We start from the raw sequence: 72,089 nt of genomic DNA on the forward strand, positions 1-72,089 counted from the left end.
TCTTAACATTTTGCCATAGCTCGCTTCGTTTCCGAGATATTTGCAGATATATCTCAAGGGAAGGGGCCTGACGGACATATTTCGAGATATTTCTTCTTCTTGTTGTTCTTCTTCTGCACAGCTAAGCTGGAAGTGGCATTTACAGCTCGCAATAGTGCTGAGTTATCTCATAGAAAGGGGCCACGGTGTTTCTGTATCTCTATTATGTTGGTGCGGCTTCGGAACTTTTAAATATCTTGATATATCTCGAGAACTACGCATCTGATCAAAAAATATCATAGAACATAAAAAGTAGGAAACTTAATTCTCTACAAAAAAGGTCTCTTAACATTTTGCGATAGCTCGCTTCATTTCCGAGATATTTGCAGATTTATCTCAAGGGAAGGGGCCTAACGGACATATTTCGAGATATTTCTTCTTCTTGTTGTTCTTCTTCTGCACAGCGAAGCTGGAAGTGGCATTTGCAGCTCGCAATAGTGCAGAGTTATCTCAACGAAAGGGGCCACGGTGTTTCTGTATCTCTATTATGTTGGTGCGGCTTCTTAACTTTTAAATATCTTGATATATCTCGAGAACTACGCATCTGATCAAAAAATATCATAGAACATAAAAAGTAGGAAACTTAATTCTCTACAAAAAAGGTCTCTTAACATTTTGCCATAGCTCGCTTCGTTTCCGAGATATTTGCAGATCTATCTCAAGGGAAGGGGCCTGACGGACATATTTCGAGATATTTCTTCTTCTTGTTGTTCTTCTTCTGCACAGCTAAGCTGGAAGTGGCATTTGCGGCTCGCACTAGTGCAGAGTTATCTCAAAGAAAGGGGCCACGGTGTTTCTGTATCTCTATTATGTTGGTGCGGCTTCGGAACTTTTAAATATCTCGATATATCTCGAAAACTACGCTTCTTATCAAAAAATATCATAGAACATAAATTGTAGGAAACATAATTCTCTACAAAAAAGGTCTCTTAACATTTTGCCATAGCTCGCTTCGTTTCCGAGATATTTGCAGATTTATCTCAAGGGAAGGGGCCTGACGGACATATTTCGAGATATTTCTTCTTCTTGTTGTTCTTCTTCTGCACAGCTAAGCTGGAAGTGGCATTTGCAGCTCGCAATAGTGCAGAGTTATCTCAAAGAAAGGGGCCACGGTGTTCCTGTATCTCTATTATGTTGGTGCGGCTTCGGAACTTTTAAATATCTCGATATATCTCGAAAACTACGCTTCTGATCAAAAAATATCATAGAACATAAATTGTAGGAAACATAAATCTCTACAAAAAAGGTCTCTTAATATTTTGCCATAGCTCGCTTCGTTTCCGAGATATTTGCAGATTTATCTCAAGGGAAGGGGCCTGACGGACATATTTCGAGATATTTCTTCTTCTTGTTGTTCTTCTTCTGCACAGCTAAGCTGGAAGTGGCATTTACAGCTCGCAATAGTGCTGAGTTATCTCATAGAAAGGGGCCACGGTGTTTTTGTATCTCTATTATGTTGGTGCGGCTTCGGAACTTTTAAATATCTTGATATATCTCGAGAACTACGCATCTGATCAAAAAATATCATAGAACATAAAAAGTAGGAAACTTAATTCTCTACAAAAAAGGTCTCTTAACATTTTGCGATAGCTCGCTTCATTTCCGAGATATTTGCAGATTTATCTCAAGGGAAGGGGCCTAACGGACATATTTCGAGATATTTCTTCTTCTTGTTGTTCTTCTTCTGCACAGCTAAGCTGGAAGTGGCATTTACAGCTCGCAATAGTGCAGAGTTATCTCAAAGAAAGGGGCCACGGTGTTTCTGTATCTCTATTATGTTGGTGCGGCTTCGGAACTTTTAAATATCTTGATATATCTCGAGAACTACGCATCTGATCAAAAAATATCATAGAACATAAATTGTAGGAAACATAATTCTCTACAAAAAAGGTCTCTTAACATTTTGCCATAGCTCGCTTCGTTTCCGAGATATTTGCAGATTTATCTCAAGGGAAGGGGCCTGACGGACATATTTCGAGATATTTCTTCTTCTTGTTGTTCTTCTTCTGCACAGCTAAGCTGGAAGTGGCATTTGCAGGTCGCAATAGTGCAGAGTTATCTCAAAGAAAGGGGCCACGGTGTTTCTGTATCTCTATTATGTTGGTGCGGCTTCGGAACTTTTAAATATCTCGATATATCTCGAAAACTACGCTTCTAATCAAAAAATATCATAGAACATAAATTGTAGGAAACATAATTCTCTACAAAAGACGTCTCTTAACATTTTGCCATAGCTCGCTTCGTTTCCGAGATATTTGCAGATTCAGCTCAAAGGAACGGGCCTGACGGACATATTTCGAGATATTTCTTCTTCTTGTTGTTCTTCTTCTGCACAGCTAAGCTGGAAGTGGCATTTGCGGCTCGCACTAGTGCAGAGTTATCTCAAAGAAAGGGGCCACGGTGTTTCTGTATCTCTATTATGTTGGTGCGGCTTCGGAACTTTTAAATATCTCGATATATCTCGAAAACTACGCTTCTGATCAAAAAATATCATAGAACATAAATTGTAGGAAACATAATTCTCTACAAAAAAGGTCTCTTAACATTTTGCCATAGCTCGCTTCGTTTCCGAGATATTTGCAGATATATCTCAAGGGAAGGGGCCTGACGGACATATTTCGAGATATTTCTTCTTCTTGTTGTTCTTCTTCTGCACAGCTAAGCTGGAAGTGGCATTTACAGCTCGCAATAGTGCAGAGTTATCTCATAGAAAGGGGCCACGGTGTTTCTGTATCTCTATTATGTTGGTGCGGCTTCGGAACTTTTAAATATCTCGATATATCTCGAGAACTACGCATCTGATCAAAAAATATCATAGAACACAAAAAGTAGGAAACTTAATTCTCTACAAATAAAGTCTCTTAACATTTTGCCATAGCTCGCTTCGTTTCCGAGATATTTGCAGATATATCTCAAGGGAAGGGGCCTGACGGACATATTTCGAGATATTTCTTCTTCTTGTTGTTCTTCTTCTGCACAGCTAAGCTGGAAGTGGCATTTGCGGCTCGCACTAGTGCAGAGTTATCTCAAAGAAAGGGGCCACGGTGTTTCTGTATCTCTATTATGTTGGTGCGGCTTCGGAACTTTTAAATATCTCGATATATCTCGAAAACTACGCTTCTGATCAAAAAATATCATAGAACATAAATTGTAGGAAACATAATTCTCTACAAAAAAGGTCTCTTAACATTTTGCCATAGCTCGCTTCGTTTCCGAGATATTTGCAGATACATCTCAAGGGAAGGGGCCTGACGGACATATTTCGAGATATTTCTTCTTCTTGTTGTTCTTCTTCTGCACAGCTAAGCTGGAAGTGGCATTTACAGCTCGCAATAGTGCAGAGTTATCTCAAAGAAAGGGGCCACGGTGTTTCTGTATCTCTATTATGTTGGTGCGGCTTCGGAACTTTTAAATATCTTGATATATCTCGAGAACTACGCATCTGATCAAAAAATATCATAGAACCTAAATTGTAGGAAACATAATTCTCTACAAAAAAGGTCTCTTAACATTTTGCCATAGCTCGCTTCGTTTCCGAGATATTTGCAGATTTATCTCAAGGGAAGGGGCCTGACGGACATATTTCGAGATATTTCTTCTTCTTGTTGTTCTTCTTCTGCACAGCTAAGCTGGAAGTGGCATTTGCAGCTCGCAATAGTGCAGAGTTATCTCAAAGAAAGGGGCCACGGTGTTCCTGTATCTCTATTATGTTGGTGCGGCTTCGGAACTTTTAAATATCTCGATATATCTCGAAAACTACGCTTCTGATCAAAAAATATCATAGAACATAAATTGTAGGAAACATAATTCTCTACAAAAAAGGTCTCTTAATATTTTGCCATAGCTCGCTTCGTTTCCGAGATATTTGCAGATTTATCTCAAGGGAAGGGGCCTGACGGACATATTTCGAGATATTTCTTCTTCTTGTTGTTCTTCTTCTGCACAGCTAAGCTGGAAGTGGCATTTACAGCTCGCAATAGTGCTGAGTTATCTCATAGAAAGGGGCCACGGTGTTTTTGTATCTCTATTATGTTGGTGCGGCTTCGGAACTTTTAAATATCTTGATATATCTCGAGAACTACGCATCTGATCAAAAAATATCATACAACATAAAAAGTAGGAAACTTAATTCTCTACAAAAAAGGTCTCTTAACATTTTGCGATAGCTCGCTTCATTTCCGAGATATTTGCAGATTTATCTCAAGGGAAGGGGCCTAACGGACATATTTCGAGATATTTCTTCTTCTTGTTGTTCTTCTTCTGCACAGCTAAGCTGGAAGTGGCATTTGCAGCTCGCAATAGTGCAGAGTTATCTCAAAGAAAGGGGCCACGGTGTTTCTGTATCTCTATTATGTTGGTGCGGCTTCTTAACTTTTAAATATCTTGATATATCTCGAGAACTACGCATCTGATCAAAAAATATCATAGAACATAAAAAGTAGGAAACTTAATTCTCTACAAAAAAGGTCTCTTAACATTTTGCCATAGCTCGCTTCGTTTCCGAGATATTTGCAGATTTATCTCAAGGGAAGGGGCCTGACGGACATATTTCGAGATATTTCTTCTTCTTGTTGTTCTTCTTCTGCACAGCTAAGCTGGAAGTGGCATTTGCGGCTCGCACTAGTGCAGAGTTATCTCAAAGAAAGGGGCCACGGTGTTTCTGTATCTCTATTATGTTGGTGCGGCTTCGGAACTTTTAAATATCTCGATATATCTCGAAAACTACGCTTCTGATCAAAAAATATCATAGAACATAAATTGTAGGAAACATAATTCTCTACAAAAAAGGTCTCTTAACATTTTGCCATAGCTCGCTTCGTTTCCGAGATATTTGCAGATCTATCTCAAGGGAAGGGGCCTGACGGACATATTTCGAGATATTTCTTCTTCTTGTTGTTCTTCTTCTGCACAGCTAAGCTGGAAGTGGCATTTGCGGCTCGCACTAGTGCAGAGTTATCTCAAAGAAAGGGGCCACGGTGTTTCTGTATCTCTATTATGTTGGTGCGGCTTCGGAACTTTTAAATATCTCGATATATCTCGAAAACTACGCTTCTTATCAAAAAATATCATAGAACATAAATTGTAGGAAACATAATTCTCTACAAAAAAGGTCTCTTAACATTTTGCCATAGCTCGCTTCGTTTCCGAGATATTTGCAGATTTATCTCAAGGGAAGGGGCCTGACGGACATATTTCGAGATATTTCTGCTTCTTGTTGTTCTTCCTCTGCACAGCTAAGCTGGAAGTGGCATTTGCAGCTCGCAATAGTGCAGAGTTATCTCAAAGAAAGGGGCCACGGTGTTTCTGTATCTCTATTATGTTGGTGCGGCTTCGGAACTTTTAAATATCTTGATATATCTCGAGAACTACGCATCTGATCAAAAAATATCATACGACATAGAAAGTAGGAAACTTAATTCTCTACAAAAAAGGTCTCTTAGCATTTTGCCATAGCTCGCTTCGTTTCCGAGATATTTGCAGATTTATCTCAAGGGAAGGGGCCTGACGGACATATTTCGAGATATTTCTTCTTCTTGTTGTTCTTCTTCTGCACAGCTAAGCTGGAAGTGGCATTTGCGGCTCGCACTAGTGCAGAGTTATCTCAAAGAAAGGGGCCACGGTGTTTCTGTATCTCTATTATGTTGGTGCGGCTTCGGAACTTTTAAATATCTTGATATATCTCGAGAACTACGCATCTGATCAAAAAATGTCATAGAAGATAAAAAGTAGGAAACTTAATTCTCTACAAAAAAGGTCTCTTAACATTTTGCCATAGCTCGCTTCGTTTCCGAGATATTTGCAGATTTATCTCAAGGGAAGGGGCCTGACGGACATATTTCGAGATATTTCTTCTTCTTGTTGTTCTTCTTCTGCACAGCTAAGCTGGAAGTGGCATTTGCAGCTCGCAATAGTGCAGAGTTATCTCAAAGAAAGGGGCCACGGTGTTTCTGTATCTCTATTATGTTGGTGCGGCTTCGGAACTTTTAAATATCTTGATATATCTCGAGAACTACGCGTCTGATCAAAAAATATCATAGAACATAAAAAGTAGGAAACATAATTCTCTACAAAAAAGGTCTCTTAACATTTTGCCATAGCTCGCTTCGTTTCCGAGATATTTGCAGATTTATCTCAAGGGAAGGGGCCTGACGGACATATTTCGAGATATTTCTTCTTCTTGTTGTTCTTCTCCTGCTCGGCTAAGCTGGAAGTGGCATTTGCGGCTCGCACTAGTGCAGAGTTATCTCAAAGAAGGGGGGCACAGTGTTTCAGTATCTCTATTATGTTGGTGCGGTTTCGGAACTTTTAAATATCTTGATATATCTCGAGAACTACGCATCTGATCAAAAAATATCATAGAACATAAAAAGTAGGAAACTTACTTCTCTACAAATAAGGTCTCTTAACATTTTGCCATAGCTCGCTTCGTTTCCGAGATATTTGCAGATTTATCTCAAGGGAAGGGGCCTGACGGACATATTTCGAGATATTTCTTCTTCTTGTTGTTCTTCTTCTGCACAGCTAAGCTGGAAGTGGCATTTGCGGCTCGCACTAGTGCAGAGTTATCTCAAAGAAAGGGGCCACGATGTTTCTGTATCTCTATTATGTTGGTGCGGCTTCGGAACTTTTAAATATCTTGATATATCTCGAGAACTACGCATCTGATCAAAAAATATCATACGACATAGAAAGTAGGAAACTTAATTCTCTACAAAAAAGGTCTCTTAGCATTTTGCCATAGCTCGCTTCGTTTCCGAGATATTTGCAGATTTATCTCAAGGGAAGGGGCCTGACGGACATATTTCGAGATATTTCTTCTTCTTGTTGTTCTTCTTCTGCACAGCTAAGCTGGAAGTGGCATTTGCGGCTCGCACTAGTGCAGAGTTATCTCAAAGAAAGGGGCCACGGTGTTTCTGTATCTCTATTATGTTGGTGCGGCTTCGGAACTTTTAAATATCTTGATATATCTCGAGAACTACGCATCTGATCAAAAAATGTCATAGAAGATAAAAAGTAGGAAACTTAATTCTCTACAAAAAAGGTCTCTTAACATTTTGCCATAGCTCGCTTCGTTTCCGAGATATTTGCAGATTTATCTCAAGGGAAGGGGCCTGACGGACATATTTCGAGATATTTCTTCTTCTTGTTGTTCTTCTTCTGCACAGCTAAGCTGGAAGTGGCATTTGCAGCTCGCAATAGTGCAGAGTTATCTCAAAGAAAGGGGCCACGGTGTTTCTGTATCTCTATTATGTTGGTGCGGCTTCGGAACTTTTAAATATCTTGATATATCTCGAGAACTACGCGTCTGATCAAAAAATATCATAGAACATAAAAAGTAGGAAACATAATTCTCTACAAAAAAGGTCTCTTAACATTTTGCCATAGCTCGCTTCGTTTCCGAGATATTTGCAGATTTATCTCAAGGGAAGGGGCCTGACGGACATATTTCGAGATATTTCTTCTTCTTGTTGTTCTTCTCCTGCTCGGCTAAGCTGGAAGTGGCATTTGCGGCTCGCACTAGTGCAGAGTTATCTCAAAGAAAGGGGGCACAGTGTTTCAGTATCTCTATTATGTTGGTGCGGTTTCGGAACTTTTAAATATCTTGATATATCTCGAGAACTACGCATCTGATCAAAAAATATCATAGAACATAAAAAGTAGGAAACTTAATTCTCTACAAATAAGGTCTCTTAACATTTTGCCATAGCTCGCTTCGTTTCCGAGATATTTGCAGATTTATCTCAAGGGAAGGGGCCTGACGGACATATTTCGAGATATTTCTTCTTCTTGTTGTTCTTCTTCTGCACAGCTAAGCTGGAAGTGGCATTTGCGGCTCGCACTAGTGCAGAGTTATCTCAAAGAAAGGGGCCACGATGTTTCTGTATCTCTATTATGTTGGTGCGGCTTCGGAACTTTTAAATATCTTGATATATCTCGAGAACTACGCATCTGATCAAAAAATATCATAGAACATAAAAAGTAGGAGCTTAATTCTCTACAAAAAAGGTCTCTTAACATTTTGCCATAGCTCGCTTCGTTTCCGAGATATTTGCAGATTTATCTCAAGGGAAGGGGCCTGACGGACATATTTCGAGATATTTCTTCTTCTTGTTGTTCTTCCTCTGCACAGCTAAGCTGGAAGTGGCATTTGCAGCTCGCAATAGTGCAGAGTTATCTCAAAGAAAGGGGCCACGGTGTTTCTGTATCTCTATTATGTTGGTGCGGCTTCGGAACTTTTAAATATCTTGATATATCTCGAGAACTACGCGTCTGATCAAAAAATATCATAGAACATAAAAAGTAGGAAACATAATTCTCTACAAAAAAGGTCTCTTAACATTTTGCCATAGCTCGCTTCGTTTCCGAGATATTTGCCGATTTATCTCAAGGGAAGGGGCCTGAGGGACATATTTCGAGATATTTCTTCTTCTTGTTGTTCTTCTTCTGCACGGCTAAGCTGGAAGTGGCATTTGCGGCTCGCACTAGTGCAGAGTTATCTCAAAGAAAGGGGGCACGGTGTTTCAGTATCTCTATTATGTTGGTGCGGTTTCGGAACTTTTAAATATCTTGATATATCTCGAGAACTACGCATCTGATCAAAAAATATCATAGAACATAAAAAGTAGGAAACTTAATTCTCTACAAATAAGGTCTCTTAACATTTTGCCATAGCTCGCTTCGTTTCCGAGATATTTGCAGATTTATCTCAAGGGAAGGGGCCTGACGGACATATTTCGAGATATTTCTTCTTCTTGTTGTTCTTCTTCTGCACAGCTAAGCTGGAAGTGGCATTTGCGGCTCGCACTAGTGCAGAGTTATCTCAAAGAAAGGGGGCACGGTGTTTCAGTATCTCTATTATGTTGGTGCGGTTTCGGAACTTTTAAATATCTTGATATATCTCGAGAACTACGCATCTGATCAAAAAATATCATAGAACATAAAAAGTAGGAAACTTAATTCTCTACAAATAAGGTCTCTTAACATTTTGCCATAGCTCGCTTCGTTTCCGAGATATTTGCAGATTTATCTCAAGGGAAGGGGCCTGACGGACATATTTCGAGATATTTCTTCTTCTTGTTGTTCTTCTTCTGCACAGCTAAGCTGGAAGTGGCATTTGCGGCTCGCACTAGTGCAGAGTTATCTCAAAGAAAGGGGCCACGGTGTTTCTGTATCTCTATTATGTTGGTGCGGCTTCGGAACTTTTAAATATCTTGATATATCTCGAGAACTACGCATCTGATCAAAAAATATCATACTAAATCAATAGTAGGAAACTTAATTCTCTACAAGAAAGGTCTCTAAACATTTTGCCATAGCTCGCTTCGTTTTCGAGATATTTGCAGATTTATCTCAAGGGAAGGGGCCTGACGGACATATTTCGAGATATTTCTTCGTCTTGTTGTTCTTCGTCTGCACAGCTAAGCTGGAAGTGGCATTTGCAGCTCGCAATAGTGCAGAGTTATCTCAAAGAGAGGGGCCACGGTGTTTCTGTATCTCTATTATGCTGGTGCGGCTTCGGTACTTTTAAATATCTTGATATATCTCGAGAACTACGCATCTGATCAAAAAATATCATAGAAGATAAAAAGTAGGAAACTTAATTCTCTACAAAAAAGGTCTCTTAACATTTTGCCATAGCTCGCTTCGTTTCCGAGATATTTGCAGATTTATCTCAAGGGAAGGGGCCTGACGGACATATTTCGAGATATTTCTTCTTCTTGTTGTTCTTCTTCTGCACAGCTAAGCTGGAAGTGGCATTTGCGGCTCGCACTAGTGCAGCGTTATCTCAAAGAAAGGGGCCACGGTGTTTCTGTATCTCTATTATGTTGGTGCGGCTTCGGAACTTTTAAATATCTCGATATATCTCGAAAACTACGCTTCTGATCAAAAAATATCATAGAACATAAATTGTAGGAAACATAATTCTCTACAAAAGACGTCTCTTAACATTTTGGCATAGCTCGCTTCGTTTCCGAGATATTTGCAGATTCAGCTCAAAGGAACGGGCCTGACGGACATATTTCGAGATATTTCTTCTTCTTGTTGTTCTTCCTCTGCACAGCTAAGCTGGAAGTGGCATTTGCAGCTCGCAATAGTGCAGAGTTATCTCAAAGAAAGGGGCCACGGTGTTTCTGTATCTCTATTATGTTGGTGCGGCTTCGGAACTTTTAAATATCTTGATATATCTCGAGAACTACGCATCTGATCAAAAAATATCATAGGGCATAAAAAGTAGGAAACTTAATTCTCTACAAAAAAGGTCTATTAACATTTTGCCATAGCTCGCTTCGTTTCCGAGATATTTGCAGATTTATCTCAAGGGAAGGGGCCTGACGGACATATTCCGAGATATTTCTTCTTCTTGTTGTTCCTCTTCTGCACAGCTAAGCTGGAAGTGGCTTTTGCAGCTCGCAATAGTGCAGAGTTATCTCAAAGATAGAGGCCACGGTGTTTCTGTACCTCTATTATGTTGGTGCAGCTTCGGAACTTTTAAATATCTTGATATATCTCGAGAACTACGCATCTGATAAAAAAATATCATAGAACATAAAAAGTAGGAAACCTAATTTTCTACAAAAAAGGTCTGTTAACATTTTGCCGTAGCTCGCTTCATTTCCGAGATATTTGGAGATTTATCTCAAGGGAAGGGGCCTGACGGACATATTTCGAAATATTTCTTATTCTTGTTGTTCTTCTTCTGCACAGCTAAGCTGGAAGTGACATTTGCAGCTCGCAATAGTGCAGAGTTATCTCAAAGAAAGGGGCCACGGTGTTTCTGTACCTCTATCATGTTGGTGCAGCTTCGGAGCTTTTAAATATCTTGATATATCTCGAGAACTACGCATCTGATCAAAAAATATCATAGAACATAAAAAGTAGGAAACTTAATTCTCTACAAATAAGGTCTCTTATCATTTTGCCATACCTCGCTTCGTTTCCGAGATATTTGCAGATTTATCTCAAGGGAAGGGGCCTGCCGGACATATTTCGAGATATTTCTTCTTCTTGTTGTTCTTCTTCTGCACAGCTAAGCTCGAAGTGGCATTTGCAGCTCGCAATAGTGCAGAGTTATCTCAAAGAAAGAGGCCACGGTGTTTCTGTACCTCTATTATGTTGGTGCAGCTTCGGAACTTTTAAATATCTTGATATATCTCGAGATCTACGCATCTGATCAAAAAATATCATAGAACATAAAAAGTAGGAAACTTAATTCTCTACAAAAAAGGTCTCTTAACATTTTGCCATAGCTCGCTTCGTTTCCGAGATATTTGCAGATTTATCTCGCGGGAAGGGTCCTGACGGACATAATTCGAGATATTTCTTCTTCTTGTCGTTCTTCTTCTGCACAGCTAAACTGGAAGTGGCATTTCCAGCTCGCAATAGTGCAGAGTTATCCCAAAGAAAGGGGCCACGGTGTTTCTGTATCTCTATTATGTTGGTGCGGCTTCGGAACTTTTAAATATCTTGATATATCTCGAGAACTACGCATCTGATCAAAAAATATCATAGAACATAAAAAGTAGGAAACTTAATTCTCTACAAAAAAGGTCTCTTAACATTTTGCCATAGCTCGCTTCGTTTCCGAGATATTTGCAGATTTATCTCGAGGGAAGGGGCCTGACGGACATATTTCGAGATATTTCTTCTTCTTGTTGTTCTTCTTCTGCACAGCTAAGCTGGAAGTGGCATTTGCGGCTCGCTCTAGTGCAGAGTTATCTCAAAGAAAGGGGCCACGGTGTTTCTGTATCTCTATTATGTTGGTGCGGCTTCGGAACTTTTAAATATCTTGATATATCTCGAGAACTACGCATCTGATCAAAAAATATCATAGAACATAAAAAGTAGGAAACTTAATTCTCTACAAATAAGGTCTCTTATCATTTTGCCATACCTCGCTTCGTTTCCGAGATATTTGCAGATTTATCTCAAGGGAAGGGGCCTGACGGACATATTTCGAGATATTTCTTCTTCTTGTTGTTCTTCTTCTGCACAGCTAAGCTGGAAGTGGCATTTGCAGCGCGCAATAGTGCAGAGTTATCTCAAAGAAAGAGGCCACGGTGTTTCTGTATCTCTATTATGTTGGTGCGGCTTCGGAACTTTTAAATATCTTGATATATCTCGAGAACTACGCATCTGATCCAAAAATATCATAGAACATAAAAAGTAAGAAACTTAATTCTCTACAAGAAAGGTCTCTTAACATTTTCCCATAGCTGGCATCGTTTCCGAGATATTTGCAGATTTAGCTCAAGGGAAGGGGCCTGACGGACATATTCCGAGATATTTCTTCTTCTTGTTGTTCCTCTTCTGCACAGCTAAGCTGGAAGTGGCTTTTGCAGCTCGCAATAGTGCAGAGTTATCTCAAAGATAGAGGCCACGGTGTTTCTGTACCTCTATTATGTTGGTGCAGCTTCGGAACTTTTAAATATCTTGATATATCTCGAGAACTACGCATCTGATAAAAAAATACCATAGAACATAAAAAGTAGGAAACCTAATTTTCTACAAAAAAGGTCTGTTAACATTTTGCCGTAGCTCGCTTCGTTTCCGAGATATTTGGAGATTTATCTCAAGGGAAGGGGTCTGACGGACATATTTCGAGATATTCCTTCTTCTTGTTGTTCTTCTTCTGCACAGCTAAGCTCGAAGTGGCATTTGCAGCTCGCAATAGTGCAGAGTTATCGCAAAGAAAGGGGCCACGGTGTTTCTGTATCTCTATTATGTTGGTGCGGCTTCGGAACTGTTAATATCTTGATATATCTCGAGATCTACGCATCTGATCAAAAAATATCATAGAACATAAAAAGTAGGAAACTTAATTCTCTACAAAAGAGGTCTCTTAACATTTTGCCATAGCTCGCTTCGTTTCCGAGATATTTGCAGATTTATCTCAAGGGAAGGGTCCTGACGGACATATTTCGAGATATTTCTTCTTCTTGTCGTTCTTCTTCTGCACAGCTAAACTGGAAGTGGCATTTCCAGCTCGCAATAGTGCAGAGTTATCCCAAAGAAAGGGGCCACGGTGTTTCTGTATCTCTATTATGTTGGTGCGGCTTCGGAACTTTTAAATATCTTGATATATCTCGAGAACTACGCATCTGATCAAAAAATATCATAGAACATAAAAAGTAGGAAACTTAATTCTCTACAGAAAAGGTCTCTTAACATTTTGCCATAGCTCGCTTCGTTTCCGAGATATTTGCAGATTTATCTCAAGGGAAGGGGTCTGACGGACATATTTCGAGATATTTCTTCTTCTTGTTGTTCTTCTTCTGCACAGCTAAGCTCGAAGTGGCATTTGCAGCTCGCAATAGTGCAGAGTTATCGCAAAGAAAGGGGCCACGGTGTTTCTGTATCTCTATTATGTTGGTGCGGCTTCGGAACTTTTAAATATCTCGATATATCTCGAAAACTACGCTTCTGATCAAAAAATATCGTAGAACATAAATTGTAGGAAACATAATTCTCTACAAAAAAGGTCTCTTAACGATTTGCCATAGCTCGCTTCGTTTCCGAGATATTTGCAGATTTATCTCGCGGGAAGGGTCCTGACGGACATAATTCGAGATATTTCTTCTTCTTGTCGTTCTTCTTCTGCACAGCTAAACTGGAAGTGGCATTTCCAGCTCGCAATAGTGCAGAGTTATCCCAAAGAAAGGGGCCACGGTGTTTCTGTATCTCTATTATGTTGGTGCGGCTTCGGAACTTTTAAATATCTTGATATATCTCGAGAACTACGCATCTGATCAAAAAATATCATAGAACATGAAAAGTAGGAAACTTAATTCTCTACAAAAAAGGTCTCTTAACATTTTGCCATAGCTCGCTTCGTTTCCGAGATATTTGCAGATTTATCTCGAGGGAAGGGGCCTGACGGACATATTTCGAGATATTTCTTCTTCTTGTTGTTCTTCTTCTGCACAGCTAAGCTGGAAGTGGCATTTGCGGCTCGCACTAGTGCAGAGTTATCTCAAAGAAAGGGGCCACGGTGTTTCTGTATCTCTATTATGTTGGTGCGTCTTCGGAACTTTTAAATATCTTGATATATCTCGAGAACTACGCATCTGATCAAAAAATATCATAGAACATAAAAAGTAGGAAACTTAATTCTCTACAAATAAGGTCTCTTATCATTTTGCCATACCTCGCTTCGTTTCCGAGATATTTGCAGATTTATCTCAAGGGAAGGGGCCTGACGGACATATTTCGAGATATTTCTTCTTCTTGTTGTTCTTCTTCTGCACAGCTAAGCTCGAAGTGGCATTTGCAGCTCGCAATAGTGCAGAGTTATCTCAAAGAAAGAGGCCACGGTGTTCCTGTACCTCTATTATGTTGGTGCAGCTTCGGGACTTTTAAATATCTTGATATATCTCGAGATCTACGGATCTGATCAAAAAATATCATAGAACATAAAAAGTAGGAAACTTAATTCTCTACAAAAAAGGTCTCTCAACATTTTGCCATAGCTCGCTTCGTTTCCGAGATATTTGCAGATTTATCTCGCGGGAAGGGTCCTGACGGACATAATTCGAGATATTTCTTCTTCTTGTCGTTCTTCTTCTGCACAGCTAAACTGGAAGTGGCATTTCCAGCTCGCAATAGTGCAGAGTTATCCCAAAGAAAGGGGCCACGGTGTTTCTGTATCTCTATTATGTTGGTGCGGCTTCGGAACTTTTAAATATCTTGATATATCTCGAGAACTACGCATCTGATCAAAAAATATCATAGAACATGAAAAGTAGGAAACTTAATTCTCTACAAAAAAGGTCTCTTAACATTTTGCCATAGCTCGCTTCGTTTCCGAGATATTTGCAGATTTATCTCGAGGGAAGGGGCCTGACGGACATATTTCGAGATATTTCTTCTTCTTGTTGTTCTTCTTCTGCACAGCTAAGCTGGAAGTGGCATTTGCGGCTCGCACTAGTGCAGAGTTATCTCAAAGAAAGGGGCCACGGTGTTTCTGTATCTCTATTATGTTGGTGCGTCTTCGGAACTTTTAAATATCTTGATATATCTCGAGAACTACGCATCTGATCAAAAAATATCATAGAACATAAAAAGTAGGAAACTTAATTCTCTACAAATAAGGTCTCTTATCATTTTGCCATACCTCGCTTCGTTTCCGAGATATTTGCAGATTTATCTCAAGGGAAGGGGCCTGACGGACATATTTCGAGATATTTCTTCTTCTTGTTGTTCTTCTTCTGCACAGCTAAGCTCGAAGTGGCATTTGCAGCTCGCAATAGTGCAGAGTTATCTCAAAGAAAGAGGCCACGGTGTTTCTGTACCTCTATTATGTTGGTGCAGCTTCGGAACTTTTAAATATCTTGATATATCTCGAGATCTACGGATCTGATCAAAAAATATCATAGAACATAAAAAGTAGGAAACTTAATTCTCTACAAAAAAGGTCTCTCAACATTTTGCCATAGCTCGCTTCGTTTCCGAGATATTTGCAGATTTATCTCGCGGGAAGGGTCCTGACGGACATAATTCGAGATATTTCTTCTTCTTGTCGTTCTTCTTCTGCACAGCTAAACTGGAAGTGGCATTTCCAGCTCGCAATAGTGCAGAGTTATCCCAAAGAAAGGGGCCACGGTGTTTCTGTATCTCTATTATGTTGGTGCGGCTTCGGAACTTTTAAATATCTTGATATATCTCGAGAACTACGCATCTGATCAAAAAATATCATAGAACATAAAAAGTAGGAAACTTAATTCTCTACAAAAAAGGTCTCTTAACATTTTGCCATAGCTCGCTTCGTTTCCGAGATATTTGCAGATTTATCTCGAGGGAAGGGGCCTGACGGACATATTTCGAGATATTTCTTCTTCTTGTTGTTCTTCTTCTGCACAGCTAAGCTGGAAGTGGCATTTGCGGCTCGCTCTAGTGCAGAGTTATCTCAAAGAAAGGGGCCACGGTGTTTCTGTATCTCTATTATGTTGGTGCGGCTTCGGAACTTTTAAATATCTTGATATATCTCGAGAACTACGCATCTGATCCAAAAATATCATAGAACATAAAAAGTAAGAAACTTAATTCTCTACAAGAAAGGTCTCTTAACATTTTCCCATAGCTGGCATCGTTTCCGAGATATTTGCAGATTTAGCTCAAGGGAAGGGGCCTGACGGACATATTCCGAGATATTTCTTCTTCTTGTTGTTCCTCTTCTGCACAGCTAAGCTGGAAGTGGCTTTTGCAGCTCGCAATAGTGCAGAGTTATCTCAAAGATAGAGGCCACGGTGTTTCTGTACCTCTATTATGTTGGTGCAGCTTCGGAACTTTTAAATATCTTGATATATCTCGAGAACTACGCATCTGATAAAAAAATATCATAGAACATAAAAAGTAGGAAACCTAATTTTCTACAAAAAAGGTCTGTTAAGATTTTGCCGTAGCTCGCTTCGTTTCCGAGATATTTGGAGATTTATCTCAAGGGAAGGGGTCTGACGGACATATTTCGAGATATTCCTTCTTCTTGTTGTTCTTCTTCTGCACAGCTAAGCTCGAAGTGGCATTTGCAGCTCGCAATAGTGCAGAGTTATCGCAAAGAAAGGGGCCACGGTGTTTCTGTATCTCTATTATGTTGGTGCGGCTTCGGAACTGTTAATATCTTGATATATCTCGAGATCTACGCATCTGATCAAAAAATATCATAGAACATAAAAAGTAGGAAACTTAATTCTCTACAAAAAAGGTCTCTTAACATTTTGCCATAGCTCGCTTCGTTTCCGAGATATTTGCCGATTTATCTCAAGGGAAGGGGCCTGACGGACATATTTCGAGATATTTCTTCTTCTTGTTGTTCTTCTTCTGCACAGCTAAGCTCGAAGTGGCATTTCCAGCTCGCAATAGTGCAGAGTTATCCCAAAGAAAGGGGCCACGGTGTTTCTGTATCTCTATTATGTTGGTGCGGCTTCGGAACTTTTTAATATCTTGATATATCTCGAGAACTACGCATCTGATCAAAAAATATCATAGAACATAAAAAGTAGGAAACTTAATTCTCTACAAATAAGGTCTCTTAACATTTTCCCATAGCTGGCATCGTTTCCGAGATATTTGCAGATTTAGCTCAAGGGAAGGGGCCTGACGGACATATTCCGAGATATTTCTTCTTCTTGTTGTTCCTCTTCTGCACAGCTAAGCTGGAAGTGGCTTTGGCAGCTCGCAATAGTGCAGAGTTATCTCAAAGATAGAGGCCACGGTGTTTCTGTACCTCTATTATGTTGGTGCAGCTTCGGAACTTTTAAATATCTTGATATATCTCGAGAACTACGCATCTGATAAAAAAATATCATAGAACATAAAAAGTAGGAAACCTAATTTTCTACAAAAAAGGTCTGTTAACATTTTGCCGTAGCTCGCTTCGTTTCCGAGATATTTGGAGATTTATCTCAAGGGAAGGGGTCTGACGGACATATTTCGAGATATTCCTTCTTCTTGTTGTTCTTCTTCTGCACAGCTAAGCTCGAAGTGGCATTTGCAGCTCGCAATAGTGCAGAGTTATCGCAAAGAAAGGGGCCACGGTGTTTCTGTATCTCTATTATGTTGGTGCGGCTTCGGAACTGTTAATATCTTGATATATCTCGAGATCTACGCATCTGATCAAAAAATATCATAGAACATAAAAAGGAGGAAACTTAATTCTCTACAAAAAAGGTCTCTCAACATTTTGCCATAGCTCGCTTCGTTTCCGAGATATTTGCAGATTTATCTCAAGGGAAGGGGCCTGACGGACATATTTCGAGATATTTCTTCTTCTTGTTGTTCTTCTTCTGCACAGCTAAGCTCGAAGTGGCATTTCCAGCTCGCAATAGTGCAGAGTTATCCCAAAGAAAGGGGCCACGGTGTTTCTGTATCTCTATTATGTTGGTGCGGCTTCGGAACTTTTTAATATCTTGATATATCTCGAGAACTACGCATCTGATCAAAAAATATCATAGAACATAAAAAGTAGGAAACTTAATTCTCTACAAATAAGGTCTCTTAACATTTTCCCATAGCTGGCATCGTTTCCGAGATATTTGCAGATTTAGCTCAAGGGAAGGGGCCTGACGGACATATTCCGAGATATTTCTTCTTCTTGTTGTTCCTCTTCTGCACAGCTAAGCTGGAAGTGGCTTTGGCAGCTCGCAATAGTGCAGAGTTATCTCAAAGATAGAGGCCACGGTGTTTCTGTACCTCTATTATGTTCGTGCAGCTTCGGAACTTTTAAATATCTTGATATATCTCGAGAACTACGCATCTGATAAAAAAATATCATAGAACATAAAAAGTAGGAAACCTAATTTTCTACAAAAAAGGTCTATTAACATTTTGCCGTAGCTCGCTTCGTTTCCGAGATATTTGGAGATTTATCTCAAGGGAAGGGGTCTGACGGACATATTTCGAGATATTCCTTCTTCTTGTTGTTCTTCTTCTGCACAGCTAAGCTCGAAGTGGCATTTGCAGCTCGCAATAGTGCAGAGTTATCGCAAAGAAAGGGGCCACGGTGTTTCTGTATCTCTATTATGTTGGTGCGGCTTCGGAACTTTTAAATATCTTGATATATCTCGAGAACTACGCATCTGATCAAAAAATATCATAGAACATAAAAAGTAGGAAACTTAATTCTCTACAAAAAAGGTCTCTTAACATTTTGCCATAGCTCGCTTCGTTTCCGAGATATTTGCAGATTTATCTCAAGGGAAGGGGTCTGACGGACATATTTCGAGATATTTCTTCTTCTTGTTGTTCTTCTTCTGCACAGCTAAGCTCGAAGTGGCATTTGCAGCTCGCAATAGTGCAGAGTTATCGCAAAGAAAGGGGCCACGGTGTTTCTGTATCTCTATTATGTTGGTGCGGCTTCGGAACTTTTAAATATCTTGATATATCTCGAGAACTACGCATCTGATCAAAAAATATCATAGAACATAAAAAGTAGGAAACTTAATTCTCTACAAATAAGGTCTCTTATCATTTTGCCATACCTCGCTTCGTTTCCGAGATATTTGCAGATTTATCTCGAGGGAAGGGGCCTGACGGACATATTTCGAGATATTTCTTCTTCTTGTTGTTCTTCTTCTGCACAGCTAAGCTCGAAGTGGCATTTGCAGCTCGCAATAGTGCAGAGTTATCTCAAAGAAAGAGGCCACGGTGTTTCTGTACCTCTATTATGTTGGTGCAGCTTCGGAACTTTTAAATATCTTGATATATCTCGAGAACTACGCATCTGATCAAAAAATATCATAGAACATAAAAAGTAGGAAACTTAATTCTCTACAAAAAAGGTCTCTTAACATTTTGCCATAGCTCGCTTCGTTTCCGAGATATTTGCAGATTTATCTCAAGGGAAGGGGCCTAACGGACATATTTCGAGATATTTCTTCTTCTTGTTGTTCTTCTTCTGCACAGCTAAGCTGGAAGTGGCATTTGCAGCTCGCAATAGTGCAGAGTGATCTCAAAGAAAGGGGCCACGGTGCTTCTGTATCTCTATTATGTTGGTGCGGCTTCGGAACTTTTAAATATCTCGATATATCTCGAAAACTACGCTTCTGATCAAAAAATATCGTAGAACATAAATTGTAGGAAACATAATTCTCTACAAAAAAGGTCTCTTAACGATTTGCCATAGCTCGCTTCGTTTCCGAGATATTTGCAGATTTATCTCGCGGGAAGGGTCCTGACGGACATAATTCGAGATATTTCTTCTTCTTGTCGTTCTTCTTCTGCACAGCTAAACTGGAAGTGGCATTTCCAGCTCGCAATAGTGCAGAGTTATCCCAAAGAAAGGGGCCACGGTGTTTCTGTATCTCTATTATGTTGGTGCGGCTTCGGAACTTTTAAATATCTTGATATATCTCGAGAACTACGCATCTGATCAAAAAATATCATAGAACACAAAAAGTAGGAAACTTAATTCTCTACAAAAAAGGTCTCTTAACATTTTGCCATAGCTCGCTTCGTTTCCGAGATATTTGCAGATTTATCTCGAGGGAAGGGGCCTGACGGACATATTTCGAGATATTTCTTCTTCTTGTTGTTCTTCTTCTGCACAGCTAAGCTGGAAGTGGCATTTGCGGCTCGCACTAGTGCAGAGTTATCTCAAAGAAAGGGGCCACGGTGTTTCTGTATCTCTATTATGTTGGTGCGTCTTCGGAACTTTTAAATATCTTGATATATCTCGAGAACTACGCATCTGATCAAAAAATATCATAGAACATAAAAAGTAGGAAACTTAATTCTCTACAAATAAGGTCTCTTATCATTTTGCCATACCTCGCTTCGTTTCCGAGATATTTGCAGATTTATCTCAAGGGAAGGGGCCTGACGGACATATTTCGAGATATTTCTTCTTCTTGTTGTTCTTCTTCTGCACAGCTAAGCTCGAAGTGGCATTTGCAGCTCGCAATAGTGCAGAGTTATCTCAAAGAAAGAGGCCACGGTGTTTCTGTACCTCTATTATGTTGGTGCAGCTTCGGAACTTTTAAATATCTTGATATATCTCGAGATCTACGCATCTGATCAAAAAATATCATAGAACATAAAAAGTAGGAAACTTAATTCTCTACAAAAAAGGTCTCTTAACATTTTGCCATAGCTCGCTTCGTTTCCGAGATATTTGCAGATTTATCTCGCGGGAAGGGTCCTGACGGACATAATTCGAGATATTTCTTCTTCTTGTCGTTCTTCTTCTGCACAGCTAAACTGGAAGTGGCATTTCCAGCTCGCAATAGTGCAGAGTTATCCCAAAGAAAGGGGCCACGGTGTTTCTGTATCTCTATTATGTTGGTGCGGCTTCGGAACTTTTTAATATCTTGATATATCTCGAGAACTACGCATCTGATCAAAAAATATCATAGAACATAAAAAGTAGGAAACTTAATTCTCTACAAAAAAGGTCTCTTAACATTTTGCCATAGCTCGCTTCGTTTCCGAGATATTTGCAGATTTATCTCGAGGGAAGGGGCCTGACGGACATATTTCGAGATATTTCTTCTTCTTGTTGTTCTTCTTCTGCACAGCTAAGCTGGAAGTGGCATTTGCGGCTCGCTCTAGTGCAGAGTTATCTCAAAGAAAGGGGCCACGGTGTTTCTGTATCTCTATTATGTTGGTGCGGCTTCGGAACTTTGAAATATCTTGATATATCTCGAGAACTACGCATCTGATCAAAAAATATCATAGAACATAAAAAGTAGGAAACTTAATTCTCTACAAATAAGGTCTCTTATCATTTTGCCATACCTCGCTTCGTTTCCGAGATATTTGCAGATTTATCTCAAGGGAAGGGGCCTGACGGACATATTTCGAGATATTTCTTCTTCTTGTTGTTCTTCTTCTGCACAGCTAAGCTGGAAGTGGCATTTGCAGCGCGCAATAGTGCAGAGTTATCTCAAAGAAAGAGGCCACGGTGTTTCTGTATCTCTATTATGTTGGTGCGGCTTCGGAACTTTTAAATATCTTGATATATCTCGAGAACTACGCATCTGATCCAAAAATATCATAGAACATAAAAAGTAAGAAACTTAATTCTCTACAAGAAAGGTCTCTTAACATTTTCCCATAGCTGGCATCGTTTCCGAGATATTTGCAGATTTAGCTCAAGGGAAGGGGCCTGACGGACATATTCCGAGATATTTCTTCTTCTTGTTGTTCCTCTTCTGCACAGCTAAGCTGGAAGTGGCTTTTGCAGCTCGCAATAGTGCAGAGTTATCTCAAAGATAGAGGCCACGGTGTTTCTGTACCTCTATTATGTTGGTGCAGCTTCGGAACTTTTAAATATCTTGATATATCTCGAGAACTACGCATCTGATAAAAAAATATCATAGAACATAAAAAGTAGGAAACTTAATTCTCTACAAAAAAGGTCTCTTAACATTTTCCCATAGCTGGCATCGTTTCCGAGATATTTGCAGATTTAGCTCAAGGGAAGGGGCCTGACGGACATATTCCGAGATATTTCTTCTTCTTGTTGTTCCTCTTCTGCACAGCTAAGCTGGAAGTGGCTTTTGCAGCTCGCAATAGTGCAGAGTTATCTCAAAGATAGAGGCCACGGTGTTTCTGTACCTCTATTATGTTGGTGCAGCTTCGGAACTTTTAAATATCTTGATATATCTCGAGAACTACGCATCTGATAAAAAAATATCATAGAACATAAAAAGTAGGAAACCTAATTTTCTACAAAAAAGGTCTGTTAACATTTTGCCGTAGCTCGCTTCGTTTCCGAGATATTTGGAGATTTATCTCAAGGGAAGGGGTCTGACGGACATATTTCGAGATATTCCTTCTTCTTGTTGTTCTTCTTCTGCACAGCTAAGCTCGAAGTGGCATTTGCAGCTCGCAATGGTGCAGAGTTATCGCAAAGAAAGGGGCCACGGTGTTTCTGTATCTCTATTATGTTGGTGCGGCTTCGGAACTGTTAATATCTTGATATATCTCGAGATCTACGCATCTGATCAAAAAATATCATAGAACATAAAAAGTAGGAAACTTAATTCTCTACAAAAAAGGTCTCTTAACATTTTGCCATAGCTCGCTTCGTTTCCGAGATATTTGCAGATTTATCTCGAGGGAAGGGGCCTGACGGACATATTTCGAGATATTTCTTCTTCTTGTTGTTCTTCTTCTGCACAGCTAAGCTGGAAGTGGCATTTGCGGCTCGCACTAGTGCAGAGTTATCTCAAAGAAAGGGGCCACGGTGTTTCTGTATCTCTATTATGTTGGTGCGTCTTCGGAACTTTTAAATATCTTGATATATCTCGAGAACTACGCATCTGATCAAAAAATATCATAGAACATAAAAAGTAGGAAACTTAATTCTCTACAAATAAGGTCTCTTATCATTTTGCCATACCTCGCTTCGTTTCCGAGATATTTGCAGATTTATCTCAAGGGAAGGGGCCTGACGGACATATTTCGAGATATTTCTTCTTCTTGTTGTTCTTCTTCTGCACAGCTAAGCTCGAAGTGGCATTTGCAGCTCGCAATAGTGCAGAGTTATCTCAAAGAAAGAGGCCACGGTGTTTCTGTACCTCTATTATGTTGGTGCAGCTTCGGAACTTTTAAATATCTTGATATATCTCGAGATCTACGCATCTGATCAAAAAATATCATAGAACATAAAAAGTAGGAAACTTAATTCTCTACAAAAAAGGTCTCTTAACATTTTGCCATAGCTCGCTTCGTTTCCGAGATATTTGCAGATTTATCTCGCGGGAAGGGTCCTGACGGACATAATTCGAGATATTTCTTCTTCTTGTCGTTCTTCTTCTGCACAGCTAAACTGGAAGTGGCATTTCCAGCTCGCAATAGTGCAGAGTTATCCCAAAGAATGGGGCCACGGTGTTTCTGTATCTCTATTATGTTGGTGCGGCTTCGGAACTTTTTAATATCTTGATATATCTCGAGAACTACGCATCTGATCAAAAAATATCATAGAACATAAAAAGTAGGAAACTTAATTCTCTACAAAAAAGGTCTCTTATCATTTTGCCATACCTCGCTTCGTTTCCGAGATATTTGCAGATTTATCTCAAGGGAAGGGGCCTGACGGACATATTTCGAGATATTTCTTCTTCTTGTTGTTCTTCTTCTGCACAGCTAAGCTCGAAGTGGCATTTGCAGCTCGCAATAGTGCAGAGTTATCTCAAAGAAAGAGGCCACGGTGTTTCTGTACCTCTATTATGTTGGTGCAGCTTCGGAACTTTTAAATATCTTGATATATCTCGAGATCTACGCATCTGATCAAAAAATATCATAGAACATAAAAAGTAGGAAACTTAATTCTCTACAAAAAAGGTCTCTTAACATTTTGCCATAGCTCGCTTCGTTTCCGAGATATTTGCAGATTTATCTCGCGGGAAGGGTCCTGACGGACATAATTCGAGATATTTCTTCTTCTTGTCGTTCTTCTTCTGCACAGCTAAACTGGAAGTGGCATTTCCAGCTCGCAATAGTGCAGAGTTATCCCAAAGAATGGGGCCACGGTGTTTCTGTATCTCTATTATGTTGGTGCGGCTTCGGAACTTTTTAATATCTTGATATATCTCGAGAACTACGCATCTGATCAAAAAATATCATAGAACATAAAAAGTAGGAAACTTAATTCTCTACAAAAAAGGTCTCTTAACATTTTGCCATAGCTCGCTTCGTTTCCGAGATATTTGCAGATTTATCTCGAGGGAAGGGGCCTGACGGACATATTTCGAGATATTTCTTCTTCTTGTTGTTCTTCTTCTGCACAGCTAAGCTGGAAGTGGCATTTGCGGCTCGCTCTAGTGCAGAGTTATCTCAAAGAAAGGGGCCACGGTGTTTCTGTATCTCTATTATGTTGGTGCGGCTTCGGAACTTTGAAATATCTTGATATATCTCGAGAACTACGCATCTGATCAAAAAATATCATAGAACATAAAAAGTAGGAAACTTAATTCTCTACAAATAAGGTCTCTTAACATTTTGCCATAGCTCGCTTCGTTTCCGAGATATTTGCAGATTTATCTCAAGGGAAGGGGTCTGACGGACATATTTCGAGATATTTCTTCTTCTTGTTGTTCTTCTTCTGCACAGCTAAGCTGGAAGTGGCATTTGCGGCTCGCACTAGTGCAGAGTTATCTCAAAGAAAGGGGCCACGGTGTTTCTGTATCTCTATTATGTTGGTGCGGCTTCGGAACTGTTAATATCTTGATATATCTCGAGATCTACGCATCTGATCAAAAAATATCATAGAACATAAAAAGTAGGAAACTTAATTCTTTACAAAAAAGGTCTCTTAACATTTTGCCATAGCTCGCTTCGTTTCCGAGATATTTGCAGATTTATCTCAAGGGAAGGGGCCTGACGGACATATTTCGAGATATTTCTTCTTCTTGTTGTTCTTCTTCTGCACAGCTAAGCTCGAAGTGGCATTTGCAGCTTGCAATAGTGCAGAGTTATCTCAAAGAAAGAGGCCACGGTGTTTCTGTACCTCTATTATGTTGGTGCAGCTTCGGAACTTTTAAATATCTTGATATATCTCGAGAACTACGCATCTGATCAAAAAATATCATAGAACATAAAAAGTAGGAAACTTAATTCTCTACAAATAAGGTCTCTTAACATTTTGCCATAGCTCGCTTCGTTTCCGAGATATTTGCAGATTTATCTCAAGGGAAGGGGTCTGACGGACATATTTCGAGATATTTCTTCTTCTTGTTGTTCTTCTTCTGCACAGCTAAGCTGGAAGTGGCATTTGCGGCTCGCACTAGTGCAGAGTTATCTCAAAGAAAGGGGCCACGGTGTTTCTGTATCTCTATTATGTTGGTGCGGCTTCGGAACTGTTAATATCTTGATATATCTCGAGATCTACGCATCTGATCAAAAAATATCATAGAACATAAAAAGTAGGAAACTTAATTCTCTACAAAAAAGGTCTCTTAACATTTTGCCATAGCTCGCTTCGTTTCCGAGATATTTGCAGATTTATCTCGAGGGAAGGGGCCTGACGGACATATTTCGAGATATTTCTTCTTCTTGTTGTTCTTCTTCTGCACAGCTAAGCTGGAAGTGGCATTTGCGGCTCGCACTAGTGCAGAGTTATCTCAAAGAAAGGGGCCACGGTGTTTCTGTATCTCTATTATGTTGGTGCGTCTTCGGAACTTTTAAATATCTTGATATATCTCGAGAACTACGCATCTGATCAAAAAATATCATAGAACATAAAAAGTAGGAAACTTAATTCTCTACAAATAAGGTCTCTTATCATTTTGCCATACCTCGCTTCGTTTCCGAGATATTTGCAGATTTATCTCAAGGGAAGGGGCCTGACGGACATATTTCGAGATATTTCTTCTTCTTGTTGTTCTTCTTCTGCACAGCTAAGCTCGAAGTGGCATTTGCAGCTCGCAATAGTGCAGAGTTATCTCAAAGAAAGAGGCCACGGTGTTTCTGTACCTCTATTATGTTGGTGCAGCTTCGGAACTTTTAAATATCTTGATATATCTCGAGATCTACGCATCTGATCAAAAAATATCATAGAACATAAAAAGTAGGAAACTTAATTCTCTACAAAAAAGGTCTCTTAACATTTTGCCATAGCTCGCTTCGTTTCCGAGATATTTGCAGATTTATCTCGCGGGAAGGGTCCTGACGGACATAATTCGAGATATTTCTTCTTCTTGTCGTTCTTCTTCTGCACAGCTAAACTGGAAGTGGCATTTCCAGCTCGCAATAGTGCAGAGTTATCCCAAAGAATGGGGCCACGGTGTTTCTGTATCTCTATTATGTTGGTGCGGCTTCGGAACTTTTTAATATCTTGATATATCTCGAGAACTACGCATCTGATCAAAAAATATCATAGAACATAAAAAGTAGGAAACTTAATTCTCTACAAAAAAGGTCTCTTATCATTTTGCCATACCTCGCTTCGTTTCCGAGATATTTGCAGATTTATCTCAAGGGAAGGGGCCTGACGGACATATTTCGAGATATTTCTTCTTCTTGTTGTTCTTCTTCTGCACAGCTAAGCTCGAAGTGGCATTTGCAGCTCGCAATAGTGCAGAGTTATCTCAAAGAAAGAGGCCACGGTGTTTCTGTACCTCTATTATGTTGGTGCAGCTTCGGAACTTTTAAATATCTTGATATATCTCGAGATCTACGCATCTGATCAAAAAATATCATAGAACATAAAAAGTAGGAAACTTAATTCTCTACAAAAAAGGTCTCTTAACATTTTGCCATAGCTCGCTTCGTTTCCGAGATATTTGCAGATTTATCTCGCGGGAAGGGTCCTGACGGACATAATTCGAGATATTTCTTCTTCTTGTCGTTCTTCTTCTGCACAGCTAAACTGGAAGTGGCATTTCCAGCTCGCAATAGTGCAGAGTTATCCCAAAGAATGGGGCCACGGTGTTTCTGTATCTCTATTATGTTGGTGCGGCTTCGGAACTTTTTAATATCTTGATATATCTCGAGAACTACGCATCTGATCAAAAAATATCATAGAACATAAAAAGTAGGAAACTTAATTCTCTACAAAAAAGGTCTCTTAACATTTTGCCATAGCTCGCTTCGTTTCCGAGATATTTGCAGATTTATCTCGAGGGAAGGGGCCTGACGGACATATTTCGAGATATTTCTTCTTCTTGTTGTTCTTCTTCTGCACAGCTAAGCTGGAAGTGGCATTTGCGGCTCGCTCTAGTGCAGAGTTATCTCAAAGAAAGGGGCCACGGTGTTTCTGTATCTCTATTATGTTGGTGCGGCTTCGGAACTTTGAAATATCTTGATATATCTCGAGAACTACGCATCTGATCAAAAAATATCATAGAACATAAAAAGTAGGAAACTTAATTCTCTACAAATAAGGTCTCTTAACATTTTGCCATAGCTCGCTTCGTTTCCGAGATATTTGCAGATTTATCTCAAGGGAAGGGGTCTGACGGACATATTTCGAGATATTTCTTCTTCTTGTTGTTCTTCTTCTGCACAGCTAAGCTGGAAGTGGCATTTGCGGCTCGCACTAGTGCAGAGTTATCTCAAAGAAAGGGGCCACGGTGTTTCTGTATCTCTATTATGTTGGTGCGGCTTCGGAACTGTTAATATCTTGATATATCTCGAGATCTACGCATCTGATCAAAAAATATCATAGAACATAAAAAGTAGGAAACTTAATTCTTTACAAAAAAGGTCTCTTAACATTTTGCCATAGCTCGCTTCGTTTCCGAGATATTTGCAGATTTATCTCAAGGGAAGGGGCCTGACGGACATATTTCGAGATATTTCTTCTTCTTGTTGTTCTTCTTCTGCACAGCTAAGCTCGAAGTGGCATTTGCAGCTTGCAATAGTGCAGAGTTATCTCAAAGAAAGAGGCCACGGTGTTTCTGTACCTCTATTATGTTGGTGCAGCTTCGGAACTTTTAAATATCTTGATATATCTCGAGAACTACGCATCTGATCAAAAAATATCATAGAACATAAAAAGTAGGAAACTTAATTCTCTACAAATAAGGTCTCTTAACATTTTGCCATAGCTCGCTTCGTTTCCGAGATATTTGCAGATTTATCTCAAGGGAAGGGGTCTGACGGACATATTTCGAGATATTTCTTCTTCTTGTTGTTCTTCTTCTGCACAGCTAAGCTGGAAGTGGCATTTGCGGCTCGCACTAGTGCAGAGTTATCTCAAAGAAAGGGGCCACGGTGTTTCTGTATCTCTATTATGTTGGTGCGGCTTCGGAACTGTTAATATCTTGATATATCTCGAGATCTACGCATCTGATCAAAAAATATCATAGAACATAAAAAGTAGGAAACTTAATTCTCTACAAAAAAGGTCTCTTAACATTTTGCCATAGCTCGCTTCGTTTCCGAGATATTTGCAGATTTATCTCAAGGGAAGGGGCCTGACGGACATATTTCGAGATATTTCTTCTTCTTGTTGTTCTTCTTCTGCACAGCTAAGCTCGAAGTGGCATTTGCAGCTTGCAATAGTGCAGAGTTATCTCAAAGAAAGAGGCCACGGTGTTTCTGTACCTCTATTATGTTGGTGCAGCTTCGGAACTTTTAAATATCTTGATATATCTCGAGAACTACGCATCTGATCAAAAAATATCATAGAACATAAAAAGTAGGAAACTTAATTCTCTACAAATAAGGTCTCTTAACATTTTCCCATAGCTGGCATCGTTTCCGAGATATTTGCAGATATAGCTCAAGGGAAGGGGCCTGACGGACATATTCCGAGATATTTCTTCTTCTTGTTGTTCCTCTTCTGCACAGCTAAGCTGGAAGTGGCTTTTGCAGCTCGCAATAGTGCAGAGTTATCTCAAAGAAAGAGGCCACGGTGTTTCTGTACCTCTATTATGTTGGTGCAGCTTCGGAACTTTTAAATATCTTGATATATCTCGAGAACTACGCATCTGATCAAAAAATATCATAGAACACAAAAAGTAGGAAACTTAATTCTCTACAAATAAGGTCTCTTAACATTTTCCCATAGCTGGCATCGTTTCCGAGATATTTGCAGATTTAGCTCAAGGGAAGGGGCCTGACGGACATATTTCGAGATATTTCTTCTTCTTGTTGTTCTTCTTCTGCACAGCTAAGCTGGAAGTGGCTTTTGCAGCTCGCAATAGTGCAGAGTTATCCCAAAGAAAGGGGCCACGGTGTTTCTGTATCTCTATTATGTTGGTGCGGCTTCGGAACTTTTAAATATCTTGATATATCTCCAGAACTACGCATCTGATAAGAAAATATCATAGAACATAAAAAGTAGGAAACTTAATTCTCCACAAAAAAGGTCTCTTAACATTTTCCCATAGCTGGCATCGTTTCCGAGATATTTGCAGATTTAGCTCAAGGAAGGGGCCTGACGGACATATTCCGAGATATTTCTTCTTCTTGTTGTTCCTCTTCTGCACAGCTAAGCTGGAAGTGGCATTTGCAGCTCGCAATAGTGCAGAGTTATCTCAAAGAAAGAGGCCACGGTGTTTCTGTACCTTTATTATGTTGGTGCAGCTTCGGAACTTTTAAATATCTTGATATATCTCGAGAACTACGCATCTGATAAGAAAATATCATAGAACATAAAAAGTAGGAAACCTAATTTTCTACAAAAAAGGTCTGTTAACATTTTGCCGTAGCTCGCTTCGTTTCCGAGATATTTGGAGATTTATCTCAAGGGAAGGGGTCTGACGGACATATATCGAGATATTCCTTCTTCTTGTTGTTTTTCTTCTGCACAGCTAAGCTCGAAGTGGCATTTGCAGCTCGCAATAGTGCAGAGTTATCGCAAAGAAAGGGGCCACGGTGTTTCTGTATCTCTATTATGTTGGTGCGGCTTCGGAACTGTTAATATCTTGATATATCTCGAGATCTACGCATCTGATCAAAAAATATCATAGAACATAAAAAGTAGGAAACTTAATTCTCTACAAAGAAGGTCTCTTAACGTTTTGCCATAGCTCGCTTCGTTTCCGAGATATTTGCAGATTTATCTCAAGGGAAGGGTCCTGACGGACATATTTCGAGATATTTCTTCTTCTTGTCGTTCTTCTTCTGCACAGCTAAACTGGAAGTGGCATTTCCAGCTCGCAATAGTGCAGAGTTATCCCAAAGAAAGGGGCCACGGTGTTTCTGTATCTCTATTATGTTGGTGCGGCTTCGGAACTTTTAAATATCTTGATATATCTCGAGAACTACGCATCTGATCAAAAAATATCATAGAACATAAAAAGTAGGAAACTTAATTCTCTACAAGAAAGGTCTCTTAACATTTTGCCACAGCTCGCTTCGTTTCCGAGATATTTGCAGATTTATCTCGAGGGAATGGGCCTGACGGACATATTTCGAGATATTTCTTCTTCTTGTTGTTCTTCTTCTGCACAGCTAAGCTCGAAGTGGCATTTGCAGCTCGCAATAGTGCAGAGTTATCTCAAAGAAAGAGGCCACGGTGTTTCTGTACCTCTATTATGTTGGTGCAGCTTCGGAACTTTTAAACATCTTGATATATCTCGAGAACTACGCATCTGATCAAAAAATATCATAGAACATAAAAAGTAGGAAACTTAATTCTCTACAAAGAAGGTCTCTTATCATTTTGCCATAGCTCGCTTCGTTTCCGAGATATTTGCAGATTTATCTCGAGGGAAGGGGCCTGACGGACATATTTCGAGATATTTCTTCTTCTTGTTGTTCTTCTTCTGCACAGCTAAGCTGGAAGTGGCATTTGCGGCTCGCACTAGTGCAGAGTTATCTCAAAGAAAGGGGCCACGGTGTTTCTGTATCTCTATTATGTTGGTGCAGCTTCGGAACTTTTAAATATCTAGATATATCTCGAGAACTACGCATCTGATAAAAAAATATCATAGAACATAAAAAGTAGGAATCCTAATTTTCTACAAAAAAGGTCTGTTAACATTTTGCCGTAGCTCGCTTCGTTTCCGAGATATTTGGAGATTTATCTCAAGGGAAAGGGTCTGACGGACATATTTCGAGATATTCCTTCTTCTTGTTGTTCTTCTTCTGCACAGCTAAGCTCGAAGTGGCATTTGCAGCTCGCAATAGTGCAGAGTTATCGCAAAGAAAGGGGCCACGGTGTTTCTGTATCTCTATTATGTTAGTGCGGCTTCGGAACTGTTAATATCTTGACATATCTCGAGATCTACGCATCTGATCAAAAAATATCATACAACATAAAAAGTAGGAAACTTAATTCTCTACAAAAAAGGTCTCTTAACATTTTGCCATAGCTCGCTTCGTTTCCGAGATATTTGCAGATTTATCTCAAGGGAAGGGGCCTGACGGACATATTTCGAGATATTTCTTCTTCTTGTTGTTCTTCTTCTGCACACCTAAGCTCGAAGTGGCATTTGCAGCTCGCAATAGTGCAGAGTTATCTCAAAGAAAGAGGCCACGGTGTTTCTGTACCTCTATTATGTTGGTGCAACTTCGGAACTTTTAAATATCTTGATATATCTCGAGAACTACGCATCTGATCAAAAAATATCATAGAACATAAAAAGGAGGAAACTTAATTCTCTACAAAAAAGGTCTCTTAACATTTTGCCATAGCTCGCTTCGTTTCCGAGATATTTGCAGATTTATCTCAAGGGAAGGGGCCTAACGGACATATTTCGAGATATTTCTTCTTCTTGTTGTTCTTCTTCTGCACAGCTAAGCTGGAAGTGGCATTTGCAGCTCGCAATAGTGCAGAGTTATCTCAAAGAAAGGGGCCACGGTGTTTCTGTATCTCTATTATGTTGGTGCGGCTTCGGAACTTTTAAATATCTCGATATATCTCGAAAACTACGCTTCTGATCAAAAAATATCATAGAACATAAATTGTAGGAAACATAATTCTCTACAAAGAAGGTCTCTTAACGTTTTGCCATAGCTCGCTTCGTTTCCGAGATATTTGCAGATTTATCTCAAGGGAAGGGTCCTGACGGACATATTTCGAGATATTTCTTCTTCTTATTGTTCTTCTTCTGCACAGCTAAGCTGGAAGTGGCATTTGCAGGTCGCAATAGTGCAGAGTTATCTCAAAGAAAGGGGCCACGGTGTTTCTGTATCTCTATTATGTTGGTGCGGCTTCGGAACTTTTAAATATCTCGATATATCTCGAAAACTACGCTTCTGATCAAAAAATATCCGAGAACGTAAATTGTAGGAAACATAATTCTCTACAAAAAAGGTCTCTTAACATTTTGCCATAGCTCGCTTCGTTTCCGAGATATTTGCAGATTTATCTCAAGGGAAGGGGCCTGACGGACATATTTCGAGATATTTCTTCTTCTTGTTGTTCTTCTTCTGCACAGCTAAGCTGGAAGTGGCATTTGCAACGCGCAATAGTGCAGAGTTATCTCAAAGAAAGGGGCCACGTTGTTTCTGTATCTCTATTATGTTGGTGCGGCTTCGGAACTTTTAAATATCTTCATATATCTCGAGAACTACGCATCTGATCAAAAAATATCATAGAACATAAAAAGTAGGAAACTTAATTCTCCACAAAAAAGGTCTCTTAACATTTTCCCATAGCTGGCATCGTTTCCGAGATATTTGCAGATTTAGCTCAAGGAAGGGGCCTGACGGACATATTCCGAGATATTTCTTCTTCTTGTTGTTCCTCTTCTGCACAGCTAAGCTGGAAGTGGCATTTGCAGCTCGCAATAGTGCAGAGTTATCTCAAAGAAAGAGGCCACGGTGTTTCTGTACCTCTATTATGTTGGTGCAGCTTCGGAACTTTTAAATATCTTGATATATCTCGAGAACTACGCATCTGATCAAAAAATATCATAGAACATAAAAAGTAGGAAACCTAATTTTCTACAAAAAAGGTCTCTTAACATTTTGCCGTAGCTCGCTTCGTTTCCGAGATATTTGCAGATTTATCTCAAGGGAAGGGGCCTGACGGACATATTTCGAAATATTTCTTCTTCTTGTTGTTCTTCTTCTGCACAGCTAAGCTGGAAGTGGCATTTGCAGCTCGCAATAGTGCAGAGTTATCTCAAAGAAAGGGGCCACGGTGTTTCTGTACCTCTATTATGTTGGTGCGGCTTCGGAACTTTTAAATATCTTGATATATCTCGAGAACTACGCATCTGATCAAAAAATATCATAGAACATAAAAAGTAGGAAACTTAATTCTCTACAAATAAGGTCTCTTAACATTTTCCCATAGCTGGCATCGTTTCCGAGATATTTGCAGATTTAGCTCAAGGGAAGGGGCCTGACGGACATATTTCGAGATATTTCTTCTTCTTGTTGTTCTTCTTCTGCACAGCTAAGCTGGAAGTGGCTTTTGCAGCTCGCAATAGTGCAGAGTTATCCCAAAGAAAGGGGCCACGGTGTTTCTGTATCTCTATTATGTTGGTGCGGCTTCGGAACTTTTAAATATCTCGATATATCTCGAAAACTACGCTTCTGATCAAAAAATATCAGAGAACGTAAATTGTAGGAAACATAATTCTCTACAAAAAAGGCCTCTTAACATTTTGCCATAGCTCGCTTCGTTTCCGAGATATTTGCAGATTTATCTCAAGGGAAGGGTCCTGACGGACATATTTCGAGATATTTCTTCTTCTTGTCGTTCTTCTTCTGCACAGCTAAACTGGAAGTGGCATTTCCAGCTCGCAATAGTGCAGAGTTATCCCAAAGAAAGGGGCCACGGTGTTTCTGTATCTCTATTATGTTGGTGCGGCTTCGGAACTTTTAAATATCTTGATATATCTCGAGAACTACGCATCTGATCAAAAAATATCATAGAACATAAAAAGTAGGAAACTTAATTCTCTACAAAAAAGGTCTCTTAACATTTTCCCATAGCTGGCATCGTTTCCGAGATATTTGCAGATTTAGCTCAAGGGAAGGGGCCTGACGGACATATTCCGAGATATTTCTTCTTCTTGTTGTTCCTCTTCTGCACAGCTAAGCTGGAAGTGGCTTTTGCAGCTCGCAATAGTGCAGAGTTATCTCAAAGATAGAGGCCACGGTGTTTCTGTACCTCTATTATGTTGGTGCAGCTTCGGAACTTTTAAATATCTTGATATATCTCGAGAACTACGCATCTGATAAAAAAATATCATAGAACATAAAAAGTAGGAATCCTAAGTTTCTACAAAAAAGGTCTGTTAACATTTTGCCGTAGCTCGCTTCGTTTCCGAGATATTTGGAGATTTATCTCAAGGGAAAGGGTCTGACGGACATATTTCGAGATATTCCTTCTTCTTGTTGTTCTTCTTCTGCACAGCTAAGCTCGAAGTGGCATTTGCAGCTCGCAATAGTGCAGAGTTATCGCAAAGAAAGGGGCCACGGTGTTTCTGTATCTCTATTATGTTGGTGCGGCTTCGGAACTGTTAATATCTTGATATATCTCGAGATCTACGCATCTGATCAAAAAATATCATAGAACATAAAAAGGAGGAAACTTAATTCTCTACAAAAAAGGTCTCTTAACATTTTGCCATAGCTCGCTTCGTTTCCGAGATATTTGCAGATTTATCTCAAGGGAAGTGTCCTGACGGACATATTTCGAGATATTTCTTCTTCTTGTCGTTCTTCTTCTGCACAGCTAAACTGGAAGTGGCATTTCCAGCTCGCAATAGTGCAGAGTTATCCCAAAGAAAGGGGCCACGGTGTTTCTGTATCTCTATTATGTTGGTGCGGCTTCGGAACTTTTAAATATCTCGATATATCTCGAAAACTACGCTTTTGATCAAAAAATATCATAGAACATAAATTGTAGGAAACATAATTCTCTACAAAGAAGGTCTCTTAACGTTTTGCCATAGCTCGCTTCGTTTCCGAGATATTTGCAGATTTATCTCAAGGGAAGGGTCCTGACGGACATATTTCGAGATATTTCTTCTTCTTGTCGTTCTTCTTCTGCACAGCTAAGCTGGAAGTTGCATTTGCAGGTCGCAATAGTGCAGAGTTATCTCAAAGAAAGGGGCCACGGTGTTTCTGTATCTCTATTATGTTGGTGCGGCTTCGGAACTTTTAAATATCTCGATATATCTCGAAAACTACGCTTCTGATCAAAAAATATCAGAGAACGTAAATTGTAGGAAACATAATTCTCTACAAAAAAGGTCTCTTATCATTTTGCCATCGCTCGCTTCGTTTCCGAGATATTTGCAGATTTATCTCAAGGGAAGGGGCCTGACGGACATATTTCGAGATATTTCTTCTTCTTGTTGTTCTTCTTCTGCACAGCTAAGCTGGAAGTGGCATTTGCAGGTCGCAATAGTGCAGAGTTGTCTCAAAGAAAGGGGCCACGGTGTTTCTGTATCTCTATTATGTTGGTGCGGCTTCGGAACTTTTAAATATCTCGATATATCTCGAAAACTACGCTTCTGATCAAAAAATATCAGAGAACGTAAATTGTAGGAAACATAATTCTCTCCAAAAAGGTCTCTTATCATTTTGCCATAGCTCGCTTCGTTTCCGAGATATTTGCAGATTTATATCAAGGGAAGGGGCCTGACGGACATATTTCGAGATATTTCTTCTTCTTGTTGTTCTTCTTCTGCACAGCTAAGCTGGAAGTGGCATTTGCAGCTCGCAATATTGCAGCGTTATCTCAAAGAAAGGGGCCACGGTGTTTCTGTATCTCTATTATGTTGGTGCGGCTTCGGAACTTTTAAATATCTTGATATATCTCGAGAACTACGCATCTGATGAAAAAATATCATAGAACATAAAAAGTAGGAAACTTAATTCTCTACAAATAAGGTCTCTTAACATTTTGCCATAGCTCGCTTCGTTTCCGAGATATTTGCAGATTTATCTCAAGGGTAGGGGCCTGACGGACATATTTCGAGATATTTCTTCTTCTTGTTGTTCTTCTTCTGCACAGCTAAGCTGGAAGTGGCATTTGCAGCGCGCAATAGTGCAGAGTTATCTCAAAGAAAGGGGCCACGGTGTTTCTGTATCTCTATTATGTTGGTGCGGCTTCGGAACTTTTAAATATCTCGATATATCTCGAGAACTACGCACCTGATCAAAAAATATCATAGAACATAAAGAGTAGGAAACTTAATTCTCTACACAAAACGTCTCTTAACATTTTGCCTTAGCTCGCTTCGTTTCCGAGATATTTGCAGATTTATCTCAAGGGAAGGTGCCTGACGGACATATTTCGAGATATTTCTTCTTCTTGTTGTTCTTCTTCTGCACAGCTAAGCTGGAAGTGGCATTTGCAGCTCGCAATAGTGCAGAGTTATCTCAGAGAAAGAGGCCACGGTGTTTCTGTACCTCTATTATGTTGGTGCAGCTTCGGAACTTTTAAATATCTTGATATATCTCTAGAACTACGCATCTGATCAAAAAATATCCTAGAACATAAAAAGTAGGAAACTTAATTCTCTACAAAAAAGGTATCTTAACATTTTGCCATAGCTCGCTTCGTTTCCGAGATATTTGCAGATTTATCTCAAGGTAAGGGGCCTGACGGACATATTTTGAGATATTTCTTCTTCTTGTTGTTCTTCTTCTGCACAGCTAAGCTGGAAGTGGCATTTGCAGCTCGCACTAGTGCAGAGTTATCTCAAAGAAAGGGGCCACGGTGTTTCTGTATCTCTATTATGTTGGTGCGGCTTCGGAACTTTTAAATATCTTGATATATCTCGAGAACTACGCATCTGATCAAAAAATATCATAGAACATAAAAAGTAGGAAACCTAATTCTCTACAAAAAAGGTCTCTTAACATTTTGCCATAGCTCGCTTCGTTTCCGAGATATTTGCAGATATATCTCAAGGGAAGGGGCCTGACGGACATATTTCGAGATATTTCTTCTTCTTGTTGTTCTTCTTCTGCACAGCTAAGCTGGAAGTGGCATTTGCGGGTCGCACTAGTGCAGAGTTATCTCAAAGAAAGGGGCCACGGTGTTTCTGTATCTCTATTATGTTGGTGCGGCTTCGGAACTTTTAAATATCTTGATATATCTCGAGAACTACGCATCTGATCAAAAAATATCATAGAACATAAAAAGTAGGAAACTTAATTCTCTACAAAAAAGGTCTCTTAACATTTTGCCATAGCTCGCTTCGTTTCCGAGATATTTGCAGATTTATCTCAAGGGAAGGTGCCTGACGGACATATTTCGAGATATTTCTTCTTCTTGTTGTTCTTCTTCTGCACAGCTAAGCTGGAAGTGGCATTTGCAGCTCGCAATAGTGCAGTGTTATCTCAAAGAAAGGGGCCACGGTGTTTCTGTATCTCTATTATGTTGGTGCGGCTTCGGAACTTTTAAATATCTTGATATATCTCGAGAACTACGCATCTGATCAAAAAATATCATAGAACATAAATTGTAGGAAACATAATTCTCTACAAAAAAGGTCTCTTAACATTTTGCCATAGCTCGCTTCGTTTCCGAGATATTTGCAGATATATCTCAAGGGAAGGGGCCTTACGGACATATTTCGAGATATTTCTTCTTCTTGTTGTTCTTCTTCTGCACAGCTAAGCTGGAAGTGGCATTTCCGGCTCGCACTAGTGCAGAGTTATCTCAAAGAAAGGGGCCACGGTGTTTCTGTATCTCTATTATGTTGGTGCGGCTTCGGAACTTTTAAATATCTTGATATATCTCGAGAACTACGCATCTGATCAAAAAATATCATAGAACATAAAAAGTAGGAAACTTAATTCTCTACAAAAAAGGTCTCTTAACATTTTGCCATAGCTCGCTTCGTTTCCGAGATATTTGCAGATTTATCTCAAGGGAAGGGGCCTGACGGACATATTTCGAGATATTTCTTCTTCTTGTTGTTCTTCTTCTGCACAGCTAAGCTGGAAGTGGCATTTGCGGCTCGCACTAGTGCAGAGTTATCTCAAAGAAAGGGGCCACGGTGTTTCTGTATCTCTATTATGTTGGTGCGGTTTCGGAACTTTTAAATATCTCGATATATCTCGAAAACTACGCTTCTGATCAAAAAATATCATAGAACATAAATTGTAGGAAACATAATTCTCTACAAAAAAGGTCTCTTAACATTTTGCCATAGCTCGCTTCGTTTCCGAGATATTTGCAGATATATCTCAAGGGAAGGGGCCTGACGGACATATTTCGAGATATTTCTTCTTCTTGTTGTTCTTCTTCTGCACAGCTAAGCTGGAAGTGGCATTTGCGGCTCGCACTAGTGCAGAGTTATCTCAAAGAAAGGGGCCACGGTGTTTCTGTATCTCTATTATGTTGGTGCGGCTTCGGAACTTTTAAATATCTCGATATATCTCGAAAACTACGCTTCTGATCAAAAAATATCATAGAACATAAAAAGTAGGAAACTTAATTCTCTACAAAAAAGGTCTCTTAACATTTTGCCATAGCTCGGTTCGTTTCCGAGATATTTGCAGATATATCTCAAGGGACGGGGCCTGACGGACATATTTCGAGATATTTCTTCTTCTTGTTGTTCTTCTTCTGCACAGCTAAGCTGGAAGTGGCATTTGCGGCTCGCACTAGTGCAGAGTTATCTCAAAGAAAGGGGCCACGGTGTTTCTGTATCTCTATTATGTTGTTGCGGTTTCGGAACTTTTAAATATCTCGATATATCTCGAAAACTACGCTTCTGATCAAAAAATATCATAGAACATAAATTGTAGGAAACATAATTCTCTACAAAAAAGGTCTCTTAACGTTTTGGCATAGCTCGCTTCGTTTCCGAGATATTTGCAGATATATCTCAAGGGAAGGGGCCTGACGGACATATATCGAGATATTTCTTCTTCTTGTTGTTCTTCTTCTGCACAGCTAAGCTGGAAGTGGCATTTGCGGCTCGCACTAGTGCAGAGTTATCTCAAAGAAAGGGGCCACGGTGTTTCTGTATCTCTATTATGTTGGTGCGGTTTCGGAACTTTTAAATATCTCGATATATCTCGAAAACTACGCTTCTGATCAAAAAATATCATAGAACATAAATTGTAGGAAACATAATTCTCTACAAAAAAGGTCTCTTAACATTTTGCCATAGCTCGCTTCGTTTACGAGATATTTGCAGATATATCTCAAGGGAAGGGGCCTGACGGACATATTTCGAGATATTTCTTCTTCTTGTTGTTCTTCTTCTGCACAGCTAAGCTGGAAGTGGCATTTGCGGCTCGCACTAGTGCAGAGTTATCTCAAAGAAAGGGGCCACGGTGTTTCTGTATCTCTATTATGTTGGTGCGGCTTCGGAACTTTTAAATATCTCGATATATCTCGAAAACTACGCTTCTGATCAAAAAATATCATAGAACATAAAAAGTAGGAAACTTAATTCTCTACAAAAAAGGTCTCTTAACATTTTGCCATAGCTCGGTTCGTTTCCGAGATATTTGCAGATATATCTCAAGGGAAGGGGCCTGACGGACATATTTCGAGATATTTCTTCTTCTTGTTGTTCTTCTTCTGCACAGCTAAGCTGGAAGTGGCATTTGCGGCTCGCACTAGTGCAGATTTGTCTCAAAGAAAGGGGCCACGGTGTTTCTGTATCTCTATTATGTTGGTGCGGCTTCGGAACTTTTAAATATCTCGATATATCTCGAAAACTACGCTTCTGATCAAAAAATATCATAGAACATAAAAAGTAGGAAACTTAATTCTCTACAAAAAAGGTCTCTTAACATTTTGCCATAGCTCGGTTCGTTTCCGAGATATTTTCAGATATATCTCAAGGGACGGGGCCTGACGGACATATTTCGAGATATTTCTTCTTCTTGTTGTTCTTCTTCTGCACAGCTAAGCTGGAAGTGGCATTTGCAGCTCGCAATAGTGCAGAGTTATCTCAAAGAAAGGGGCCACGGTGTTTCTGTATCTCTATTATGTTGGTGCGGCTTCGGAACTTTTAAATATCTTGATATATCTCGAGAACTACGCATCTGATCAAAAAATATCATAGAACATAAAAAGTAGGAAACTTAATTCTCTACAAAAAAGGTCTCTTAACATTTTGCCATAGCTCGCTTCGTTTCCGAGATATTTGCAGATTTATCTCAAGGGAAGGGGCCTGACGGACATATTTCGAGATATTTCTTCTTCTTGTTCTTCTTCTTCTGCACAGCTAAACTGGAAGTGGCATTTCCAGCTCGCAATAGTGCAGAGTTATCTCAAAGAAAGGGGCCACGGTGTTTCTGTATCTCTATTATGTTGGTGCGGCTTCGGAACTTTTAAATATCTTGATATATCTCGAGAACTACGCATCTGATCAAAAAATATCATAGAACATGAAAAGGAGGAAACTTAATTCTCTACAAAAAAGGTGTCTTAACATTTTGCCATAGCTCGCTTCGTTTCCGAGATATTTGCAGATTTATCTCAAGGGAAGGTGCCTGACGGACATATTTCGAGATATTTCTTCTTCTTGTTGTTCTTCTTCTGCACAGCTAAACTGGAAGTGGTGTTTCCAGCTCGCAATAGTGCAGAGTTATCTCAAAGAAAGGGGCCACGGTGTTTCTGTATCTCTATTATGTTGGTGCGGCTTCGGAACTTTTAAATATCTTGATATATCTCGAGAACTACGCATCTGATCAAAAAATATCATAGAACATAAAAAGTAGGAAACTTAATTCTCTACAAAAAAGGTCTCTTAACATTTTGCCATAGATCGCTTCGGTTCCGAGATATTTGCAGATTTATCTCAAGGGAAGGGGCCTGACGGACATATTTCGAGATATTTCTTCTTGTTGTTCTTCTTCTGCACAGCTAAGCTGGAAGTGGCATTTGCGGCTCGCACTAGTGCAGAGTTATCTCAAAGAAAGGGGCCACGGTGTTTCTGTATCTCTATTATGTTGGTGCGGCTTCGGAACTTTTAAATATCTCGATATATCTCGAAAACTACGCTTCTGATCAAAAAATATCGTAGAACATAAATTGTAGGAAACATAATTCTCTACAAAAAATGTCTCTTAACATTTTGCCATAGCTCGCTTCGTTTCCGAGATATTTGCAGATTTATCTCAAGGGACGGGGCCTGACGGACATATTTCGAGATATTTCTTCTTCTTGTTGTTCTTCTTCTGCACAGCTAAGCTGGAAGTGGCATTTGCAGCTCGCAATAGTGCAGAGTTATCTCAAAGAAAGGGGCCACGGTGTTTCTGTATCTCTATTATGTTGGTGCGGCTTCGGAACTTTTAAATATCTTGATATATCTCGAGAACTACGCATCTGATCAAAAAATATCATAGAACATAAAAAGTAGGAAACTTAATTCTCTACAAAAAATGTCTCTTAACATTTTGCCATAGCTCGCTTCGTTTCCGAGATATTTGCAGATTTATCTCAAGGGAAGGGGCCTGACGGACATATTTCGAGATATTTCTTCTTCTTGTTCTTCTTCTTCTGCACAGCTAAACTGGAAGTGGCATTTCCAGCTCGCAATAGTGCATAGTTATCCCAAAGAAAGGGGCCACGGTGTTTCTGTATCTCTATTATGTTGGTGCGGCTTCGGAACTTTTAAATATCTTGATATATCTCGAGAACTACGCTTCTGATCAAAAAATATCATAGAACATAAATTGTAGGAAACATAATTCTCTACAAAAAAGGTCTCTTAACATTTTGCCATAGCTCGCTTCGTTTACGAGATATTTGCAGATATATCTCAAGGGAAGGGGCCTGACGGACATATTTCGAGATATTTCTTCTTCTTGTTGTTCTTCTTCTGCACAGCTAAGCTGGAAGTGGCATTTGCGGCTCGCACTAGTGCAGAGTTATCTCAAAGAAAGGGGCCACGGTGTTTCTGTATCTCTATTATGTTGGTGCGGCTTCGGAACTTTTAAATATCTCGATATATCTCGAAAACTACGCTTCTGATCAAAAAATATCATAGAACATAAAAAGTAGGAAACTTAATTCTCTACAAAAAAGGTCTCTTAACATTTTGCCATAGCTCGGTTCGTTTCCGAGATATTTGCAGATATATCTCAAGGGACGGGGCCTGACGGACATATTTCGAGATATTTCTTCTTCTTGTTGTTCTTCTTCTGCACAGCTAAGCTGGAAGTGGCATTTGCAGCTCGCAATAGTGCAGAGTTATCTCAAAGAAAGGGGCCACGGTGTTTCTGTATCTCTATTATGTTGGTGCGGCTTCGGAACTTTTAAATATCTTGATATATCTCGAGAACTACGCATCTGATCAAAAAATATCATAGAACATAAAAAGTAGGAAACTTAATTCTCTACAAAAAAGGTCTCTTAACATTTTGCCATAGCTCGCTTCGTTTCCGAGATATTTGCAGATATATCTCAAGGGAAGGGGCCTGACGGACATATTTCGAGATATTTCTTCTTCTTGTTGTTCTTCTTCTGCACAGCTAAGCTGGAAGTGGCATTTGCGGCTCGCACTAGTGCAGAGTTATCTCAAAGAAAGGGGCCACCGTGTTTCTGTATCTCTATTATGTTGGTGCGGCTTCGGAACTTTTAAATATCTTGATATATCTCGAGAACTACGCATCTGATCAAAAAATATCATAGAACATGCATTGTAGGAAACATAATTCTCTACAAAAAAGGTCTCTTAACATTTTGGCATCGCTCGCTTCGTTTCCGAGATATTTGCCGATATATCTCAAGGGAAGGGGCCTGACGGACATATTTCGAGATATTTCTTCTTCTTGTTGTTCTTCTTCTGCACAGCTAAGCTGGAAGTGGCATTTGCGGCTCGCACTAGTGCAGAGTTATCTCAAAGAAAGGGGCCACGGTGTTTCTGTATCTCTATTATGTTGGTGCGGCTTCGGAACTTTTAAATATCTCGATATATCTCGAAAACTACGCTTCTGATCAAAAAATATCATACAACATCAATTGTAGGAAACATAATTCTCTACAAAAAAGGTCTCTTAACATTTTGCCATAGCTCGCTTCGTTTCCGAGATATTTGCAGATTTATCTCAAGGGAAGGGGCCTGACGGACATATTTTGAGATATTTCTTCTTCTTGTTGTTCTTCTTCTGCACAGCTAAGCTGGAAGTTGCATTTGCGGCTCGCACTAGTGCAGAGTTATCTCAAAGAAAGGGGCCACGGTGTTTCTGTATCTCTATTATGTTGGTGCGGCTTCGGAACTTTTAAATATCTCGATATATCTCGAAAACTACGCTTCTGATCAAAAAATATCGTAGAACATAAATTGTAGGAAACATAATTCTCTACAAAAAATGTCTCTTAACATTTTGCCATAGCTCGCTTCGTTTCCGAGATATTTGCAGATTTATCTCAAGGGAAGGGGCCTGACGGACATATTTCGAGATATTTCTTCTTCTTGTTGTTCTTCTTCTGCACAGCTAAGCTGGAAGTGGCATTTGCAGCTCGCAATAGTGCAGAGTTATCTCAAAGAAGGGGCCACGGTGATTCTGTATCTCTATTATGTTGGTGCGGCTTCGGAACTTTTAAATATCTCGATATATCTCGAGAACTACGCATCTGATCAAAAAATATCATAGAACATAAAAAGTAGGAAACCTGATTCTCTACAAAAAAGGTCTCTTAACATTTTGCCATAGCTCGGTTCGTTTCCGAGATATTTGCAGATATATCTCAAGGGACGGGGCCTGACGGACATATTTCGAGATATTTCTTCTTCTTGTTGTTCTTCTTCTGCACAGCTAAGCTGGAAGTGGCATTTGCAGCTCGCAATAGTGCAGAGTTATCTCAAAGAAAGGGGCCACGGTGTTTCTGTATCTCTATTATGTTGGTGCGGCTTCGGAACTTTTAAATATCTCGATATATCTCGAGAACTACGCATCTGATCAAAAAATATCATAGAACATAAAAAGTAGGAAACCTAATTCTCTACAAAAAAGGTCTCTTAACATTTTGCCATAGCTCGGTTCGTTTCCGAGATATTTGCAGATATATCTCAAGGGACGGGGCCTGACGGACATATTTCGAGATATTTCTTCTTCTTGTTGTTCTTCTTCTGCACAGCTAAGCTGGAAGTGGCATTTGCGGCTCGCACTAGTGCAGAGTTATCTCAAAGAAAGGGGCCACGGTGTTTCTGTATCTCTATTATGTTGGTGCGGCTTCGGAACTTTTAAATATCTCGATATATCTCGAAAACTACGCTTCTGATCAAAAAATATCATAGAACATAAAAAGTAGGAAACTTAATTCTCTACAAAAAAGGTCTCTTAACATTTTGCCATAGCTCGGTTCGTTTCCGAGATATTTGCAGATATATCTCAAGGGACGGGGCCTGACGGACATATTTCGAGATATTTCTTCTTCTTGTTGTTCTTCTTCTGCACAGCTAAGCTGGAAGTGGCATTTGCAGCTCGCAATAGTGCAGAGTTATCTCAAAGAAAGGGGCCACGGTGTTTCTGTATCTCTATTATGTTGGTGCGGCTTCGGAACTTTTAAATATCTTGATATATCTCGAGAACTACGCATCTGATCAAAAAATATCATAGAACATAAAAAGTAGGAAACTTAATTCTCTACAAAAAAGGTCTCTTAACATTTTGCCATAGCTCGCTTCGTTTCCGAGATATTTGCAGATATATCTCAAGGGAAGGGGCCTGACGGACATATTTCGAGATATTTCTTCTTCTTGTTGTTCTTCTTCTGCACAGCTAAGCTGGAAGTGGCATTTGCGGCTCGCACTAGTGCAGAGTTATCTCAAAGAAAGGGGCCACCGTGTTTCTGTATCTCTATTATGTTGGTGCGGCTTCGGAACTTTTAAATATCTTGATATATCTCGAGAACTACGCATCTGATCAAAAAATATCATAGAACATGCATTGTAGGAAACATAATTCTCTACAAAAAAGGTCTCTTAACATTTTGGCATAGCTCGCTTCGTTTCCGAGATATTTGCCGATATATCTCAAGGGAAGGGGCCTGACGGACATATTTCGAGATATTTCTTCTTCTTGTTGTTCTTCTTCTGCACAGCTAAGCTGGAAGTGGCATTTGCGGCTCGCACTAGTGCAGAGTTATCTCAAAGAAAGGGGCCACGGTGTTTCTGTATCTCTATTATGTTGGTGCGGCTTCGGAACTTTTAAATATCTCGATATATCTCGAAAACTACGCTTCTGATCAAAAAATATCATACAACATCAATTGTAGGAAACATAATTCTCTACAAAAAAGGTCTCTTAACATTTTGCCATAGCTCGCTTCGTTTCCGAGATATTTGCAGATTTATCTCAAGGGAAGGGGCCTGACGGACATATTTTGAGATATTTCTTCTTCTTGTTGTTCTTCTTCTGCACAGCTAAGCTGGAAGTTGCATTTGCGGCTCGCACTAGTGCAGAGTTATCTCAAAGAAAGGGGCCACGGTGTTTCTGTATCTCTATTATGTTGGTGCGGCTTCGGAACTTTTAAATATCTCGATATATCTCGAAAACTACGCTTCTGATCAAAAAATATCGTAGAACATAAATTGTAGGAAACATAATTCTCTACAAAAAATGTCTCTTAACATTTTGCCATAGCTCGCTTCGTTTCCGAGATATTTGCAGATTTATCTCAAGGGAAGGGGCCTGACGGACATATTTCGAGATATTTCTTCTTCTTGTTGTTCTTCTTCTGCACAGCTAAGCTGGAAGTGGCATTTGCAGCTCGCAATAGTGCAGAGTTATCTCAAAGAAGGGGCCACGGTGATTCTGTATCTCTATTATGTTGGTGCGGCTTCGGAACTTTTAAATATCTCGATATATCTCGAGAACTACGCATCTGATCAAAAAATATCATAGAACATAAAAAGTAGGAAACCTGATTCTCTACAAAAAAGGTCTCTTAACATTTTGCCATAGCTCGGTTCGTTTCCGAGATATTTGCAGATATATCTCAAGGGACGGGGCCTGACGGACATATTTCGAGATATTTCTTCTTCTTGTTGTTCTTCTTCTGCACAGCTAAGCTGGAAGTGGCATTTGCAGCTCGCAATAGTGCAGAGTTATCTCAAAGAAAGGGGCCACGGTGTTTCTGTATCTCTATTATGTTGGTGCGGCTTCGGAACTTTTAAATATCTCGATATATCTCGAGAACTACGCATCTGATCAAAAAATATCATAGAACATAAAAAGTAGGAAACCTAATTCTCTACAAAAAAGGTCTCTTAACATTTTGCCATAGCTCGGTTCGTTTCCGAGATATTTGCAGATATATCTCAAGGGACGGGGCCTGACGGACATATTTCGAGATATTTCTTCTTCTTGTTGTTCTTCTTCTGCACAGCTAAGCTGGAAGTGGCATTTGCAGCTCGCAATAGTGCAGAGTTATCTCAAAGAAAGGGGCCACGGTGTTTCTGTATCTCTATTATGTTGGTGCGGCTTCGGAACTTTTAAATATCTTGATATATCTCGAGAACTACGCATCTGATCAAAAAATATCATAGAACATAAAAAGTAGGAAACTTAATTCTCTACAAAAAAGGTCTCTTAACATTTTGCCATAGCTCGCTTCGTTTCCGAGATATTTGCAGATTTATCTCAAGGGAAGGGGCCTGACGGACATATTTCGAGATATTTCTTCTTCTTGTTCTTCTTCTTCTGCACAGCTAAACTGGAAGTGGCATTTCCAGCTCGCAATAGTGCAGAGTTATCTCAAAGAAAGGGGCCACGGTGTTTCTGTATCTCTATTATGTTGGTGCGGCTTCGGAACTTTTAAATATCTTGATATATCTCGAGAACTACGCATCTGATCAAAAAAGATCATAGAACATAAAAAGTAGGAAACTTAATTCTCTACAAAAAAGGTGTCTTAACATTTTGCCATAGCTCGCTTCGTTTCCGAGATATTTGCAGATTTATCTCAAGGGAAGGGGTCTGACGGACATATTTCGAGATATTTCTTCTTCTTGTTGTTCTTCTTCTGCACAGCTAAACTGGAAGTGGTGTTTCCAGCTCGCAATAGTGCAGAGTTATCTCAAAGAAAGGGGCCACGGTGTTTCTGTATCTCTATTATGTTGGTGCGGCTTCGGAACTTTTAAATATCTTGATATATCTCGAGAACTACGCATCTGATCAAAAAATATCATAGAACATACATTGTAGGAAACATAATTCTCTACAAAAAAGGTCTCTTAACATTTTGGCATAGCTCGCTTCGTTTCCGAGATATTTGCCGATATATCTCAAGGGAAGGGGCCTGACGGACATATTTCGAGATATTTCTTCTTCTTGTTGTTCTTCTTCTGCACAGCTAAGCTGGAAGTGGCATTTGCGGCTCGCACTAGTGCAGAGTTATCTCAAAGAAAGGGGCCACGGTGTTTCTGTATCTCTATTATGTTGGTGCGGCTTCGGAACTTTTAAATATCTCGATATATCTCGAAAACTACGCTTCTGATCAAAAAATATCATACAACATCAATTGTAGGAAACATAATTCTCTACAAAAAAGGTCTCTTAACATTTTGCCATAGCTCGCTTCGTTTCCGAGATATTTGCAGATATATCTCAAGGGAAGGGGCCTGACGGACATATTTCGAGATATTTCTTCTTCTTGTTGTTCTTCTTCTGCACAGCTAAGCTGGAAGTGGCATTTGCAGCTCGCAATAGTGCAGAGTTATCTCAAAGAAAGGGGCCACGGTGTTTCTGTATCTCTATTATGTTGGTGCGGCTTCGGAACTTTTAAATATCTTGATATATCTCGAGAACTACGCTTCTGATCAAAAAATATCGTAGAACATAAATTGTAGGAAACATAATTCTCTACAAAAAATGTCTCTTAACATTTTGCCATAGCTCGCTTCGTTTCCGAGATATTTGCAGATTTATCTCAAGGGAAGGGGCCTGACGGACATATTTCGAGATATTTCTTCTTCTTGTTGTTCTTCTTCTGCACAGCTAAGCTGGAAGTGGCATTTGCAGCTCGCAATAGTGCAGAGTTATCTCAAAGAAGGGGCCACGGTGATTCTGTATCTCTATTATGTTGGTGCGGCTTCGGAACTTTTAAATATCTCGATATATCTCGAGAACTACGCATCTGATCAAAAAATATCATAGAACATAAAAAGTAGGAAACCTGATTCTCTACAAAAAAGGTCTCTTAACATTTTGCCATAGCTCGGTTCGTTTCCGAGATATTTGCAGATATATCTCAAGGGACGGGGCCTGACGGACATATTTCGAGATATTTCTTCTTCTTGTTGTTCTTCTTCTGCACAGCTAAGCTGGAAGTGGCATTTGCAGCTCGCAATAGTGCAGAGTTATCTCAAAGAAAGGGGCCACGGTGTTTCTGTATCTCTATTATGTTGGTGCGGCTTCGGAACTTTTAAATATCTCGATATATCTCGAGAACTACGCATCTGATCAAAAAATATCATAGAACATAAAAAGTAGGAAACCTAATTCTCTACAAAAAAGGTCTCTTAACATTTTGCCATAGCTCGGTTCGTTTCCGAGATATTTGCAGATATATCTCAAGGGACGGGGCCTGACGGACATATTTCGAGATATTTCTTCTTCTTGTTGTTCTTCTTCTGCACAGCTAAGCTGGAAGTGGCATTTGCAGCTCGCAATAGTGCAGAGTTATCTCAAAGAAAGGGGCCACGGTGTTTCTGTATCTCTATTATGTTGGTGCGGCTTCGGAACTTTTAAATATCTTGATATATCTCGAGAACTACGCATCTGATCAAAAAATATCGTAGAACATAAAAAGTAGGAAACATAATTCTCTACAAAAAAGGTCTCTTAACATTTTGCCATAGCTCGCTTCGTTTCCGAGATATTTGCAGATTTATCTCAAGGGAAGGGGCCTGACGGACATATTTCGAGATATTTCTTCTTGTTGTTCTTCTTCTGCACAGCTAAGCTGGAAGTGGCATTTGCGGCTCGCACTAGTGCAGAGTTATCTCAAAGAAAGGGGCCACGGTGTTTCTGTATCTCTATTATGTTGGTGCGGCTTCGGAACTTTTAAATATCTTGATATATCTCGAGAACTACGCATCTGATCAAAAAATATCATAGAACATAAAAAGTAGGAAACTTAATTCTCTACAAATAAAGTCTCTTAACATTTTGCCATAGCTCGCTTCGTTTCCGAGATATTTGCAGATTTATCTCAAGGGAAGGGGCCTGACGGACATATTTCGAGATATTTCTTCTTCTTGTTGTTCTTCTTCTGCACAGCTAAGCTGGAAGTGGCATTTGCAGCTCGCAATAGTGCAGAGTTATCTCAAAGAAAGGGGCCACGGTGATTCTGTATCTCTATTATGTTGGTGCGGCTTCGGAACTTTTAAATATCTTGATATATCTCGAGAACTACGCATCTGATCAAAAAATATCATAGAACATAAAAAGTAGGAAACTTAATTCTCTACAAAAAGGGTCTCTTAACATTTTGCCATAGCTCGCTTCGTTTCCGAGATATTTGCAGATATATCTCAAGGGAAGGGGCCTGACGGACATATTTCGAGATATTTCTTCTACTTGTTGTTCTTCTTCTGCACAGCTAAGCTGGAAGTGGCATTTACAGCTCGCAATAGTGCAGAGTTATCTCAAAGAAAGGGGCCACGGTGTTTCTGTATCTCTATTATGTTGGTGCGGCTTCGGAACTTTTAAATATCTCGATATATCTCGAAAACTACGCTTCTGATCAAAAAATATCATACAGCATAAATTGTAGGAAACATAATTCTCTACAAAAAAGGTCTCTTAACATTTTGCCATAGCTCGCTTCGTTTCCGAGATATTTGCAGATATATCTCAAGGGAAGGCGCCTGACGGACATATTTCGAGATATTTCTTCTTCTTGTTGTTCTTCTTCTGCACAGCTAAACTGGAACTGGCATTTCCAGCTCGCAATAGTGCAGAGTTATCTCAAAGAAAGGGGCCACGGTGTTTCTGTATCTCTATTATGTTGGTGCGGCTTCGGAACTTTTACATATCTTGATATATCTCGAGAACTACGCGTCTGTTCAAAAAATATCATAGAACATAATAAGTAGGAAACTTAATTCTCTACAAAAAAGGTCTCTTAACATTTTGCCATAGCTCGCTTGGTTTCCGAGATATTTGCAGATTTATCTCAAGGGAAGGGGCCTGACGGACATATTTCGAGATATTTCTTCTTCTTGCTGTTCTTCTTCTGCACAGCTAAGCTGGAAGTGGCATTTGCAGCTCGCAATAGTGCAGAGTTATCTCAAAGAAAGGGGCCACGGTGTTTCTGTATCTCTATTATGTTGGTGCGGCTTCGGAACTTTTAAATATCTTGATATATCTCGAGAACTACGCATCTGATCAAAAAATATCATAGAAGATAAAAAGTAGGAAACTTAATTCTCTACAAAAAAGGTCTCTTAATATTTTGCCATTGCTCGCTTCGTTTCCGAGATATTTGCAGATTGATCTCAAGGGAGGGGGCCTGACGGACATATTTCGAGATATTTCTTCTTCTTGTTGTTCTTCTTCTGCACAGCTAAACTGGAAGTGGCATTTCCAGCTCGCAATAGTGCAGAGTTATCTCAAAGAAAGGGGCCACGGTGTTTCTGTATCTCTATTATGTTGGTGCGGCTTCGGAACTTTTAAATATCTTGATATATCTCGAGAACTACGCATCTGATCAAAAAATATCATGGAACATAAAAAGTAGAAAACTTAATTCTCTACAAAAAGGTCTGTTAACATTTTGCCATAGCTCGCTTCGTTTCCGAGATATTTGCAGATTTATCTCAAGGGAAGGGGCCTGACGGACATATTTCGAGATATTTCTTCTTCTTGTTGTTCTTCTTCTGCACAGCTAAACTGGAAGTGGCATTTCCAGCTCGCAATAGTGCAGAGTTATCTCAAAGAAAGGGGCCACGGTGTTTCTGTATCTCTATTACGTTGGTGCGGCTTCGGAACTTTTAAATATCTTGATATATCTCGAGAACTACGCATCTGATGAAATAATATCATAGAACATAAATTGTAGGAAACATAATTCTCTACAAAAAAGGTCTCTTAACATTTTGCCATAGCTCGCTTCGTTTCCGAGATATTTGCAGATATATCTCAAGGGAAGGGGCCTGACGGACATATTTCGAGATATTTCTTCTTCTTGTTGTTCTTCTTCTGCACAGCTAAGCTGGAAGTGGCATTTGCAGCTCGCAATAGTGCAGAGTTATCTCAAAGAAAGGGGCCACGGTGTTTCTGTATCTCTATTATGTTGGTGCGGCTTCGGAACTTTTAAATATCTTGATATATCTCGAGAACTACGCATCTGATCAAAAAATATCATAGAACATAAAAAGTAGCAAACTTAATTCTCTACAAATAAGGTCTCTTAACATTTTGCCATAGATCGCTTCGTTTCCGAGATATTTGCAGATTTATCTCAAGGGAAGGGGTCTGACGGACATATTTCGAGATATTTCTTCTTCTTGTTGTTCTTCTTCTGCACAGCTAAGCCCGAAGTGCCATTTGCAGCTCGCAATAGTGCAGAGTTATCTCAAAGAAAGGGGCCACGGTGTTTCTGTATCTCTATTATGTTGGTGCGGCTTCGGAACTTTTAAATATCTTGATATATCTCGAGAACTACGCATCTGATCAAAACATATCATAGAAGATAAAAAGTAGGAAACTTAATTCTCTACAAAAAAGGTCTCTTAACATTTTGCCATAGCTCGCTTCGTTTCCGAGATATTTGCAGATTGATCTCAAGGGAGGGGGCCTGACGGACATATTTCGAGATACTTCTTCTTCTTGTTGTTCTTCTTCTGCACAGCTAAGCTGGAAGTGGCATTTACAGCTCGCAATAGTGCAGAGTTATCTCAAAGAAAGGGGCCACGGTGATTCTGTATCTCTATTATGTTGGTGCGGCTTCGGAACTTTTAAATATCTTGATATATCTCGAGAACTACGCATCTGATCAAAAAATATCATGGAACATAAAAAGTAGGAAACTTAATTCTCTACAAAAAAGGTCTCTTAACATTTTGCCATAGCTCGCTTCGTTTCCGAGATATTTGCAGATATATCTCAAGGGAAGGGGCCTGACGGACATATTTCGAGTTATTTCTTCTTCTTGTTGTTCTTCTTCTGCACAGCTAAACTGGAAGTGGCATTTCCAGCTCGCAATACTGCTGAGTTATCTCAAAGAGAGGGGCCACGGTGTTTCTGTATCTCTATTATGTTGGTGCAGCTTCGGAACTTTTAAATATCTTGATATATCTCGAGAACTACGCATCTGATCAAAAAATATCGTAGAACATAAAAAGTAGGAAACTTAATTCTCTACAAATAAAGTCTCATATCATTTTGCCATAGCTCGCTTCGTTTCCGAGATATTTGCAGATATATCTCAAGGGAAGGGGCCTGACGGACATATTTCGAGATATTTCTTCTTCTTGTTGTTCTTCTTCTGCACAGCTAAGCTGGAAGTGGCATTTGCAGCTCGCAATAGTGCAGAGTTATCTCAAAGAAAGGGGCCACGGTGTTTCTGTATCTCTATTATGTTGGTGCGTCTTCGGAACTTTTAAATATCTCGATATATCTCGAAAACTACGCTTCTGATCAAAAAATATCATAGAACATAAATTGTAGGAAACATAATTCTCTACAAAAAAGGTCTCTTAACATTTTGCCATAGCTCGCTTCGTTTCCGGGATATTTGCAGATATATCTCAAGGGAAGGGGCCTGACGGACATATTTCGAGATATTTCTTCTTCTTGTTGTTCTTCTTCTGCACAGCTAAACTGGAAGTGGCATTTGCAGCTCGCAATAGTGCAGAGTTATCTCAAAGAAAGGGGCCACGGTGTTTCTGTATCTCTATTATGTTGGTGCGTCTTCGGAACTTTTAAATATCTCGATATATCTCGAAAACTACGCTTCTGATCAAAAAATATCATAGAACATAAATTGTAGGAAACATAATTCTCTACAAAAAAGGTCTCTTAACATTTTGCCATAGCTCGCTTCGTTTCCGGGATATTTGCAGATATATCTCAAGGGAAGGGGCCTGACGGACATATTTCGAGATATTTCTTCTTCTTGTTGTTCTTCTTCTGCACAGCTAAACTGGAAGTGGCATTTCCAGCTCGCAATAGTGCAGAGTTATCTCAAAGAAAGGGGCCACGGTGATTCTGTATCTCTATTATGTTGGTGCGGCTTCGGAACTTTTAAATATCTTGATATATCTCGAGAACTACGCATCTGATCAAAAAATATCATAGAACATAAAAAGTAGGAAACTTAATTCTCTACAAAAAAGGTCTCTTAACATTTTGCCATAGCTCGCTTCGTTTCCGAGATATTTGCAGATATATCTCAAGGGAAGGGGCCTGACGGACATATTTCGAGACATTTTTTCTTCTTGTTGTTCTTCTTCTGCACAGCTAAGCTGGAAGTGGCATTTGCAGCTCGCAGTCGTGCAGAGTTATCTCAAAGAAACGGGCCACGGTGTTTCTGTATCTCTATTATGTTGGTGCGGCTTCGGAACTTTTAAATATCTTGATATATCTCGAGAACTACGCATCTGATCAAAAAATATCATAGAACATAAAAAGTAGGAAACTGAATTCTCTACAAAAAAGGTCTCTTAACATTTTGCCATAGCTCGCTTCGTTTCCGAGATATTTGCAGATTTATCTCAAGGGAAGGGGCCTGACGGACATATTTCGAGTTATTTCTTCTTCTTGTTGTTCTTCTTCTGCACAGCTAAACTGGAAGTGGCATTTCCAGCTCGCAATACTGCAGAGTTATCTCAAAGAAAGGGGCCACGGTGTTTCTGTATCTCTATTATGTTGGTGCAGCTTCGGAACTTTTAAATATCTTGATATATCTCGAGAACTACGCATCTGATCAAAAAATATCGTAGAACATAAAAAGTAGGAAACTTAATTCTCTACAAATAAAGTCTCATATCATTTTGCCATAGCTCGCTTCGTTTCCGAGATATTTGCAGATTGATCTCAAGGGAGGGGGCCTGACGGACATATTTCGAGATATTTCTTCTTCTTGTTGTTCTTCTTCTGCACAGCTAAACTGGAAGTGGCATTTCCAGCTCGCAATAGTGCAGAGTTATCTCAAAGAAAGGGGCCACGGTGTTTCTGTATCTCTATTATGTTGGTGCGGCTTCGGAACTTTTAAATATCTCGATATATCTCGAAAACTACGCTTCTGATCAAAAAATATCATAGAACATAAAAAGTAGGAAACTTAATTCTCTACAAAAAAGGTCTCTTAACATTTTGCCATAGATCGCTTCGGTTCCGAGATATTTGCAGATTTATCTCAAGGGAAGGGGCCTGACGGACATATTTCGAGATATTTCTTCTACTTGTTGTTCTTCTTCTGCACAGCTAAGCTGGAAGTGGCATTTGCGGCTCGCACTAGTGCAGAGTTATCTCAAAGAAAGGGGCCACGGTGTTTCTGTAACTCTATTATGTTGGTGCGGCTTCGGAACTTTTAAACATCTCGATATATCTCGAAAACTACGCTTCTGATCAAAAAATATCATAGAACATAAATTGTAGGAAACATAATTCTCTACAAAAAAGGTCTCTTAACATTTTGGCATAGCTCGCTTCGTTTCCGAGATATTTGCAGATATATCTCAAGGGAAGGGGCCTGACGGACATATTTCGAGATATTTCTTCTTCTTGTTGTTCTTCTTCTGCACAGCTAAGCTGGAAGTGGCATTTGCGGCTCGCACTAGTGCAGAGTTATCTCAAAGAAAGGGGCCACGGTGTTTCTGTATCTCTATTATGTTGGTGCGGCTTCGGAACTTTTAAATATCTTGATATATCTCGAGAACTACGCATCTGATCAAAAAATATCATGGAACATAAAAAGTAGAAAACTTAATTCTCTACAAAAAAGGTCTCTTAACATTTTGCCATAGCTCGCTTCGTTTCCGAGATATTTGCAGATTTATCTCAAGGGAAGGGGCCTGACGGACATATTTCGAGATATTTCTTCTTCTTGTTGTTCTTCTTCTGCACAGCTAAACTGGAAGTGGCATTTCCAGCTCGCAATAGTGCAGAGTTATCTCAAAGAAAGGGGCCACGGTGTTTCTGTATCTCTATTATGTTGGTGCGGCTTCGGAACTTTTAAATATCTCGATATATCTCGAAAACTACGCTTCTGATCAAAAAATATCATAGAACATAAATTGTAGGAAACATAATTCTCTACAAAAAACGTCTCTTAACATTTTGCCATAGCTCGCTTCGTTTCCGAGATATTTGCAGATTCAGCTCAAAGTAACGGGCCTGACGGACATATTTCGAGATATTTCTTCTTCTTGTTGTTCTTCTTCTGCACAGCTAAACTGGAAGTGGCATTTCCAGCTCGCAATAGTGCAGAGTTATCTCAAAGAAAGGGGCCACGGTGTTTCTGTATCTCTATTATGTTGGTGCGGCTTCGGAACTTTTAAATATCTTGATATATCTCGAGAACTACGCATCTGATCAAAAAATATCATAGAACATAAAAAGTAGGAAACTTAATTCTCTACAAAAAAGGTCTCTTAACATTTTGCCATAGCTCGCTTCGTTTCCGAGATATTTGCAGATTTATCTCAAGGGAAGGGGCCTGACGGACATATTTCGAGATATTTCTTCTTCTTGTTGTTCTTCTTCTGCACAGCTAAGCTGGAAGTGGCATTTGCAGCTCGCAATAGTGCAGAGTTATCTCAAAGAAACGGGCCACGGTGTTTCTGTATTTCTATTATGTTGGTGCGGCTTCGGAACTTTTAAATATCTTGATATTTCTCGAGAACTACGCATCTGATCAAAAAATATCATAGAACATAAAAAGTAGGAAACCTAATTCTCTACAAAAAAGGTCTCTTAACATTTTGCCATAGCTCGCTGCGTTTCCGAGATATTTGCAGATTTATCTCAAGGGAAGGGGCCTGACGGACATATTTCGAGATATTTCTTCTTCTTGTTGTTCCTCTTCTGCACAGCTAAGCTGGAAGTGGCATTTGCGGCTCGCACTGGTGCAGAGTTATCTCAAAGAAAGGGGCCACGGTGTTTCTGTATCTCTATTATGTTGGTGCGGTTTCGGAACTTTTACATATCTCGATATATCTCGAAAACTACGCTTCTGATCAAAAAATATCATAGAACATAAATTGTAGGAAACATAATTCTCTACAAAAAAGGTCTCTTAACATTTTGCCATAGCTCGCTTCGTTTCCGAGATATTTGCAGATTTATCTCAAGGGAAGGGGCCTGACGGACATATTTCGAGATATTTCTTCTTCTTGTTGTTCTTCTTCTGCACAGCTAAACTGGAAGTGGCGTTTCCAGCTCGCAATACTGCAGAGTTATCTCAAAGAAAGGGGCCACGGTGTTTCTGTATCTCTATTATGTTGGTGCAGCTTCGGAACTTTTAAATATCTTGATATATCTCGAGAACTACGCATCTGATCAAAAAATATCGTAGAACATAAAAAGTAGGAAACTTAATTCTCTACAAATAAAGTCTCATATCATTTTGCCATAGCTCGCTTCGTTTCCGAGATATTTGCAGATTGATCTCAAGGGAGGGGGCCTGACGGACATATTTCGAGATATTTCTTCTTCTTGTTGTTCTTCTTCTGCACAGCTAAACTGGAAGTGGCATTTCCAGCTCGCAATAGTGCAGAGTTATCTCAAAGAAAGGGGCCACGGTGTTTCTGTATCTCTATTATGTTGGTGCGGCTTCGGAACTTTTAAATATCTCGATATATCTCGAAAACTACGCTTCTGATCAAAAAATATCATAGAACATAAAAAGTAGGAAACTTAATTCTCTACAAAAAAGGTCTCTTAACATTTTGCCATAGATCGCTTCGGTTCCGAGATATTTGCAGATTTATCTCAAGGGAAGGGGCCTGACGGACATATTTCGAGATATTTCTTCTACTTGTTGTTCTTCTTCTGCACAGCTAAGCTGGAAGTGGCATTTGCGGCTCGCACTAGTGCAGAGTTATCTCAAAGAAAGGGGCCACGGTGTTTCTGTAACTCTATTATGTTGGTGCGGCTTCGGAACTTTTAAACATCTCGATATATCTCGAAAACTACGCTTCTGATCAAAAAATATCATAGAACATAAATTGTAGGAAACATAATTCTCTACAAAAAAGGTCTCTTAACATTTTGGCATAGCTCGCTTCGTTTCCGAGATATTTGCAGATATATCTCAAGGGAAGGGGCCTGACGGACATATTTCGAGATATTTCTTCTTCTTGTTGTTCTTCTTCTGCACAGCTAAGCTGGAAGTGGCATTTGCGGCTCGCACTAGTGCAGAGTTATCTCAAAGAAAGGGGCCACGGTGTTTCTGTATCTCTATTATGTTGGTGCGGCTTCGGAACTTTTAAATATCTTGATATATCTCGAGAACTACGCATCTGATCAAAAAATATCATGGAACATAAAAAGTAGAAAACTTAATTCTCTACAAAAAAGGTCTCTTAACATTTTGCCATAGCTCGCTTCGTTTCCGAGATATTTGCAGATTTATCTCAAGGGAAGGGGCCTGACGGACATATTTCGAGATATTTCTTCTTCTTGTTGTTCTTCTTCTGCACAGCTAAACTGGAAGTGGCGTTTCCAGCTCGCAATAGTGCAGAGTTATCTCAAAGAAAGGGGCCACGGTGTTTCTGTATCTCTATTATGTTGGTGCGGCTTCGGAACTTTTAAATATCTTGATATATCTCGAGAACTACGCATCTGATCAAAAAATATCATAGTTCATACAAAGTAGGAAACCTAATTCTCTACAAAAAAGGTCTCTTAACATTTTGCCATAGCTCGCTTCGTTTCCGAGATATTTGCAGATTTATCTCAAGGGAAGGGGCCTGACGGACATATTTCGAGATATTTCTTCTTGTTGTTCTTCTTCTGCACAGCTAAGCTGGAAGTGGCATTTGCGGCTCGCACTAGTGCAGAGTTATCTCAAAGACAGGGGCCACGGTGTTTCTGTATCTCTATTATGTTGGTGCGGCTTCGGAACTTTTAAATATCTCGATATATCTCGAAAACTACGCTTCTGATCAAAAAATATCATAGAACATAAATTGTAGGAAACATAATTCTCTACAAAAAACGTCTCTTAACATTTTGCCATAGCTCGCTTCGTTTCCGAGATATTTGCAGATTCAGCTCAATGTAACGGGCCTGACGGACATATTTCGACATATTTCTTCTTCTTGTTGTTCTTCTTCTGCACAGCTAAACTGGAAGTGGCATTTCCAGCTCGCAATAGTGCAGAGTTATCTCAAAGAAAGGGGCCACGGTGTTTCTGTATCTCTATTATGTTGGTGCGGCTTCGGAACTTTTAAATATCTCGATATATCTCGAAAACTACGCTTCTGATCAAAAAATATCATAGAACATAAATTGTAGGAAACATAATTCTCTACAAAAAACGTCTCTTAACATTTTGCCATAGCTCGCTTCGTTTCCGAGATATTTGCAGATTCAGCTCAAAGTAACGGGCCTGACGGACATATTTCGAGATATTTCTTCTTCTTGTTGTTCTTCTTCTGCACAGCTAAACTGGAAGTGGCATTTCCAGCTCGCAATAGTGCAGAGTTATCTCAAAGAAAGGGGCCACGGTGTTTCTGTATCTCTATTATGTTGGTGCGGCTTCGGAACTTTTAAATATCTTGATATATCTCGAGAACTACGCATCTGATCAAAAAATATCATAGAACATAAAAAGTAGGAAACTTAATTCTCTACAAATAAAGTCTCTTAATATTTTGCCATAGCTCGCTTCGTTTCCGAGATATTTGCAGATTTATCTCAAGGGAAGGGGCCTGACGGACATATTTCGAGATATTTCTTCTTCTTGTTGTTCTTCTTCTGCACAGCTAAGCTGGAAGTGGCATTTGCAGCTCGCAATAGTGCAGAGTTATCTCAAAGAAACGGGCCACGGTGTTTCTGTATTTCTATTATGTTGGTGCGGCTTCGGAACTTTTAAATATCTTGATATTTCTCGAGAACTACGCATCTGATCAAAAAATATCATAGAACATAAAAAGTAGGAAACTTAATTCTCTACAAAAAACGTCTCTTAACATTTTGCCATAGCTCGCTTCGTTTCCGAGATATTTGCAGATTTATCTCAAGGGAAGGGGCCTGACGGACATATTTCGAGATATTTCTTCTTCTTGTTGTTCCTCTTCTGCACAGCTAAACTGGAAGTGGCGTTTCCAGCTCGCAATAGTGCAGAGTTATCTCAAAGAAAGGGGCCACGGTGTTTCTGTATCTCTATTATGTTGGTGCGGCTTCGGAACTTTTAAATATCTTGATATATCTCGAGAACTACGCATCTGATCAAAAAATATCATAGTTCATAAAAAGTAGGAAACCTAATTCTCTACAAAAAAGGTCTCTTAACATTTTGCCATAGCTCGCTTCGTTTCCGAGATATTTGCAGATTTATCTCAAGGGAAGGGGCCTGACGGACATATTTCGAGATATTTCTTCTTGTTGTTCTTCTTCTGCACAGCTAAGCTGGAAGTGGCATTTGCGGCTCGCACTAGTGCAGAGTTATCTCAAAGACAGGGGCCACGGTGTTTCTGTATCTCTATTATGTTGGTGCGGCTTCGGAACTTTTAAATATCTCGATATATCTCGAAAACTACGCTTCTGATCAAAAAATATCATAGAACATAAATTGTAGGAAACATAATTCTCTACAAAAAACGTCTCTTAACATTTTGCCATAGCTCGCTTCGTTTCCGAGATATTTGCAGATTCAGCTCAAAGTAACGGGCCTGACGGACATATTTCGACATATTTCTTCTTCTTGTTGTTCTTCTTCTGCACAGCTAAACTGGAAGTGGCATTTCCAGCTCGCAATAGTGCAGAGTTATCTCAAAGAAAGGGGCCACGGTGTTTCTGTATCTCTATTATGTTGGTGCGGCTTCGGAACTTTTAAATATCTCGATATATCTCGAAAACTACGCTTCTGATCAAAAAATATCATAGAACATAAATTGTAGAAAACATAATTCTCTACAAAAAACGTCTCTTAACATTTTGCCATAGCTCGCTTCGTTTCCGAGATATTTGCAGATTCAGCTCAAAGTAACGGGCCTGACGGACATATTTCGAGATATTTCTTCTTCTTGTTGTTCTTCTTCTGCACAGCTAAACTGGAAGTGGCATTTCCAGCTCGCAATAGTGCAGAGTTATCTCAAAGAAACGGGCCACGGTGTTTCTGTATTTCTATTATGTTGGTGCGGCTTCGGAACTTTTAAATATCTTGATATATCTCGAGAACTACGCATCTGATCAAAAAATATCATAGTTCATAAAAAGTAGGAAACCTAATTCTCTACGAAAAAGGTCTCTTAACATTTTGCCATACCTCGCTTCGTTTCCGAGATATTTGCAGATTTATCTCAAGGGAAGGGGCCTGACGGACATATTTCGAGATATTTCTTCTTGTTGTTCTTCTTCTGCACAGCTAAGCTGGAAGTGGCATTTGCGGCTCGCACTAGTGCAGAGTTATCTCAAAGACAGGGGCCACGGTGTTTCTGTATCTCTATTATGTTGGTGCGGCTTCGGAACTTTTAAATATCTCGATATATCTCGAAAACTACGCTTCTGATCAAAAAATATCGTAGAACATAAAAAGTAGGAAACTTAATTCTCTACAAAAAAGGTCTCTTAACATTTTGCCATAGCTCGCTTCGTTTCCGAGATATTTGCAGATTTATCTCAAGGGAAGGGGCCTGACGGACATATTTCGAGATATTTCTTCTTCTTGTTGTTCTTCTTCTGCACAGCTAAACTGGAAGTGGCATTTCCAGCTCGCAATAGTGCAGAGTTATCTCAAAGAAAGGGGCCACGGTGTTTCTGTATCTCTATTATGTTGGTGCGGCTTCGGAACTTTTAAATATCTTGATATATCTCGAGAACTACGCATCTGATCAAATAATATCATAGAACATAAATTGTAGGAAACATAATTCTCTACAAAAAACGTCTCTTAACATTTTGCCATAGCTCGCTTCGTTTCCGAGATATTTGCAGATTCAGCTCAAAGTAACGGGCCTGACGGACATATTTCGAGATATTTCTTCTTCTTGTTGTTCTTCTTCTGCACAGCTAAACTGGAAGTGGCATTTCCAGCTCGCAATAGTGCAGAGTTATCTCAAAGAAAGGGGCCACGGTGTTTCTGTATCTCTATTATGTTGGTGCGGCTTCGGAACTTTTAAATATCTTGATATATCTCGAGAACTACGCATCTGATCAAAAAATATCATGGAACATAAAAAGTAGAAAACTTAATTCTCTACAAAAAAGGTCTCTTAACATTTTGCCATAGCTCGCTTTGTTTCCGAGATATTTGCAGATTCAGCTCAAAGTAACGGGCCTGACGGACATATTTCGAGATATTTCTTCTTCTTGTTGTTCTTCTTCTGCACAGCTAAACTGGAAGTGGCATTTCCAGCTCGCAATAGTGCAGAGTTATCTCAAAGAAAGGGGCCACGGTGTTTCTGTATCTCTATTATGTTGGTGCGGCTTCGGAACTTTTAAATATCTTGATATATCTCGAGAACTACGCATCTGATCAAAAAATATCATGGAACATAAAAAGTAGAAAACTTAATTCTCTACAAAAAAGGTCTCTTAACATTTTGCCATAGCTCGCTTTGTTTCCGAGATATTTGCAGATTTATCTCAAGGGAAGGGGCCTGACGGACATATTTCGAGATATTTCTTCTTCTTGTTGTTCTTCTTCTGCACAGCTAAACTGGAAGTGGCATTTCCAGCTCGCAATAGTGCAGAGTTATCTCAAAGAAAGGGGCCACGGTGTTTCTGTATCCCTATTATGTTGGTGCGGCTTCGGAACTTTTAAATATCTTGATATATCTCGAGAACTACGCATCTGATCAAATAATATCATAGAACATAAAAAGTAGGAAACTTAATTCTCTACAAAAAAGGTCTCTTAACATTTTGCCATACCTAGCTTCGTTTCCGAGATATTTGCAGATTTATCTCAAGGGAAGGGGCCTGACGGACATATTTCGAGATATTTCTTCTTCTTGTTGTTCTTCTTCTGCACAGCTAAGCTGGAAGTGGCATTTGCAGCTCGCAATAGTGCAGAGTTATCTCAAAGAAAGGGGCCACGGTGTTTCTGTATCTCTATTATGTTGGTGCGGCTTCGGAACTTTTAAATATCTTGATATATCTCGAGAACTACGCATCTGATCAAAAAATATCATAGAAGATAAAAAGTAGGAAACTTAAGTCTCTACAAAAAAGGTCTCTTAACATTTTGCCATAGCTCGCTTCGTTTCCGAGATATTTGCAGATTTATCTCAAGGGAAGGGGCCTGACGGACATATTTCGAGATATTTCTTCTTGTTGTTCTTCTTCTGCACAGCTAAGCTGGAAGTGGCATTTGCGGCTCGCACTAGTGCAGAGTTATCTCAAAGAAATGGGCCACGGTGTTTCTGAATCTCTATTATGTTGGTGCGGCTTCGGAACTTTTAAATATCTTGATATATCTCGAGAACTACGCATCTGATCAAAAAATATCATGGAACATAAAAAGTAGAAAACTTAATTCTCTACAAAAAAGGTCTCTTAACATTTTGCCATAGCTCGCTTCGTTTCCGAGATATTTGCAGATTTATCTCAAGGGAAGGGGCCTGACGGACATATTTCGAGATATTTCTTCTTCTTGTTGTTCTTCTTCTGCACAGCTAAGCTGGAAGTGGCATTTGCAGCTCGCAATAGTGCAGAGTTATCTCAAAGAGAGGGGCCACGGTGTTTCTGTATCTCTATTATGTTGGTGCGGCTTCGGAACTTTTAAATATCTTGATATATCTCGAGAACTACGCATCTGATCAAAAAATATCATAGAAGATAAAAAGTAGGAAACTTGATTCTCTACAAAAAAGGTCTCTTAACATTTTGCCATAGCTCGCTTCGTTTCCGAGATATTTGCAAATTTATCTCAAGGGAAGGGGCCTGACGGACATATTTCGAGATATTTCTTCTTCTTGTTGTTCTTCTTCTGCACAGCTAAGCTGGAAGTGGCATTTGCGGCTCGCACTATTGCAGAGTTATCTCAAAGAAAGGGGCCACGGTGTTTCTGTATCTCTATTATGTTGGTGCGGCATCGGAACTTTTAAATATCTTGATATATCTCGAGAACTACGCATCTGATCAAAAAATATCATAGAACATAAAAAGTAGGAAACTTAATTCTCTACAAAAAAGGTCTCTTAACATTTTCCCATAGCTGGCATCGTTTCCGAGATATTTGCAGATTTAGCTCAAGGGAAGGGGCCTGACGGACATATTTCGAGATATTTCCTCTTCTTGTTGTTCTTCTTCTGCACAGCTAAGCTGGAAGTGGCATTTGCAGGTCGCAATAGTGCAGAGTTATCTCAAAGAAAGGGGCCACGGTGTTTCTGTATCTCTATTATGTTGGTGCGGCTTCGGAACTTTTAAATACCTCGATATATCTCGAAAACTACGCTTCTGATCAAAAAATATCATAGAACATAAAAAGTAGGAAACTTAATTCTCTACAAATAAGGTCTCTTAACATTTTGCTATAGCTCGCTTCGTTTCCGAGATATTTGCTGATTTATCTCAAGGGAAGGGGCCTGACGGACATATTGCGAGATATTTCTTCTTCTTGTTGTTCTTCTTCTGCACAGCTAAGCTGGAAGTGGCATTTGCAGCTCGCAATAGTGCAGAGTTATCTCAAAGAAAGGGGCCACGGTGTTTCTGTATCTCTATTATGTTGGTGCGGCTTCGGAACTTTTAAATATCTTGATATATCTCGAGAACTACGCATCTGATCAAAAAATATCATAGAACATAAAAAGTAGGAAACTTAATTCTCTACAAATAAGGTCTCTTAACATTTTGCCATAGCTCGCTTCGTTTCCGAGATATTTGCAGATTTATCTCAAGGGAAGGGGCCTGACGGACATATTTCGAGATATTTCTTCTTCTTGTTGTTCTTCTTCTGCACAGCTAAGCTGGAAGTGGCATTTGCAGCTCGCAATAGTGCAGAGTTATCTCAAAGAAAGGGGCCACGGTGATTCTGTATCTCTATTATGTTGGTGCGGCTTCGGAACTTTTAAATATCTTGATATATCTCGAGAACTACGCATCTGATCAAAAAATATCATAGAACATAAAAAGTAGGAAACTTAATTCTCTACAAAAAAGGTCTCTTAACATTTTGCCATAGCTCGCTTCGTTTCCGAGATATTTGCAGATTTATCTCAAGGGAAGGGGCCTGACGGACATATTTCGAGATATCTCTTCTTCTTGTTGTTCTTCTTCTGCACAGCGAAGCTGGAAGTGGCATTTGCAGCTCGCAATAGTGCAGAGTTATCTCAAAGAAAGGGGCCACGGCGTTTCTGTATCTCTATTATGTTGGTGCGGCTTCGGAACTTTTAAATATCTTGATATATCTCGAGAACTACGCATCTGATCAAAAAATATCATAGAACATAAATAGTAGGAAACTTAATTCTCTACAAAAAAGGTCTCTCAACATTTTGCCATAGCTCGCTTCGTTTCCGAGATATTTGCACATTTATCTCAAGGGAAGGGGCCTAACGGACATATTTCGAGATATTTCTTCTTCTTGTTGTTCTTCTTCTGCACAGCTAAGCTGGAAGTGGCATTTGCGGCTCGCACTATTGCAGAGTTATCTCAAAGAAAGGGGCCACGGTGTTTCTGTATCTCTATTATGTTGGTGCAGCTTCGGAAGTTTTAAATATCTTGATATATCTCGAGAACTACGCATCTGATCAAAAAATATCATGCAACATAAAAAGTAGAAAACTTAATTCTCTACAAAAAAGGTCTCTTAACATTTTGCCATAGCTCGCTTCGTTTCCGAGATATTTGCAGATTTATCTCAAGGGAAGGGGCCTGACGGACATATTTGGAGATATTTCTTCTTGTTGTTCTTCTTCTGCACAGCTAAGCTGGAAGTGGCATTTGCGGCTCGCACTAGTGCAGAGTTATCTCAAAGAAATGGGCCACGGTGTTTCTGTATCTCTATTATGTTGGTGCGGCTTCGGAACTTTTAAATATCTTGATATATCTCGAGAACTACGCATCTGATCAAAAAATATCATAGAACATAAAAAGTAGCAAACTTAATTCTCTACAAATAAGGTCGCTTAACATTTTGCCATAGATCGCTTCGTTTCCGAGATATTTGCAGATTTATCTCAAGGGAAGGGGTCTGACGGACATATTTCGAGATATTTCTTCTTCTTGTTGTTCTTCTTCTGCACAGCTAAGCCCGAAGTGCCATTTGCAGCTCGCAATAGTGCAGAGTTATCTCAAAGAAAGGGGCCACGGTGTTTCTGTATCTCTATTATGTTGGTGCGGCTTCGGAACTTTTAAATATCTTGATATATCTCGAGAACTACGCATCTGATCAAAAAATATCATAGAAGATAAAAAGTAGGAAACTTAATTCTCTACAAAAAAGGTCTCTTAACATTTTGCCATAGCTCGCTTCGTTTCCGAGATATTTGCAGATTTATCTCAAGGGAAGGGGCCTGACGGACATATTTCGAGATATTTCTTCTTGTTGTTCTTCTTCTGCACAGCTAAGCTGGAAGTGGCATTTGCGGCTCGCACTAGTGCAGAGTTATCTCAAAGAAATGGGCCACGGTGTTTCTGAATCTCTATTATGTTGGTGCGGCTTCGGAACTTTTAAATATCTTGATATATCTCGAGAACTACGCATCTGATCAAAAAATATCATGGAACATAAAAAGTAGAAAACTTAATTCTCTACAAAAAAGGTCTCTTAACATTTTGCCATAGCTCGCTTCGTTTCCGAGATATTTGCAGATTTATCTCAAGGGAAGGGGCCTGACGGACATATTTCGAGATATTTCTTCTTCTTGTTGTTCTTCTTCTGCACAGCTAAGCTGGAAGTGGCATTTGCAGCTCGCAATAGTGCAGAGTTATCTCAAAGAGAGGGGCCACGGTGTTTCTGTATCTCTATTATGTTGGTGCGGCTTCGGAACTTTTAAATATCTTGATATATCTCGAGAACTACGCATCTGATCAAAAAATATCATAGAAGATAAAAAGTAGGAAACTTAATTCTCTACAAAAAAGGTCTCTTAACATTTTGCCATAGCTCGCTTCGTTTCCGAGATATTTGCAAATTTATCTCAAAGGAAGGGGCCTGACGGACATATTTCGAGATATTTCTTCTTCTTGTTGTTCTTCTTCTGCACAGCTAAGCTGGAAGTGGCATTTGCGGCTCGCACTATTGCAGAGTTATCTCAAAGAAAGGGGCCACGGTGTTTCTGTATCTCTATTATGTTGGTGCGGCATCGGAACTTTTAAATATCTTGATATATCTCGAGAACTACGCATCTGATCAAAAAATATCATAGAACATAAAAAGTAGGAAACTTAATTCTCTACAAAAAAGGTCTCTTAACATTTTCCCATAGCTGGCATCGTTTCCGAGATATTTGCAGATTTAGCTCAAGGGAAGGGGCCTGACGGACATATTTCGAGATATTTCCTCTTCTTGTTGTTCTTCTTCTGCACAGCTAAGCTGGAAGTGGCATTTGCAGGTCGCAATAGTGCAGAGTTTTCTCAAAGAAAGGGGCCACGGTGTTTCTGTATCTCTATTATGTTGGTGCGGCTTCGGAACTTTTAAATATCTCGATATATCTCGAAAACTACGCTTCTGATCAAAAAATATCATAGAACATAAAAAGTAGGAAACTTAATTCTCTACAAATAAGGTCTCTTAACATTTTGCCATAGCTCGCTTCGTTTCCGAGATATTTGCAGATTTATCTCAAGGGAAGGGGCCTGACGGACATATTGCGAGATATTTCTTCTTCTTGTTGTTCTTCTTCTGCACAGCTAAGCTGGAAGTGGCATTTGCAGCTCGCAATAGTGCAGAGTTATCTCAAAGAAAGGGGCCACGGTGTTTCTGTATCTCTATTATGTTGGTGCGGCTTCGGAACTTTTAAATATCTTGATATATCTCGAGAACTACGCATCTGATCAAAAAATATCATAGAACATAAAAAGTAGGAAACTTAATTCTCTACAAATAAGGTCTCTTAACATTTTGCCATAGCTCGCTTCGTTTCCGAGATATTTGCAGATTTATCTCAAGGGAATGGGCCTGACGGACATATTTCGAGATATTTCTTCTTCTTGTTGTTCTTCTTCTGCACAGCTAAGCTGGAAGTGGCATTTGCGGCTCGCACTAGTGCAGAGTTATCTCGAAGAAAGGGGCCACGGTGTTTCTGTATCTCTATTATGTTGGTGCGGCTTCGGAACTTTTAAATAACTCGATATATCTCGAAAACTACGCTTCTGATCAAAAAATATCATAGAACATAAATTGTAGGAAACATAATTCTCTACAAAAAAGGTCTCTTAACATTTTGCCATAGCTCGCTTCGTTTCCGAGATATTTGCAGATTTATCTCGAGGGAAGGGGCCTGACGGACATATTTCGAGATATTTCTTCTTCTTGTTGTTCTTCTTCTGCACAGCTAAGCTGGAAGTGGCATTTGCGGCTCGCACTAGTGCAGAGTTATCTCAAAGAAAGGGGCCACGGTGTTTCTGTATCTCTATTATGTTGGTGCGGCTTCGGAACTTTTAAATATCTCGATATATCTCGAAAACTACGCTTCTGATCAAAAAATATCATAGAACATAAATTGTAGGAAACATAATTCTCTACAAAAAAGGTCTCTTAACATTTTGCCATAGCTCGCTTCGTTTCCGAGGTATTTGCAGATTTATCTCGAGGGAAGGGGCCTGACGGACATATTTCGAGATATTTCTTCTTCTTGTTGTTCTTCTTCTGCACAGCTAAGCTGGAAGTGGCATTTGCGGCTCGCACTAGTGCAGAGTTATCTCAAAGAAAGGGGCCACGGTGTTTCTGTATCTCTATTATGTTGGTGCGGCTTCGGAACTTTTAAATATCTCGATATATCTCGAAAACTACGCTTCTGATCAAAAAATATCATAGAACATAAATTGTAGGAAACATAATTCTCTACAAAAAAGGTCTCTTAAGATTTTGCCATAGCTCGTTTCGTTTCCGAGATATTTGCAGATATATCTCAAGGGAAGGGGCCTGACGGACATATTTCGAGATATTTCTTCTTCTTGTTGTTCTTCTTCTGCACAGCTAAACTGGAAGTGGCATTTCCAGCTCGTAATAGTGCAGAGTTATCTGAAAGAAAGGGGCCACGGTGTTGCTGTATCTATATTATGTTGGTGCGGCTTCGGAACTTTTAAATATCTTGATATATCTCGAGAACTACGCATCTGATCAAAAAATATCATAGAACATAAAAAGTAGGAAACTTAATTCTCTACAAATAAGGTCTCTTAACATTTTGCCATAGCTCGCTTCGTTTCCGAGATATTTGCAGATTTATCTCAAGGGAAGGGGCCTGACGGACATATTTCGAGATATTTCTTCTTCTTGTTGTTCTTCTTCTGCACAGCTACGCTGGAAGTGGCATTTGCGGCTCGCACTAGTGCAGAGTTATGTCAAAGAAAGGGGCCACGGTGTTTCTGTATCTCTATTATGTTGGTGCGGCTTCGGAACTTTTAAATATCTCGATATATCTCGAAAACTACGCTTCTGATCAAAAAATATCATAGAACATAAATTGTAGGAAACATAATTCTCTACAAAAAAGGTCTCTCAAGATTTTGCCATAGCTCGTTTCGTTTCCGAGATATTTGCAGATATATCTCAAGGGAAGGGGCCTGACGGACATATTTCGAGATATTTCTTCTTCTTGTTGTTCTTCTTCTGCACAGCTAAACTGGAAGTGGCATTTCCAGCTCGTAGTAGTGCAGAGTTATCTGAAAGAAAGGGGCCACGGTGTTGCTGTATCTATATTATGTTGGTGCGGCTTCGGAACTTTTAAATATCTTGATATATCTCGAGAACTACGCATCTGATCAAAAAATATCATAGAACATAAAAAGTAGTAAACTTAATTCTCTACAAATAAGGTCTCTTAACATTTTGCCATAGCTCGCTTCGTTTCCGAGATATTTGCAGATTTATCTCAAGGGAAGGGGCCTGACGGACATATTTCGAGATATTTCTTCTTCTTGTTGTTCTTCTACTGCACAGCTAAGCTGGAAGTGGCATTTGCGGCTCGCACTAGTGCAGAGTTATGTCAAAGAAAGGGGCCACGGTGTTTCTGTATCTCTATTGTGTTGGTGCGGCTTCGGTACTTTTAAATATCTCGATATATCTCGAAAACTACGCTTCTGATCAAAAAATATCATAGAACATAAATTGTAGGAAACATAATTCTCTACAAAAAAGGTCTCTTAAGATTTTGCCATAGCTCGTTTCGTTTCCGAGATATTTGCAGATATATCTCAAGGGAAGGGGCCTGACGGACATATTTCGAGATATTTCTTCTTCTTGTTGTTCTTCTTCTGCACAGCTAAACTGGAAGTGGCATTTCCAGCTCGTAATAGTGCAGAGTTATCTGAAAGAAAGGGGCCACGGTGTTGCTGTATCTATATTATGTTGGTGCGGCTTCGGAACTTTTAAATATCTTGATATATCTCGAGAACTACGGATCTGATCAAAAAATATCATAGAACATAAAAAGTAGGAAACTTAATTCTCTACAAATAAGGTCTCTTAACATTTTGCCATGGCTCGCTTCGTTTCCGAGATATTTGCAGATTTATCTCAAGGGAAGGGGCCTGACGGACATATTGCGAGATATTTCTTCTTCTTGTTGTTCTTCTTCTGCACAGCTAAACTGGAAGTGGCATTTCCAGCTCGTAATAGTGCAGAGTTATCTGAAAGAAAGGGGCCACGGTGTTGCTGTATCTATATTATGTTGGTGCGGCTTCGGAACTTTTAAATATCTCGATATATCTCGAAAACTACGCTTCTGATCAAAAAATATCATAGAACATAAATTGTAGGAAACATAATTCTCTACAAAAAAGGTCTCTTAAGATTTTGCCATAGCTCGTTTCGTTTCCGTGATATTTGCAGATTTATCTCAAGGGAAGGGGCCTGACGGACATATTTCGAGATATTTCTTCTTCTTGTTGTTCTTCTTCTGCACAGCTAAGCTGGAAGTGGCATTTGCAGCTCGCAATAGTGCAGAGTTATCTCAAAGAAAGGGGCCACGGTGTTTCTGTATCTCTATTATGTTGGTGCGGCTTCGGAACTTTTAAATATCTTGATATATCTCGAGAACTACGCATCTGATCAAAAAATATCATAGAACATAAAAAGTAGGAAACTTAATTCTCTACAAAAAAGGTCTCTTAACATTTTGCCATAGCTCGCTTAGTTTCCGAGATATTTGCAGATTTTTCTCGAGGGAAGGGGCCTGACGGACATATTTCGAGATATTTCTTCTTCTTGTTTTTCTTCTTCTGCACAGCTAAGCTGGAAGCGGCATTTGCGGCTCGCAGTAGTGCAGAGTTATCTCGAAGAAAGGGGCCACGGTGTTTCTGTATCTCTATTATGTTGGTGCGGCTTCGGAACTTTTAAATAACTCGATATATCCCGAAAACTACGCTTCTGATCAAAAAATATCATAGAACATAAATTGTAGGAAACATAATTCTCTACAAAAAAGGTCTCTTAACATTTTGCCATAGCTCGCTTCGTTTCCGCGATATTTGCAGATTTATCTCGAGGGAAGGGGCCTGACGGACATATTTCGAGATATTTCTTCTTCTTGTTGTTCTTCTTCTGCACAGCTAAGCTGGAAGTGGCATTTGCGGCTCGCACTAGTGCAGAGTTATCTCAAAGAAAGGGGCCACGGTGTTTCTGTATCTCTATTATGTTGGTGCGGCTTCGGAACTTTTAAATATCTCGATATATCTCGAAAACTACGCTTCTGATCAAAAAATATCATAGAACATAAATTGTAGGAAACATAATTCTCTACAAAAAAGGTCTCTTAAGATTTTGCCATAGCTCGTTTCGTTTCCGAGATATTTGCAGATATATCTCAAGGGAAGGGGCCTGACGGACATATTTCGAGATATTTCTTCTTCTTGTTGTTCTTCTTCTGCGCAGCTAAACTGGAAGTGGCATTTCCAGCTCGTAATAGTGCAGAGTTAACTGAAAGAAAGGGGCCACGGTGTTGCTGTATCTATATTATGTTGGTGCGGCTTCGGAACTTTTAAATATCTTGATATATCTCGAGAACTACGGATCTGATCAAAAAATATCATAGAACATAAAAAGTAGGAAACTTAATTCTCTACAAATAAGGTCTGTTAACATTTTGCCATAGCTCGCTTCGTTTCCGAGATATTTGCAGATTTATCTCAAGGGAAGGGGCCTGACGGACATATTTCGAGATATTTCTTCTTCTTGTTGTTCTTCTTCTGCACAGCTAAGCTGGAAGTGGCATTTGCGGCTCGCACTAGTGCAGAGTTATGTCAAAGAAAGGGGCCACGGTGTTTCTGTATCTCTATTATGTTGGTGCGGCTTCGGAACTTTTAAATATCTCGATATATCTCGAAAACTACGCTTCTGATCAAAAAATATCATAGAACATAAATTGTAGGAAACATAATTCTCTACAAAAAAGGTCTCTTAAGATTTTGCCATAGCTCGTTTCGTTTCCGAGATATTTGCAGATATATCTCAAGGGAAGGGGCCTGACGGACATATTTCGAGATATTTCTTCTACTTGTTGTTCTTCTTCTGCACAGCTAAACTGGAAGTGGCATTTCCAGCTCGTAATAGTGCAGAGTTATCTGAAAGAAAGGGGCCACGGTGTTGCTGTATCTATATTATGTTGGTGCGGCTTCGGAACTTTTAAATATCTTGATATATCTCGAGAACTACGGATCTGATCAAAAAATATCATAGAACATAAAAAGTAGGAAACTTAATTCTCTACAAATAAGGTCTCTTAACATTTTGCCATAGCTCGCTTCGTTTCCGAGATATTTGCAGATTTATCTCAAGGGAAGGGGCCTGACGGACATATTGCGAGATATTTCTTCTTCTTGTTGTTCTTCTTCTGCACAGCTAAGCTGGAAGTGGCATTTGCAGCTCGCAATAGTGCAGAGTTATCTCAAAGAAAGGGGCCACGGTGTTTCTGTATCTCTATTATGTTGGTGCGGCTTCGGAACTTTTAAATATCTTGATATATCTCGAGAACTACGCATCTGATCAAAAAATATCATAGAACATAAAAAGTAGCAAACTTAATTCTCTACAAAAAAGGTCTCTT

Source organism: Osmia lignaria, unplaced genomic scaffold (genome assembly GCF_051020975.1).
Source record: "Osmia lignaria lignaria isolate PbOS001 unplaced genomic scaffold, iyOsmLign1 scaffold0005, whole genome shotgun sequence".
Lineage (NCBI taxonomy): Eukaryota > Metazoa > Arthropoda > Insecta > Hymenoptera > Megachilidae > Osmia > Osmia lignaria.